Raw genomic sequence first — 60,948 nt, forward strand, 5'->3', positions numbered from 1 at the left:
ATGGGAGAATGGCAGTCGAACTGACATGATGTAACGTGATGGGAGGGGGACGGAGGGGTGGCGGAAGGGGGAGGGGGGATATTTGCATTGGCACCGGCCTATGTTGCGGTTGTTGGTTTTAAACTGTTTCATCACACGTTATCTGTTCGGAAGTCCATATTGCCCCTCTGAAAGACTTACGCACTGGATTAATGGGACCATGTTATCATGACACTGTAATCACTTTTACTCATGGACTGTGCTTAATACTGGATTTCCACACGTTCGGGTGCACTAGGTTTGAAATGCTTGAACCCATGCACCAGTAGTAAGTTTCCACCGTTGATATGTGACCTAATGCACTTACAGTCTTAAAGTGTATGTTGCCTTTCTGTACATGCAACCTAAAAGTCAATAAAAACAGATTTAAAAACAAAAAAAGGAGGTAAGTATATGTAGATTAAAGATATTGATAGAGGTATAGGATGAGAAATAGGGTAGTGCACTGAATATGCTTTTTAAGGAGAAAAGTAATAAATATATAGATACAAGTACATGGAAGGTATATAGATGCATAAAGGAATTAAGTAAAAGATGCATTAGATAAGCTTGGGTTTTCAAGTGTTGTACTTAAAAATGTACTTTATTTTTTTTAACAACATAATTATTCTAAATGTTTATACAAAGCAATACATAAAAGATAAGTGCATATCTATAGTACAAATAAATGCTTATATACAGAGGGATATGTTGTATATTTCGGTTTGCGTATGGTGCTTATGTGGGGAAGAGACAATTCTTAAGTAGTTTTCTGAAGATAAGGTGGTTGTCCATGGCTCTTATGTTGGGGGTAAAGAGTTCCATTGTTTGGCTGCTTGAACAGAGAAGGATGTGCCACCCATGTTTTTTTTCTTGTATCTTGGGATTTCGAGGCGAGGTGACACTCTAGAGCAGAGGTTCCTTTGTTGAATGTGTTTGGTGATTTTATTCTTGATTAAGAGCAGTCCCATTCCATGTATCGCCTTGTGGGTGATACAAAGTAGCTTGAACGTGGATCTTCGTGCAACCAGTAACCAATGCAAGGCTTTCAAGGCAGGTGAGATGTGGTCTCACGGTTTGATATGCAATAGTCTGGCAGCCGACTTCTCAATCTGTTGTAGTCTTTTCATGGTCATTAAAGGTGATCCATGGTAGAGGCTACTGGCGTAATCGAGTTTGGAAAGAACAAGGGAGATGGTCCACTGAAATGTGCAAGAGACTGTTCTACAACTTTAAATAACATTCACTCACAACACATTAAATTCTTTATCTCAAACATTCATGAATACAGGAAGAAAACGGGTTTGTGTTTTTTTTACTGCATCAGTTTTTTTTAAGAAGACCGATCGGCTTTGCCAATGCTTGCCTTTGTATAGCTTATGGTCAGCTGAATACTTCCCTCAATTTAGAGAACCCTGCAATGCCTTGAAAAAAGTTAGTGAAGAAGGGAGAACTCTTTGACTCATGCCCTAGTAAAGTTGTTGCTGGCCTGTAACCTCATGAATTCTTTTTTATTTTTTATTCTATTTATCGAAAACCAAAATACATAATAACATAGTGAAGTTGCAGCACTTGCACAGTATGCCTCAGTATCTTTCAAACAGTCCCTCTACAATGTCCAGACACACAGATTCAGTAATTTTACGGCCAATCAGATCAACGCATATACCACGCCCTTTCCCACTCTTCAGCCCAAAAACCTTCCCACAGACTCCTGTCAGCCCTGTCCGTAGAGATGTTTCTCTGACCTTGGGTGCCTGGTAAAGTAGTCTGAACCCCTGCCCTGAACTTGGGGCCAAAGCCGAGCCTCACCAGCACCGCAAACAAAGCTCCACTCCACTGAGTCGAACGCCATCTTTGCGTCCAAGGCTATCGCCACAGTTTGTGACTCCTGGCATGACTCAATCAGGTGAAGCACCCCATAGAGACGCCTCAGGTTAAGCTGAGTACTTCTACTGGGAATAAAGCCCGACTGGTCTGGGTAAACAATCGAGGGCAGGACCTAACCTCATGAATTCTAACAAGAAACTGCCAGTGGTAGAGGTATCACAATCCTTAGTGGGAACAGTGGTAGTTTGCCAGCTACCACGAAGCAACATTTTTTATTACATCACTTCCTTTTTTTAATGTATCAGGAACAGGTGGGGCTTTAGGGAGCAGGGTGCATCCAGAAGTCCTGAATGACTCATCTTTTTCTAATGCATCCATACACGGAAGTGATGAAAACTAAAACCTACCACATGGTGCTGCTTGAGGTTTATGGTCAGTGCTACCAATTGCAATAGTTTGAGTAACGACTGGGCATAAATCTAGCCCCATGTTTGATCAGCTCTGGCATACAACTTGTCTAACCACAACTCAGTTTCTTAACATTTTCATTCATACATTGACTTATTTACTGCACAGTAAATGTCAGTGTTGTGCACTCCCATGGAGTACAGAGGTGTTTAATGACCTATTCCTCTTTCTTCTGAAGTTCTGGTCATGCACTGCTACACAAGATGCACAGAGGGGGCAGCAAGGCGATCCACAGTATATGTGAGTAGGTTCATAATTGGACACAGAAAATAAAAAACCGAGTTCATGACCACACCATCTGCCTGGGATTCAGGTAAACTTGCTGAACTTGCTCAGCTGAGGTCTTTTGTGAAAGTATACCTGAAAAGCCTATTGATTTATAGACCTCTACATCCTTTTCACACTTATTCTGCTCACTTCTAAAATAATCTAAAACAGCAGCATTATTATGTACCTCCAGAGATAGTGGGAGACACCCACAACTCCCAGTGGATCTACAACATAAGCCCCAGCTTGTTATCAAGGACAGTCTCTCATTCTGCAATGCCAGACACTCTTCTTCCTTCTCTGATCAGGCATACAGGCTTCTCAAAGCTAGATAGACCAAGATCTTCTAGGCAAGTTGCAGACTTCAGTCTCCTGGAACAAAATAGGGTGTGGGGATCCCTCTTTTCTACTCATTTTCCGAACGGGGATGTGCATTCATTGCCTAGCATGCTGCAAGTGGTTTGCGTTACTTCCCTTTCAAATGTCATATTCCTGCCTGTTTCCCAGGCAGTCTTTTTACAAGGTGAAGGCTCTCACAGAAGATAGCGCAGATGTTAGGTGCATGCAGAAGTATCCAGACCACAGGTACAACGAAGCGTGAAGACTCTGCACCTTGCTGTCAGCAGCCTTCTTGAAGTAGATATAAGGGACAGACAAAATAGTAGGCCCTGCCTAGGAATCTCCCTCTTCTCCAGGCTATCTTAAAGGCACAAGCTGCAGAACAGTTTCAGTAAAAATCAGAATACACATTAACATGCAGTTGGATTGCTCAGGGTAGGGACAATCATCTACATTTGATGCAGGTGACGTTCTTGCTGCAACAATCTTCAATTTTATCACAAAGGGAAAGGACTTTGTAAAGTTTCATCCTGAGGGGTCTCATCTTCCCACACTATCCACTAGAAATTGTGTTTGTGAAACCTACGGAGTTTGCAAACAATGCGACCTACACTGCTAATTTACATTAAGCCAGCTTTCTGTTACAAACTCACCCAAACCAATGGTTTGCTCACATAATTGTCTTGTTCAATATTTTACAGACACCGAATATATTGCAAACATATAGACTTAGGTCACAGGTTGGACTGTTTCGTCACGATGAGACCTCAAGGTCACAGTAGGCATTACATTTAACAACTGTCAAGGAATAATACACTCAGCATTTGGTCTGATGTTAAATCTTATGTTTTCTCACTCACCCATTACTCACAGACCATCGCCTTAGGAATGGTTCTTGGCATTCTGCTTTAGAATGCTCCATTTAAAATACATGACCAGAGATCTAATGAGTGTGACTCAAGACAGACACCTAAAATACACTATGAATGCCTGTAACTTCATTAGACATTGGAAAATGCCTTCAACTTACTACTAGCCACTTTTGGTCACTTGCAGGGGTGTGGAGTTCCTATAGCCCTATGCCCAGGACATATTGTTTGAGCTCAAAGGCAAAAAGGTTTCATGTTTATTTTGTCCACTAGGCCTAACCCACTGCCGCACAAACGCTTTGGATACCACTTTCCAATACTACAGTATGGATCAGTGTGGCTCAATGATTAGAGCGGCAGACCCTGATGCAGAGGTCTAGCCCGGGACCAGGGTTCAATTCCCCGCCTCGGCGGGTCTTGGGCTCAAAATTCCACGGACCTGATAATTCTCGCCTCGGTGCCATTCCAATCATGGAGTCCCACTCTGCAACTCTGGGCAATAGCTTGCTTAATCTCCACAACGGCCCCCACAACGCTAAGGATGCCTGGCCTCCACCTTGGGGGTGCCCAGGAGTGGACGCCTCACAGGGAAAGCCAGGATGGGTTTCACAGCGGTATTCGTACAAGCGCCTTGAGACCCTTGCGGGTGAGTAGTGCGCTATACAAGTATCAATTTACAATTTATGGATCGGGGAAAGAAGATGGTCTGCCACTAGAGCAAGATGTGTATCCAAATGTATAAGGTGCTCAAACTTGTATATAATTCATATTACTATTAAGCGGAGAGGACTGCGTAAATGCACTGAGCTCAACTTGTATTATTTCCAGTGCTTCCAGTATAAAATGTTAGCAAAATATAACAATTTGAAGCTATGTACAATGCTCCCAGATTGGTCTCTGCTTATAGGCAAGTACATATAGAATTATGAAAACTAGACTGATGACTAAATAAAATATACAGAAAAAACCTGCAACTTGAAAAAAGTTTTTGCTTGACTACTTAGAAACTTTAAATACAATTTATCTGAGGTATAATTTGGTAAAGTGTTCAATAGATGTCAAATTAAAAAAGAAAAAAAGTCACCTAAATGCACCCGCATGTATAAGCCTTTGTATTCCTGCAAATGTACAATCTTCAGTAATTCACAAGTGTTTACAAAAGTAGACCTGCTAACCATACTTCTCAGCAAACATTTATGATTTCCATTTTCGAATGAACAAATACATATATGTGCTCAAAATATGCTGGGCAATTGAACCACGTTTTCCCCACCTCGAAAATGTTTTCCTCTGTCAGGAGTACATTTTCAACCTTTTCGTATGTGGATAGAGATTGGAGAGTAATTGGTGATCACCCATAAACATTTAACTTTGTCGGTGTACAGACTCAAAGGGCATTCCAATCCTGAAACTACCACGTGTTGCCCATGTATGGCCCTGAATACAAGTTGCATGGTACTGTGTTGTAACACGGTCCCGTGCAATTATGAGTTTATTTCCATGGAATGGGGAATAACTGTGCAGACCCGGTTTTACCAGGCTCAATTTCATCCACAATTCCCTCTTCTTGGGGGGAGGGGGGTCACAGGTGGTAAAAGTGAGTAGACTGCCGAGAGGCACAGAGGAGAATGTTGGGAAAGGCAGGTAAGACTAGTTTGGTAGGTGCGGTGTGCATTACATGCTACCCGAGTGCCGTGGCTGAGAACTGGGCAGGTGACTAGGAGCAAGAAAACCAGTCCAGGCTGCAATGCATACCTTTCTCAACGTGATTTTACTGGCTTTTTTACCAGCTTGTAAGATCGGGTCTGTTGTTCCAAACACCAGCGGGAACAACGGCCCAATCATGATTGAGCAGAGTGCAATTTCATACTGGAATTATGCTGCACTCTACACAAAATTGTGGCCCATGCAAATTTGCAGAAAGGTGGCAAAATCATCACCTCGTTGCAATGTAATTTTAAACCCTGATTAACAATAACCCTAGCATAGTCAGAAGCCATTATCAAGATTTTATAGAATGAGCATACTGCCACAATTTATCCACTCTCTGAATAGCACCAAAAGGGGATATTTTTTGTTCCAGGACATGTAAATATATTCTCAAATTCCACACTCCAGTCCTCACAGGGATACTCACCCATGCATCCTGTGTCCACAGAGTTAAATTGTCTCTCCCGCACGTTATACAAATATATCCAACAGCCGCACTGTGGTGCCCCCACTTTCCCCAACATTAACTGTATCTAGTATTGGGTTATGTTCACATACTTGAAGTCTATTATTAGTGTCCATACAGTGATGCCATCAATCCAGTCAGTTGAGATGTCATCATGAGTGATGTAAAGAGTGCTACTTGGCAGCAGTAGTGAAGGTGGGGGAGGGGTGAGAGTAGGAACAGTTGTGAATCACGTAACTCACTCCCATTAGCGTAAGTGAATTTCCAAGGTTTTTAGGTTTAACAATTGTATTGTGTTGCAACATTATTATAGCACTTACTGCCCCTATGTGGGCACTGTCGAGCTTTCCTACAGGGGGGTACGCTACAGTGTGTAGGATGTGTGGTTGAAAGTGTCACTTTGTTTTGAGGAAAGTGTTTCCATGTTGTGCGTGAGTACCACTAAGGTGTGGCTTCAGTGTTATGGGATTAAGAGTTTAGCAGTGTGACGGATGAAGAAGTGAGAGACAAGTGTGCAGTTTATAGTTTCAAGTAAGCTGGCAGCTTTGAGCAGCTCTCGGGCCCCTTTGTGGTATTTCTTATGTTCATAGTCCACTTAGCTGGTTACTGCATTAGGTTGTTCATTCTGAGATATTCTGTTGAAGTGTATGGTACTGAGGAAGCACAGGTTAAAGGGAGAAATCGTAGAGAGATCTCATGAGATGGACTTTGTTAATATCATTCCATGTCTGATTTTCATTGTGAGATGAATCAGTCGTAGTATGCAGCTAGTCGGTACCTGTAGTGGTGAACTAAATTAAAGTCCTCCATTGGCACGCGGCAGTTGGCTGATCTCTTCTGTTATTCCATTCCTAATCAGAAGGTAATAGGTGGGTTTTTGCTGTGGACTTGTACAGTACTGGACGCGACTCTCATCAGTTTTTGCTCATTCGAGTGTCAAGCAGTAAAAGGGGATTATTACACAACCTGTATGAAATACAATTGTCTAACTGCTGAGTGTTGTATTAGTTTTAGCGTGGGTTATATATTGTATTATATTGCGATTTCATAGCACTTACTACCTAGGAAGCATTGTGGAACTTTACACTGGGAAGCATGCTGTTCCGTGACCCAGGGCTAGGTTTTTTTTCTTGTTTTTGGAATTAGTCTTAGGCTCTAAAGTAAACCATCTCATGCATTCTCTCCAGTGTCTATGTGATGGATAATATTATTAAGAGATACGTGTGATCTTTAGTAAGAGGAGCGTATGTGAATTCATGCATTTGTTGGCAGTATTATTAGTTGTGCTAGAGGAGACTAGGCATTATTAGGTTGCATCATCAAAAACCAGGTGTGCAGTTCCTCGGGAAGAGAGGGGGGGGGGGAGAGCGATTAGTCTCTATAGAATGCCCTCACACACCTAGCAAGGTGTCATGCTTCATCAAAGGGCTGTGCTCCTCGTCGGGCCGGCGCTGTAATGCCCGACGGGCTCCCGCGAAGGGGCTCTTTTTCGGAGATCTTTTTAGAGACAGCCGTGTGGGGGTAGGTGCAACAAGTGTAGTGAGTAGTGGTGTGGTGGGTTAAAATAGGTATGGTATTGCCAATCAAGGAACAATTCTATTCTGGTGGTATACCAGCCTAATTAAAATAGGTGAACCCTAAAGGGATTATGATGCTCCCCAGGGAAATAGAAAGATCGACATGTTTCTTGCCCTGTGCCCAAGCGGGTCGGTGGCAATTCTTCAGGACCAGGTGAGAGAGTGCTCAAAATAATCTCTACTACATAGTGGGTGACAGTAAAATTAGTACATCACCAAAGAGAGTCCATAGGGTCCCAAAGGGGAGTGGACCCACTGTTGCGAGACCCCCTGGGATACAGATATTGCTGTACGGGTTCGCCAATAAAGCCGGAATTAGCTCGCCGAAGGTTGGGCGTGCGTGTAGCCGTGCTCCTACTGAGGCTCTGGCTTCTTTTTTTGTAGTATTATTAGGCTGCAGCAGTAGGATTTCAGAGAGATTCTGATCTTTGAAATGAGGTGTGGTTAATTTGCTGAGATACAATAATAGGGATTAAGGCAAACATCATGTGACTTAGATTAGTGCTCACAGAAAGGAGGCATGAAGAGGAAGGAAAGATACATTTGAAGGAAACGGCAATTGGCTGTCTCCAATCTGGAGCACCCACAACATGAGCACAATGAAGGATGAGATCTTTGACGCACAAAAGGAAAAGCTCGGCCTAGAAACTTCCTTACCTGAGCAATAGAAAGTGTAGTCACATCCTTAATACTGCCCATGTTCCAAACCTGGACTGCTCAGGAAGTAATCGGAGGCACCTTCCTAACAAGGCTCTCGCTGAATATCTAAAGAGAGCCCTGTTTCCACTGTTGCTCACTTCAGCGGCTTGTCCCTCTCTCAAGAATGCAGGCAGTACACTTCCACTGTCTGGGGGAAGAGGGGCATCTTCATCCCGTGCCACTAGGTCGTGTTTTAACACATGCCCAGGTGTAAGTACTACTGCATGTTTGGGTGGTCCGCAACAGACATCTTGGTTTAGAGCACTTTCTTATATCCCTAAAGTCCCTATCAAGTTAGTTGCATATCTAAGCAGAGCGGATTACAACAGATAAGTAGCAGAACACACAAGTATCAGCAGGCTTGCCGCACCTATTCCACACTCGTGGAATACAACTTCAACATCATCCCCAAGAATACTGGAATAAAGATGACAAAAGATTCTAGGTATGTCTTGCAAAGCAACAGAAGGGCAAACTAAAACAAAAATCCCTATTGCTATTGTGGTATTTTTACCAAAGAAGTCAAAGAAGCATGGTTAAAAAGAAAGCTCGCAAATTTACTCATTTGTATTGGTAAAATTACTGGCCTTAGAGGAATTGAATACATTTGGTGCAGCACCTGTATCGTCATTCAATCTGTGTAATTACACAACATCAATGAAATAACCAACCAAGATAATAGATCAAGATCACACAAACCTCAGCATGCGACAATGCAGCTTCCAAGCAAATACCTTCCATAAAGATACCCACAGAGGTAACATTCCCAGGCAAACACCTGCTCAATAAGTAAGCTCTACTGGTATGGAAATGCCATGTTCCGACCTTGGTGAGCATGCTGTTGCAGGTGGGGGCGGCAGATCTTGCAGGCTCGCTGCAGTGCTGCCTGCAACAGTGAGCCTCCTCACTCCGGCCTGAGGCTTGGGCCCCCGATGGGCTCAATACGTTAAGTCTTGTCCAAGAGGTTAATCACGAAGAGAGAGGGCGTGAACGCTCAAAAGAGCGCAACCATCAAATAGTTTTAACTGTAAAAGTGAACGTGTAGAGTTACTCGCTATCCTCCACTCTCCCATGAAAACAAAGTAATCTAGGTCCCACCTAAAGCCTCGAAAAAGAAAGAAGAAAACAACTGAGGGTGCATGTGAATGTAAATCCGTATTTGTGTAAAGCGCAAACTACTCACCCTTACGGGTCTCAAGGCGCTGGGGGCCGTCGTGGAAATTAAGTGAGCTATGGCCCAGAGTCACATGGTGCGGAGCTGAGCTGCTGCCGGGGATCAAACCGTTAACCCTGTGTTCCGAAGTCAGCTGCCCTGGAAAATTGTGCCCTCTCCACAGGAAAATTGTTTATCATTGGACTACCTTGATGAATCCGACATCGACGTAAAGTATGTATGTATTTTTTGAGTAGTTGATTTCACCATCTAATTGGGTAAGGAGGAAGCATCAAAAGTAGAGACACTCAAATTGTTAAGGCAACTTTCAACACCGGAATCTCAACACTGTAAAAGCAAAAGGTGGCCCGAGTCACAGAGACGGAGCCAATTCCCCGGAGCAATCCCCAAAAGTGACAAAAATGGAGAAACAAGCTGCTTCCCCTCTCCATCTGTCCTAAGTTCTGCCCTCATAAGCATGCAATCATTTAAAGCATTTTTATTTTCAATAAAAAGAGCATCTCAAAGAAAGAATTTCCCAGATATGCTAATTTCACAGGGCATTCCGATAATTATAGTCAGGGGAGGTTGAAAAGGTGATGCCAGAAAATACTCAGGAGAGAAAATGAATAATATTTATTGGCTTCGATATTTTTAATATGCCTCAGAGGCCTGTTTTCTGGACCTTCAATTGACACAACAGAAAAATTAACTTCTCTGAAACTGCTCAGCATTCTGGGACAGTAGAGTCCCTCCTAAAACTGCTCAGCATTCTGGGACAGTGGAGTCCCTCCTGAAACTGCTCAGCATTCTGGGACAGTGGAGTGCCTCCATGAGCCTTTCAACTAAGATAATCTCTCATATTCAGCAGCCAGCCATGGCCAATGTATGTAAAGGCAATAACTGGGTATGGTGCACTGACCAAACGCAAAGGGCACATGGGTGGTTTCCATGTTTCTTTCAAAAGTGGCACCTCCAAATTTGGTTTGCAGTTTCATTTCTAGGTAGGTCTGGTTCCTATATTTTTGCAGATTGCTTTGAAGCAGCCACTAACAATAGCAAGGAAATTTTCGCCATCAAAAGATTTCACTGCACCTCCTGCCATCTCCAGTAACATCACCCCCCCCCCTTATAAATCCGTTGCAATGCAGAATTCTCCCTACCAAAATCACCTCCATATATAGCAACTTTCACTCTCAACTGGACTTTGTCACTGTTGCAGCTCAATTTTTCATCAAAAACAAAGAACAAACCCTGACCTTGTGGCCAATCGCCACCACCATCAGAATTGCTGCATTCATGAAGGCCATCCATTCGGGAGCCTTAGCTGACCCTTGCCCCACCACACCTTCACAAAAGTTCTCCTACTGATTAGAGAAGCACTAACACCGATCTTCAATGTATCCATCGACCCCGCAACATTCCCACAACAGGAAACATACCACTGTCATACCCCTGATCTAGAAGCCATCAGCTGACCCAGTTATGCTTTACAACTACGGACCCATATCCCTCCTATCATACCCGGCAAAGGTCTTAGAGAAACTAATCAACAGAAGCCTCACTGACCACCTCAGCAACCACCAGCTCCTCGATACTACACAGCTGGAGTCAGGTCCAACCGCATGACAGGAACAGCACTCATTCCCGCCACAGACGACATCCGCATGAGCCTTGATATAGGATACGCGGCAGGAGACATTCTCCTGGACCTCTCTTCAGCATTTGACAAAATCAAATGATGCCCCATCATCATCAGAAGCCAGCATGAGATTGGCATCCAAGGACCTACTCTCTGTTGGATCTGCTATTTCATAACAGATGGAACACAAGCCATCAGCCGAGCATCTTACTTCTCGGAAGCCCGCAAACTCATCTGCAGGGTGCCTTAAGGGTCATCGCTCAGCCCCAGCCCCACCCCTCGTCAATGCATACATGATCCCTATGGTCATAGTCATCCATGCACACAACATGAACATCTCCTATGCCAACGACACACAACTCATACTCTCGCACAGGACCCCCAACACAAGAAACAAGTTCACCACCCGCATAATCCAAGTTGCTAGGCCTTGCACAATTAAGGATCAGCAACCACAGCCTGAGCTACCAGCAACCACAGCCTGAGCTACCAGCAACCCACCAGGCACCTGCGCTCCCGCCTCCCTTCACCTTGCTTACTGCCTTGCATACGAAGCAGCAGAGTAGGTTGTTCCATTTCCTATCTTATGGTCAGGTCCTGGCACAACCTCCCTCTTCAACTTCGGACCTCACTCTCTCTACTGGAAATCAGGAAAGGACTGGCTGGTCGACTAAGCCTCCGCAGCATAAAGCCCCAGGTCCTTGTTACCCTCATGGGTGATTAGCCATGCTTTACAAGTCCCTACTGATTGATTGACTAACACAAAAGTAGTGATCGTCAGCAAGAATAGATCACCAAATTTACACCAAATAGCTTTTCACGTGTTTGTGCATCTGCAAATTGTCAAAGAATAGAATATTGAACGAGACTGCAAATGATGTAGTGTGCCATGGAGAGAGGGAAAATCCAATGGATGTAGTGCGGAGCCGATTCTTTGTCATTAAGGGAAATTTTGTGCATACCATAATAGTCTTATGTTTTAGGCAACAAATATGGGGATCGTATAGTCAGTCTTTCCGTCCTAGAAGGACAGCTTGTACCTGAATGTTGACTCAATCCTGTTGTTATTTACACACAACATACAAGTCTTTTTCTAACTAAATTCTATCCCTACCACCGACGTAACCACGATAACAGGCGACCGCTAAAAACTGCAGTTCATTAGCACAAATTGAACACTTGTGCCAGCCCTTAAATACCCAGCAATACGAAGTCAAAGTTAAGATCCAGGGCGGGGAGGACGTTTCGGGTGCACACGCCAGACAGTCTCTTGTAATTGGGGAAAGGAAATAATTTTTCTTAAATATATTATGCTCCTCATAACATCAATTAACTCCAAAACCAATTTTCTGTTAACTGTAATTTCCACTCTGTGTACTATTACAGTAGGTTCTACTGAGACCGCCTGCCTCAACCCGTATCCTATTGGGGACCACTGAACCTGCTCTAAGGTATACAAAGGTATAATACATCTCTAAAAATGCTCTCTTCTCTATGCCATACATTGGTTAAAAGCAAAGGAAGATATATATACATATATTTTACAAAAATAAATAAAAATCGGTGCACATAATCCAATAACTCTTAAAGTAACCAGACACACATTGAGACATGCATAACAGAAAAGAAAACCTTTCCTTGGTACTAGCTTTACGAACACGTTTTCAACACAAATGTCAAGAAGCCATACCATTTATATATCAGACCAGTAGTAGGAAGGTCATATTACAAGAGCATCACGCCGTTAAGGTGAACCACTCTCAGTAACTATCCCTGAGTCATACTCCGATTGGCAAAGGAAGCCACCGTTCTGCATTACTTACGCAATACACATTATGTCCAGTTCGGCACTCTTGTCGCCACACCATGAGCGTGATAAAAACACACATTTAAAGATTACATTATCCTTACTCTTATCATACCACACTAGAATGAGACTCATCACTCAGTATCCCTAATGTCCCATGTCAATTCTAGGTTGTGCCCATTACACAAGCAGCAGTGATTCAAAGATGTACGCTGCAGATAATTTTTGACCAACAATAGGATCTCAACTAACAAGAAATTGAATTAATATACACGGATGGTAATCCAACCTAATATATATATCTCCTTTACCAAGTTTACCTTGCTTTGAAGACGCCACACACGTGGAAGTTAAATCCTTTTATTGTTGTAGGCAGAAGTGATACCTTGCTTGTTACAGCTGGAAAAGCGCCATACGCGTTTCGGGCGTGCTGCCCTTAATCATTGGCATGCAGGTGAAGTCCCGACTGTCTTTGCTGCATTTAAAACATTTCTCGGGCCCGCCCTGATGGACATGCGCCCCAATGCCTTGTGGGTATTGCAGTTCAATTCATTAACCACAGTGGGTGCAGACAGAACTTTCTTGCAAAATATTTCATATCCAAGTGGTTATTCCGCTGTGCAAACAGGTAGGTACAGTGTACTACAACAATAAAAGGATTTAACTTCCACGTGTGTGGCGTCTTCAAAGCAAGGTAAACTTGGTAAAGGAGATTAATTGCGGCGAAGCCTCGTCGTGAGGATGCCCCACCGCAAGTGCGGTCCTTGGCGCCTGTCATGCTGGGTGCCAGTGGGACGTGGAAGTCCGTGGTTGTGGGATTGACATTGGCAGTGTACCTACCTGTTTGCACAGCGGAATAACCACTTGGATATGAAATATTTTGCAAGAAAGTTCTGTCTGCACCCACTGTGGTTAATGAATTGGACTGCAATACCCACAAGGCATTGGGGCGCATGTCCATCAGGGCGGGCCCGAGAGATGTTTTAAATGCAGCAAAGACAGTCGGGACTTCACCTGCATGCCAATGATTAAGGGCAGCACGCCCGAAACGCGTATGGCGCTTTTCCAGCTGTAACAAGCAAGGTATCACTTCTGCCTACAACAATAAAAGGATTTAACTTCCACGTGTGTGGCGTCTTCAAAGCAAGGTAAACTTGGTAAAGGAGATTAATTGCGGCGAAGCCTCGTCGTGAGGATGCCCCACCGCAAGTGCGGTCCTTGGCGCCTGTCATGCTGGGTGCCAGTGGGACGTGGAAGTCCGTGGTTGTGGGATTGACATTGGCAGTGTACCTACCTGTTTGCACAGCGGAATAACCACTTGGATATGAAATATTTTGCAAGAAAGTTCTGTCTGCACCCACTGTGGTTAATGAATTGAACTGCAATACCCACAAGGCATTGGGGCGCATGTCCATCAGGGCGGGCCCGAGAGATGTTTTAAATGCAGCAAAGACAGTCGGGACTTCACCTGCATGCCAATGATTAAGGGCAGCACGCCCGAAACGCGTATGGCGCTTTTCCAGCTGTAACAAGCAAGGTATCACTTCTGCCTACAACAATAAAAGGATTTAACTTCCACGTGTGTGGCGTCTTCAAAGCAAGGTAAACTTGGTAAAGGATATATATATATATATATATATTCACTTAAAAAACCAAAGGTTTCAGGGGCGTTATAGTTCGGAATTGGCATTTAAAAAACCTTTGAAATTCACTGAAAAAACCATAGGTTTCAGGGGTGTTATAGTTAGCCAGACATTTCCCTCGTACAAAACCCTAGAAATTCCCCTGTGATAGTTAGTTCAGCTAACTATAACTCGCGCCCCCGCAATGCACTGCTGATGACGTCACATATTACATCACTCATGACATGGTCAGTGACAGCACTGATGACATCTCAAATGACATCACTGAATCAGTGAATATATATTTACTGAAAAAACCATAGGTTTCACACACGTTATAGTTACGAATTAGCATTTAAAAAACCTTGCAAATTCACTTAAAAAACCATAGGTTTCACACATGTTAAAGTTAGCTGGACATTTCACTCGCAAAAAACCAATGAAATTCCCCCGTTATAGTTAGTGCAGGCAACTATAACTCATGCGACCGCAATCCTCTGCTGATGACGTCAGATATTACATCACTGTATTTAGACACTTATTTACCCATGTCTTCTTCCATTAATCTTTAGCTTATACATATATTACAAATATTTATTTTTCATAAAGACACATGTCATCAGTGATGTAATATCTGATGTCATCAGCAGAGGATTGCGGTCGCGTGAGTTATAGTTGCCTGCACTAACTATAACGGGGGAATTTCATTGGTTGTTTACGAGTGAAATGTCCAGCTAACTATAACATGTGTGAAACCTATGGTTTTTTAAGTGAATTTGCAAGGTTTTTTAAATGCTAATTCGTAACTATAACGTGTGTGAAACCTATGGTTTTTTCAGTGAATTTGTACGGTTTTTTAAATGCGAAGTTATGTATTTGTTAATGATTTTTTTTTTCAGGTTTTTCACCGTGCGCACACCGTGCGCTTCGCGCACCGAGCACCCACAATCATAAACTCATCATGATTCAGCAGGGTTTGGTCATACCAATTCTTTAGCTCATCGTTGTTGAGCAACAACCAATTCAACGATGAGCTAAAGAATTGGCATGACCAAACCCTGCTGAATCATGATGAGTTTATGTTTCTGAAAATAGATCAACCTGTCACTCCGGTATTTGATCTAATCCCCAAAGTGCATAAAGATTTGAAAAACCCTCCTGGCCGCCCAATAATTTCAGCTATGGGCAGTGCATTAGAGAACACATCAAAGTTTGTAGATTCATTTCTGAATCCTCTAGTCAAAACACTCCCTTCATACATACAGGACACAGGAGATTTCCTGAGGAGGATCTATGATCTTCCTTGGGAAGATGATTACTTACTAGTAACTATCGATGTGTCAACACTTTACACCAGCATCAGGCACACAGATGGCATGAGAGCAGTGGGGCACTTTCTTGATACCAGATCAATTAAACTCTGGGCCCATACCCAGATGATAATTAGGATGGTTGAAAAATGTCTGAGCAGTAATTTATTTCTTTTTGAAGGTCAACTCTTCCACCAGACCTGTGGTACTGCGATGGGCACCTGCTTCGCCCCCAGCTATGCGAATTTGCATATGGGCTGGTGGGAGGAGCAGGTGACCAGAGTGCAGTACCACAGAGAATGGGATAACCATATAATGCATTGGAGTCAGTTCATTGACGACCTATTTCTGGTGTGGAAGGGTACTGAAGAAGAAGTCAAATTGTTCTTAGCCCAAATTCAAAGTAATGATTTGAATCTGAACTTTACAAGTGAAATCAGTAAAGTAAGTGTCAATTTCCTTGACTTAACAGTTTACATTGACAATGGGAAAGTTGAGACCAAACTGTTCAGAAAACCTACCTCCGGTAATACCCTGTTGCACGCCCATAGTTTCCATCCTGTAAATTTAAAAAGGAGCATTCCTTATGGAGAGAGCCTTAGAGTTAGGCGAAACTGTAGTGCACCAGCAGAATGCAGGAGGGAACTAGATATATTGACTAGAAGATTCAAAAGTAGAGGTTATCCAGATGCTTGGATAAATAATGGTGTGAACAAATCTTTGAAGAAGAAAAGAGAGGAAGTCTTGTTTGATACCAATAAGAAGACTAGTAAAAATAGTGATAATCAATGTAGGTTTATCACTACTTTTAGCAGGCAACATGATGAAGTGAGAAAAATAAGGAATAAACATTGGCACGTGATAAGAAATGATCCTCTGCTAGGTAAACAAGTTGCTAAGAGACCACAGATCACTTTCCGAAAGGCAAAATCCTTCAAACAGTCACTAGTAAGTAATACAATGAGAAAGCAGCCAGGTAAAACAAATTGGCTAAGCAACAAGCAAGGTTTCATCAAGTGCACCAAATGCAAGGCCTGTACTTATGGAATTAATGTGTCACAATACAAAGTAGGTCTTACTAATGTGATGAGGAAGATCAAAGGCAGATACACCTGCAAAACAGATCATGCCATCTACGTACTGCAGTGCCCTTGTGGCCTGCACTACGTGGGTAGCACGATTCTTGAAGTTCACAAGCGGGTTTTGCAGCATTTGAGGGCGATCAAGAATGGGGATAGGTCATACCCAGTAGCACGGCACTTTGAGAAAGTCCATAATCAAGACACCAAAGGGCTAACTTATTATGTGATTGACTCGGTAAAAGCAAATGTAAGAAGAGGCAATAGAGTCAAGAAATTGCAGAGACTCGAGTCTCGTTATATTATAGAGTTGAATTCTAAACAACCTGAAGGCCTGAATATTGAGGAAGATTTACACACTCATTTATAGTTAGCAATAGTCAAGCGTTGCCTTTGAAATGTATGTTTTAATTATAAAGAGAGAGAGAGAAATTTGACAGACTCAAAAGAACCACTAAATATGAAGAGTATATAATGGTTGCCTAAAGTTGATTGATTTAAGCCCACTTGGGCATGATTTCTTGGGCCAAAAAATGAATTATTTGTATTCAAGTTAATTTGTTGGGCAAAAGAATTAATTAGTCACACTCAAAAGTTAATGGGTTGAGCCGAGGTTTCAACTAGTTATTCAGTAAGCGTAAGCTCACTTGAGCGAAACAAGGATGCAATGCGCTGTGTTAATAAATCTCACTTGAGCTTTATTTATAACATAAGAACTAATGTACACAGGCCTTCGTTAATCTAAATGCCTGCGTTTGTCACCTTGCATGCGGTATTAATAAAGCTTACTGAAGCTTGAATTGGCAATATACACAGCAACGGCAGCACAGAGAATACAAGAATTGAATTGCCCTTGAGATACGAGCAATTTAAATTAACAAAATGCTCATTAGAATAATTGTACAACCAAAGCATTATGCTTTAGAATATAATATGATTTAGAATATATTTTGTGTAATTATGTTGTCACAAACTATGAGTCTGTTTTTTATGTTACTTAAAGTTGTAGTCACAATTTGCACGTGTTGCACTTTAAAAAATGGCTGCGTTTTACAATACTTGTACCAGTGAGCAAGACTGCTTGGCAGTCGAAACGCGTTTGGTGGCGGCAGAAGAATAAATGTTTGAACCCGCACATGGCGTCGTCATCATTTCTTGAAATATATATATATATATATATATATATATAGACTCCCAGTACCACACTTCCATACAGTGCTCACTGATAGACAAGTATTTCATAAATACCTATATACATCACAGTATTTGATGAATGCCAAATGGCGGTATAACTTGACATTATATTATGTATCCACCGAATACATCAGCTGGAAGTACAGAAATACCACACACCGAGTTCTTAACACGATCAGCAAAAACAACCACTGTTTTTTTTATCTTCTCTAAACATAGGATTGCTTGGAATGTAAAAAAAGCAGCAAAATAAGTCATAACCACTAACAGTGACTTCTTAATCGGATTCACTATATCATTTTCACTCAATGGTTCAGGGTGCACCCAGTGAATTACACTGGGATTTAAACTGAGTCAACTGCAGGTGGAATAATGCTTTGTTGAATGTTTTCATGCATTTATTTCCGTTTGTTTTTCCTAGGTTATAGACAGCAATTTGTTTGTAATGAAGACCCGTAAGTGAATGTACTTACCCAAATACCTATTTAGAATCAGTAAGGAATAGGGATCTGACCTACAAGGTCCTGAGGACCGCCAGCCGACCTAAGACGGCACCTATGGCTGAAACATGTAGACCATATCACTAGATGTTAAGGACTAGTAGTGTGCCCGACAAACATCTCTCAGTTTTTAACCATACCCCTGTACCAATTCACATTAAAGTAACTTACCCTGGTATAGGAGGAATGTGTATCCTTTTACACAGATCCCACCACTATCTTTAGCCAGACAATCACCCCCCAGAAGAGGTGTTACTTACCTGGCAAACACGAAACCCAGGGCAGGTGACCTGATGAGGCTGTCCACCATATCACTCCGGTTGCGATTATATACACTGCTGGTTGTAAAAAGTGGCAGAGGTTTTCAGAGACAATCCTTTGTGAGACTCTGGCAATAAGATTTGCGAGGTTCACTCTCTTTTTTGATTTGAGAGTTACCAACCTACTAAAAGGCAGAGGGCTATAGGCACATACATACGCCTGTTCAGTGCCAGGATACCCTTAAGCACATAACATTATTTCAAACTAGAAAGTAAAACAAAGATGAAAATAAAAGAAGCAATCAAAAGGATTCAGCAAAGTAATTCACTTCCACTGATGTAAATAACTATTTACCAACAATTTATATTTGCTCGAATGAAAAAAGAAATAACCTGTGTCAATAACAAATGTGTGTCTAAAAATTAATGTTTCATACCAGATTACTACTGTGAATTGACGTCACAAATAACCTATTTATTTTAGTCAAAACCGCCTACTAATCTCAACTACCTGTAGTTCATATTCTCTCAAACAATAAAATGTGAAGCTGTAAAAGAAAGGGGAGAAATCTCTTTAAAATGCAATACAAGGATGTGCCAAAAAGTACATCACAAGATATCCATGTTTTCAGTGTTCAATGGATACTGCCCAATTCCCTTTCACAAATTAGGAAGGACATTCTCGCTCTGTTTCAGGCACTTTCCAGATAATATTTTATTCACTGTGTGGTTAAAAAGCGTGTACAGGTTTTAAGGATCCTTTAAATTTTAAAACTAAAGTTATACACAATCTATCATATTTGTTTTCCTTAAATGAACCAAGAAAATGTTAACACCTGGATAACGGGACACAGCTAAAAAAGAAAAAGTGTCACTCTTAATTTCTTTTATGCTTTGTGAAAAAAAAGGCCATTTAGCAAGCAGCCTCAAGTTTAAAAAGTTAAAATTCAGTTACGAATATAATGATGAACAACTGTTTATGTAAAAAAAAAAGAAAATTAAAAGATTTGTTAAGACATCATAAGCATCCCCCGCTGCAGTAATTACCAATTGTCAACACTTTGTAATACCTGCTAAGATTGAAATTGGTCATCTTTCTTTTTAAAAAAATTACACCAAGGGCATTTAAAATGGCTAAAGTAATTCTGTGCAACTATGTTAATGTGCTCCCAGCCAATATTTGCATAAAGAAAAACATGGTTAGCAGTCTAAACGGTGGCAAGAAAAGCTACATATCATTACCATCACCTGAAATAATTGTTCCATAATCGCAAAAAAACATACATGAAAAACAGATCTCGACCAAGAAAGTGACTAGCCAGTAGTCCGTTGTTTACAATGAAGTCAAAAATATAAGCCATCAGCAAAAATGTTTTCTTCCCTTCAAGGAAGATTCAAATGTTCAAACGACATTAGAAATAGACTACTAATACTTATTTTTTTGCAGAATAACAATGTTTTTCTAAAGTGTGTGCATTGTTACAAATTACCAACATAAAGGCTCTCAATTGTATACACCCAAAATATTTTACATCCCAAAAAGAGGCATGGCTAGTTGCTATATACCTAGGGCAGGACTAGCTATTGCCATGATAACTAAGCAACTTTTCAATGCAAGTCAAAGACTGATTTTCCCAAACATTTGGTGATATATAGGATACTCAGTTACTGTTATAACGCTGTCTGAATAAACTCATTAAATTTCATTAAGATAAGCATTGAGGCAAATAAGTGACAATACTGTGGATTACACTAAATTATTTAGCTCTTTAACCATTTCATCTAATAATTTGTTGTTGTTTAGAAATTATGTATAAGAGTGGCTCAACTGCTTATGCTGAAAACGGTTTATAAACAACATCCCAGAATGGAGATGTAAAATGGGCACTGATCCTAGTGATACCCAATTCAATGTGCCATTTAATATAAAAGTGCTATATTACATTGGGTCACAATTAGATGAGCAATCTGGAAAATAAACAATTTATATGTAGCTGCTTTATTTTCATTGTTTGCCTACTACATAAGCACCATCATAATTTGAATTAATGGAGGACTCTGCAGCAATTAATAGAGTTCTGTATGGTGAAAAGGTTTCTCAATGCACAAAACAACCTGCCAGGGTAAGAAAATATATACACAGAAATATGCTACAGAACGTTCAGCAGACATTATATCCAGCTACACAAACTTTTTACCTACATTCATGCTATCATCAGTCATCGAAGGGTGTGATGGTTTTTTGTTATTTAGAATTTGGTGAATGGTGTTAAACAAGGAAATAACAAAAATGCATTCTTACTTTCGCCTTCAAAACAAAGGGCATCTTGTGTTATGAAAGGACCAAGTAAGTGATTGGTCACCTGTTGATGCATTTAATTCAGATAGTTGGGATGATTAGATGTTCTACTTTATGAAATCTTATCAACTTGTTTAGCAACATATACTACACACTTCTCAAGATGTCAACGTGGACTAGACAATTTAAACACAATTTTAGTTGGAACTCTTCAAAGATGCTTAGATTAATTACAACAGGTGATGTTAGGTCTCCGGTTTGCAGTATAAACTCTTTGAGAGGCTGGAATTATCCATCTGTGTCAAGCAGAGATTAGCTAGTTGTGTAAAAACATACACTTGTCAAAAACGCAAAAGCATTTCTGGAAACTGTGAAATACATACACTTGTAATTCTGCAAAGGAACTTACATTTGAAAAAAAGGTAATATAAAACAAATAAAACATGGATTGAATATATGGAAATGCACTGAACGTTACAGTCAAAGAAAAAGCTATAAGGAATGAATATTTATATTGCACACTTGCACCTCTATGTCTATGGCTTTAAGGCACAGGAACCAAAGCAGGTAAGAGTCCCACAAACTTAAATGATACTACAACAGGGTCACCATAAAATACAGAGGGAAATAGATGCAGCTTGAAAACGTTAACCAATATGGTACTGATATAAGGCAAAGAGGAAAACAATTAGAAGAAAATTTAAAACAATATGAAATTTGGTTAATTAAAAGGACAACAAATAAATGGAAACTGTGACAGCCATAAAGGTTCAATGAAAATTATGGCCAGACAAGTAGAATAAAGGAAAACTGGACAGACCAGCGTAACATAGGAAAATTGGTATGCTGCCACAGAGGACCCAACGTTATAGTAAATATATAAAAACAAAAAAAGATTCAAATGTTGGAAACTTAGGTCAGAATTTGCAGATACACTGCGTGCACCTCTCCAAGGATAGCTCGCAACTGAACAAAAAACACCAAATCATCACCGACAATTCTGATATATGGGAGCACTATTGTCCAATAGGATGTTTAAGATTTTCTGATGCACCTTATTAGTAACATGATCTTATCAAGTACATATAGAGATGTAAGCCGTAAGCCCAGTGAAGCCCATCAAAATGTTTTAGACAGCTGAGAGACATTACAGATTGCAGCACTAAGTAATGTAATCTTGATTTCCAATATTAACTGCAGAGTACAGAACAAACTACAGAGAGTCTGATTACAAGACAATTTAAAACAACTGAAAGGAAAACAAATATTTATAACTATAAAACAGATTAAGCCGTATTCACCAAAAGCTGAAAACAATCTAGCCAATGGAAAAGAAAGATTAAAAAATTTATGCTAAAAGGTTTAAGGTTCCTGTCTAAGCTCATCCAAGAAAATGAAATAGGAGTATTGCATTTTTGTATAGTATAAACTATGTACAAAATACACTGGAATGTTCCCCGAACGCTAGTCTTTTGAAATTAACAGGACCCTTCTACACAACTTTCCAAGCAAAATAATTCAAATTATATTTAAGTATACAATAATTTTACAGAAGCAACATTTTCTAAGGCATTTACATAAAAGAAGAGGCATATTGTAATGGTGAAAATATTATTAAAGTACACATGGGAATCAATGCTCTTGATATATTTGTACACCGGGCAGAAATTTGATAAACCATTTTGTGACTTTCTGAACTGTAGTGTAACGTGACCATTGTGCAAACGCATCTTGGATAATTCAAATAAGCATGCACAACTTACTGGGAGCACTTTTCAAAAACATACCAGTAAGCAAACAAACGCTTAGGTGCAAAAGCTCAGGTAGCACGAATTGAAGGAGAAAAGGAATGCCAATATGGCAGTAAAACATTTTTGCAACAGGGAAGTATTGTGTATCAGCAGAGTGCTGTTACACTGTCATGAACGAGCCCAATATCATCTTCTCTGCATGAATTCTTAGAGTCAGTTGAAAATATTAGAAAGCATAAATTGTCAAGAGAAGACAAACAACTTGTTTACATGAAAGAAAGGGGGTAGGTCTTCAGTTCAAGGGCCACTACTTTGTAAAGGCAGCAACGACAGCCCAGAGGACTTCATTTGTGTTAGCCTTCATACATTCAGCTTCGGGATCTAAATCAAGAAGCTGTCGCACTCTCTTCATGGCTAAATCATACTGGTCATCCAAAAGGGGAGCAAACGCATTCTCAAGGACATCAGAAGCATGGGCTAGGTAAATGAGAGCCAGTAAACGTTTGTCCATGCGGTGAGGATCTTTCACCCATTTATCCAGAACAGCTTCTTGCACTTTCTTGATTAAACGCTGCTTAATGTTGTTGTTGGTGAGAGGATGGGTAGTCATGTCAAAAAGAAGAAAGTTCTGTTTTTCAGTTGTCAATACACCCTTTTCCACTAGATTTTTTGCTAGTCGTTCACGTACATTTCTTAACTGATAGTGCAGCTTCAAAGGATTCCAGGTCTCACCTAAAATCAGAAGAAAAAAAAAAAAAAGGAAAACAGTACAAGCAGGATTTATGCTGATTCATACTAAAAATAATATTCTTATTCAAAGTATTAAACATTACTTACTACGGAGAGTAGCTCTTTCCACAACAATACAAGTAAACCAGACTAACAGTGTAATAAAAAATGCCAACTCGTGACTACGTATATGAACATCAGGCTCTATTTTGAGGAACAACAAGTACAATGCCAAAAAGCAAGGGAATGCGATCCATAAGACTACTATGAGAAAACACAATGTAGGTTTGGTGTTAAACTTAACATACCACATCCCACAATCAAAAATTGTCAGAAGTTCACTAAATTCTTACATTTTAATGCCTGCAAACTGCAACCACTTTACACATCTTACTCACAACTTCTTGTTTTTACCCCGCCAGTATGATTTATAAATAAAACACGAAATGAGTTAATACCCTCTCTTAAACAAGCTATCTCTCGCTTTCTCATTCTCCCTCACAAACTTTCTGCTGGGATGTGAATGCCTCTTGCATGATGTAGGCTTGAGAAATCTTATAGCCATTGGTCTAGTGAGACAGAATTTATCAGGACTACCTATCTTTAGGGTATGATTGAATAGTGACAAAACAATTGTACTTGTCCAGGTATCTCCTCTAGCTATCTTTAGGGCCTGCATGCTCGCTCTGGCAAGCTGACAAAGAACCGATATTTTCTGTTCACTACGAAAGTGAATCAGCAATAAAGATGGCTTTAAATCTTATTTTAGTCTTGTCACAGTTGAGTAGATTATTCAAGTCACTAGATCTAGAAATTCTTTTAATGACTTTTCAAGGCTTGGTGATCTTGCCATGCCCATAGTGCCCGACCGAGAGCATCTGGTATCCTAGGTTTTTATGTTGGCCCGAACCTCAAGCTAATGTAGTGTGTGCGAAGGCGTAGGCCAGTTCCTTGACAACTAGCTTTTGTATGAGCTCAAGTTAGTTGTGTATTTAAAAAACAAACTTCCATTCATTTGGAAACCGAATATCACATAATGTGAAAAAAACATTATTTACTTACCACTAAGCAATTCAATCCAGTTCTGAACAGTTTCTGGAGGCTGTGTCTCTTTCACATGCTTCAGTGCTTCATCAAGCATAACATCTCCAGTAGGTGCATCAGATTTGCATATTACCTACCAAAGTCATGAGTAGATAAAATTACATGTTAGATCAATGGGACTTGAAGCAGCATGCTAACAAACCGTTATACTCTCAGCCAATAAGACATTCAGGCATTATAAATTTGGAGCAGCAAAAAAATGATGTTACAAGAGGGATCATCGGTGAAAAACAAAGCAAATGATTCAATTTTTGGGGATGGACAAAATAAAAGGTAAAGGGCACTAGCCACAGTACTAAGTGACATCACCAAAGTTGCAACAACCAACGAATTAGTGTCGCAAATGCTGTTTTTTTTTTTATCAACTATGGGTGCTAAAACAACAGATATGGCTTGGTAGCCAGTGAGGGAACCAAGCCATATCCAGTGAGGGTCCTTTTCACTGATTACTGTAGTAATCAGCAGTTACAAGGCAGTATCCTAAGTGGGTACTGTCCAACTATGATGTCCTGAACCACAGTACTATACAGCTCCTATAGATAGTCAAGTTACTGACTTTTAATACTAGACTCACTCCGATTGAAGAGAACCAAAGTTCCAAGCAAGTGGAGAAGGTTAGAAACTCAAGGGACAATACCCATAAAATATACATAAATCTCAGTTTGCAGGCCTCGAATGGGGCAGATTTCCAGATTTATTGAATGATCAAAGTCTTCCAACAATATACCTGGAAATCTGCAACTGTCGCAGTTTCCAGGCATACTGCTAGCAAACTTGGCAATCTCAAACTACAACCACCAGCAGGCATTTCCACATGTGCAATAGTACATAGTGTGCAGAGTTTGCCTTACCATGTGTGATACTGCACTTTACTTTTTCCCCCCACAGGAAAAAATGGGGGGGAGGGAGGGGGCAGGGGAGGGGGGGGAGAAGATGGATGCAGCCCCATATTGACCCTGGAAAGGAAGTTACTAATTTGTGCCCTTGAATCACTATTACCAGGTTGAGATGTCAAAGTGCGAATAACTACGAGCTGTTAAATTTGGGAGCGTACCATTCCTGCACTGAACACTCATTAACGGCCCCTAAAATTAGATTTACTCGTGGCCAATGTGGAGTAATACTGCACAAGCGCAGATGGATGTATGAGCTCAAGTTAGTTGTTTATTTAAAAAACAATCTTCCATTCATTTGTAAATGAAGCCATTTGTGAGTGTAACATGAATAATATACATGTGCAAACGGCTTTGTGAAGAAGGCAGGGAAATTCAGAAACAGTCAAATATAATTCAATCTAATTGATCAGTCACTATTTTTCTGTAGAAAAAAGAAAATTGTTAACAAGAAAAAAAAAGACAGTTCCGTTAAAACTATGTACCCAAAAAAGTAAAAGGTTGTACACCTTGTTGGGCAGAGATACAACTGCAAACATTATTACAGATATTTATCACAAAGGTTCTGTTAACCCCTTCAGTGCCACGCCCTTTCCCCCTCCTGTGCCGGGCGTTGCATTAGTGGGTGGGGTTCATGACGAGATAGTCTCGTCATGGGCACAGCGCAACCGTGCTCCATGACGAGACTATCTCGTCATGGGCACTGAAGAGGTTAACATTAGCCAATGTTATGATGTGAGGTTTGGGTCGGGTCGATTCCAACATCTTCACAAGTATGGAGGTCTCCAATTAGCTAGAGTTAAACTTGCTAAAGATATGAAATGTGGACAAAGATACAGATGTGGGGACTTTAGATTAAACACTGATACTTGGCTGCTAATCTCATAGCAAACGGTGAAATTAAATGGATATTCACCACAAATGTAAAACCCAAAAAAACACTAGTCAAACATCTAGGATTCCACCCAGCAAGAACCTCTAGGACATCTGTCTGGAATGTCCTGTTTCCCCAGCATTTGGTCACTGGTGTCTGATTAGAAAAACCGTCCAAAAGTCTTAGGTCACTGGAACAACTGGTAGTCCTAGTTTTTGTTACGAGGAGATGAACTATAGAGGTAAACTAGGGGGTGTGGCCAAGCCGCGGGTTACCATGGCCGCGCGGCGTTGAAGCTCCGCCGTCGGCCCAGCACATATGCCGATGTCCCCAGCCTGTAGCCTCGATCGCTGTACGACGAAGACTGCTCTGGCTCCCCCTGACCCCCTGGATCACGACACGCTGATGACGGGGCCGCGGATGTCTTGATTACGGCCGGTGGACGGATCGGACCCAACGGCCTGAGGCTCCAAGATGGCGGCCTGGATCTCCGATCGGGAGTGGCGGTAGGAGCGGCGGCGGCCAGTGCGTCGGCAGATACCCTGGAGGGGGCAGCGGTGGGGTTTTGGGCTCCTGGGTGGGGTCGGGGGGGGAGGTCTGCTTTGCTCCCCGCGCTGCTGCTGGCTTGAGGCCGGCCGGGTGCCCGGCGCTAGGGGTTTCGGCCTCGCTCGTCTTCCTCCCCCGTGCCCCTTGCTACTTCGGGCTGGGGGTCTGGGGGGGGGAGGCGGGACAGTCTGTCGGCGGCGGTGGAGGGCGGGGGTCCTCCGGTCCGAGCCTAGCGCCCGGGTTGCTTCTGCCCCCGTCTTGCGGCCTACTCTAGGAGGGTCCTGTGTTCTGCGTGCCGGGCTTGCTGCCCTCCTCTGCCCTATTCCCCCATTGCCAGGCGGAGGCTGATACGCCGCTGCGGCTGGAGGCGGTGCCGTGGATTGCTCCTCTGCCCTGCTGGGGACCTGTGGCTCCATACAGCTGCTCCCGGATCCGGCTCTTGTGGGTGGCGCCACGCGGCTTGGCCTAGTCGCGGCTGCGGCTCTTGCCCGGAACACTGCGGAGTTGGGGCAGGCTTGACCCCCCTGAGGGGGCTGCACTATCCTTGGAGCTGGACGGGGCGGCTGTAGTTTGGACCGCCTGGCTTCACTGTCGCTGCACAGCTTTTGGGCCACCGTCAATCTGAGTGGAGCTGGCTTGCGTCCAGTCGGCCGGTTGGGGGCATGGGTCGCAAGGACCCGAAGCAGAAAACGCTGCCTTTTAAAAAGATTGCTGAGCAACCGGCGGAGAGGCGCCCCGACATGGCAACTCACGTAGAGGGTGCGTCCGGCGGGCCGGCGGCTCTTGCCCCTTCCCCAGACTGGTTGCAGGAAATGAGAGCGGGGTTCAGAGCCCTTGATGGTCGCTTCGACGCTCTAGATAAAACTCTGGAGACAATGGGGGCTAAAATTCAGGCCCATGACAAGCGATTGGTTGAAGCAGAAGCCAGGATTTCCGCCATAGAGGATGGAGCTGCGCAAGAAACCAAGCGTATAGATAGGATGGAACGCATCCTGAAAGAGGTGGCCATCAAGAACGAGGCCTTGGAATCGCGCAGCCGGCGCAATAACGTACGGATTACTGGGGTCCCGGAGTCCACAGCTACGGGCAGACTGGACGTATTCGTGGAACAGCTGCTGTCGGACATTTTTGGTAGAGCCTCCTTTACACCGGGCTTTGTTGTTGAGAGGGCACACCGCTCCCTGGGGCCGAGGCCTAATCCGGGGCTCCCGCCTCGCCCTCTGATAGCCCGCATCATGAACTTCCGGGACCGGGACACAGCCCTGCGTCTGGCTAGGGAGAAAGGAGATATAACCTGGCAGGGCTCTAGACTCTCGTTCTATCCGGATTTTACTGCAATGGTCCAAGAGGCCCGGCGGAAATATGTGGAGGCGAAGGCCGCACTCCGCAATCTCGGCTTAAAGTACGGCATGCTCTACCCTGCCCGGCTGAGGGTGGAGATCGGCGGCCGGGTTAGGCTTTTTGACAATCCAACTGAAGTGCAAGAATTCTGCCGAACGTACAAACCACAAAAAAGCCCTCCCAGGAGAGATGGTGGTGGGCAGTCTCCCCCACACAGTGGATCAGCGGCCAGCCAAGACCTGTTTGCGAACACTGGGGATGGGTGAGACAGCGCCTACGTCCAAGCTGCGTTTTCTCTAAACTCTTGTTACATGGGGACTTTTTGTACAAATTGTTCTACTGTGCTGGGTTGACGCCGGGTCGTTGTCACCCCCCTTGGTGGATACCGCTGGGACTACTTTTGATTACGATGCTCCACTTGTTACTGTTTGGTTGTTACACACGATGCTGTTTGGAGCTTTGCTTTTTGTTTGCAGGTCGGGGTTCGCCTCACGTTTTCGTGATCTGGCTGGGTGGGGGGAGGGGGGTAGGGGTTGGTTATTTTGATTTTCTTGACATTGCTTGGTGTGCGGTGAACTTGCTGATAGATGATGACACGACTAATTTCCGTTTCCGATTGTTTGCTCTGTGGTTTCGATGGCTCAAATAGGCTTGAATGTAAACCCCTCCACCCTATCGTTAATGTCCTGGAATGTCAGGGGCCTGAACAACCTGCGTAAATGTAAGCAGGTATTACATTATTTGAATCGGCACCGGGTGGACGTTGCCTTCATTCAGGAGACACACTTACAATCATCTACCAATGCCCGCTTCGCGGCGTCCTGGGGTCCACACAGGTACTTCTCCAATTTTAGTAACTATGCTAGAGGGGCTGCAGTGTTGATTCATAAGAGAGTCCCGTTTCATTGCCAACAGTTTCTGGGGGACAGGGAGGGGCGCTACTGCATAGTGAGGGGGGTGTTGATGGGCCACGGGGTCATTCTTGTGTGTGTGTATGCTCCTAACACGGATTCCCCGGACTTTTTCCACGCGCTTGCCGCCCAGCTCGCTTCCCTTGAACCGGCCAATCTCCTAATTGGTGGCGATTTCAATCTGTTGCTCGATGTGGGGTTGAACAGCACCTCTAATGCCACTGACTCTAAGCCCCGGGCACGGCGCGCTCTCTTAGACCTCTGCCACCAATTTTCCCTGACTGACATTTGGCGCAGGCGCAACCTGGGTACCACGGACTACACTCACTTCTCTGGGCAACACAACACTTGGACCAGGATTGACTACTGGCTCCTTTCCCCGGGCCTGTCGCCCTGGTTCCGTACACTGCAGACTTTCCCTAGAACATACTCGGATCATTCTCCGGTCCTACTGTGTTTGGACGTTCCCCGGCCCGAAGGTTTTGAGCGGCAGTGGCGATTCCCTGGAGAGCCCTGTTGGACGACCTCTTCGTCCACGAGGTTTCCGAGGCCATTGAGGATTACTTTACGATAAACACCGGCTCGGTAGAATCTTGGGCAATGCTCTGGGAGGGGTTCAAGGCATACATTAGGGGGGGGTTTGTATAGCTAAACATGCGGGGGTCCTGAAAGCGTTGTACACGACAATCGCTCAGTTGGAGGTCCAGCTAGCCTCGGTTGACGCTGAGACGAGGCGGGCTCCGTCGGAAGACGTGTTCACTAGGAGACTGCGCCTCCTGTCCGACTACCGGGAGGCCGCAGACAGAGAGATCCTCTATCTCGGAAAATACCATACCGCACGCAGATACGGTGAGGGGGACAGACCGGGGCGCACGTTGGCACAGGCTGAGACCGTAATAAAATAAGTCCTTTATAACGGAGGTTAGGGGCGAGGACGGTACACTCCGCACTACACCCACCGAGATTCGGGACGAATTCCTGGCCTACTTCTCGACTTATTACAAGACCAAGCAGAGCGAAACCCCGACTTCGCGTGAGTCCTACTTATCGGAGATCGCGCTGGTATTCCTTGACAAGGGAATGCAGGAGTTCATGGCGGAACCCATAACGGTGACTGAGGTTCGTGGGGCGATTAAGGTACTTCGAAGCTCCTCGGCCCCGGGCCTTGATGGTTTCTCCGGGGATTTTTACAAGGCCTTTTCCGACCTTCTGGCTCCCAAGCTAATTGAGGTATATGCGGAGGCCTTTCAACCGGAGATTCTCCCGCCCACCCTTAGTTAGGCAGTCATAGTTCTGCTCCTGAAGCCGGACAAGGACACGGTGCTATGTGGATCTTATAGGCCCCTCTCCCTATTAAACATCAATTATAAGATTCTTGCTAAAATAGTGGCCAATAGACTTTCCCAACTGATGGAATTCATTATAGCGCCCGCTCAATCAGGCTTCATACCCCATCGTTCAACGTCATTAAATTTGCGGATGCTATTTACAGTATTACATAGAATAAACCCTGACACGCCCGCGGCGGCGATTCTTCTCGACACTGAAAAAGCCTTCGACTCCTTAGAATGGCCTTTTTTTCTTTCCGTGATGCAGCGTATGGGCATGCCAGCTGGCTTCATTGCCACCACGCGGTTCCTCTATAGTTGTCCCACGGCACGCTTGCGGATTAACGGCACCCTGTCCCGCACATTCGCTCTCACCCGCGGCACTCACCAGGGCTGTCCGCTCTCGCCACTATTGTTCATACTCGCCATGGACCCTTTAATCAGGCATTTTCAGGAACGACATCTCCACAGGTGCCTACAGTTTCGGACGGGTCCCCTGTTGGTCTCCCTCTATGCGGACGATACTATATTATATGTCAGGGAGCCACAGGTTAACCTTGCCCCCCTGATACAGGAAATCCTTCGCTTCGGCCGCCATTCGGGGCTGGGCATCAACTGGCATAAGTCTATAATATTCCCACTGACCAGCGGCACCTCCCCTTGGCAGTGTGAGTTTCCGCTGGAATGGTGCTCCGACTCGGTACGATATCTGGGCATACATATACACCTGAGCGTGGACGAAATTATCCGCCGCAACTATGGTTGCGCGGTTGCGAAGCTTGAGGCACAGGTGGACGGGTGGCTGCGACTTCCGCTCTCCATGGCGGCCAGAATCGCCATTATCAAAATGATAGTGCTTCCTAAATTTTTGTATCTTTTTAATAACATCCCCATTCCCCTCACCCAATCCTTTTTCGCCACCCTACGGTCCCATTTGATTAGACTGGTCTGGGGCGGAAAACACCCCCGGATCCGTTGGAAGATTCTCACGCTCCCGCACGACAGGGGCGGCTTCGGAGTACCGGATTTGTATTTGTACTATCTGGTCGCTCAGTGTGCACACGCCTTTGCCTGGCACCACCCCGACGCTCGGATTCCATTTCTTCGTCCTGAGGTGGATTTTGTTCTCCCGGGTCGCTGGCAGTGTTGCCCAGGGGTATCCCCAGAGTCCAGTAGATATTCAAACGGTGTCCACCACCAGCTGGGCCTGGAATAGACTGTCTCGCTATTTGGACCAGCCCATTCTATATTCCTCATCTCTCCCGCTTCCCAATGCAGGTTGGTTGCCGAGCACTGGAGAGAAACTTGTGCAACGCACTTTAACGAAGTTTAACCTCACCAAGATTGGGGATCTATACATGGGGGGGCACATATTTTCAGTATCGGAAGAGGCACGATTCAGCGAAGCCACTTTCATGGACAAATTCATCCTGAACCGGCTTTACTTTACGGTCAGGTCAGAAATTAAGGGATTCCCCCTCGAGCCGGCTTCCTTTGAACCCCTCACCCTCCTCATTGATACGGATACAGGGGCACACATTATTTCTAAATTGTACAGGGCATGCGCCGCGCTGGTTCCTTGTGCGGATGACCAGTTGCAGGCGGCCTGGGAGGCGGACTTGGGTAGACCTATTACGGACGAACAATGGTCCGCTTGTTGCAAGGTCGTTAGCACGATATCGCTCAATAGTCGTCATAAACTTCTGCACTATAGGTTTTTTCGCCACAGCTATATGACCCCGGACAGGCTCCACTCCATTGTTCCCACGCGGCCTCACACCTGCTGGAAATGCGCTGCACCTCATGCTGATTTTGCACACATGACCTGGACATGTCCGCTATTACATTCATTCTGGACGCAAGTGCACAAACTCCTTGATGAGATGTTAGGGCTTACGTTGGTTCCCACTCCTGAGGTTGCATTGCTGGGCTACACTGCAAATTTCCCCAAGACAGTTCGGAGGCTTGCGTCTCTGGGCTTTCTACTAGCCAAGCGGGAAATTGCTCGACACTGGGGTGGTGGGGCAGCTCCCACGGCCACGGCGTGGCTTACGGCCATGGCTTTTTGCAGCACGAACAGCGAGATTTACGCTAGTCTCCTCCCCACCGTGGCCCGTCCCAAAGATATCTGGGGTCCGTATAAAACATACATCGTGAACCTACCAAGCGCCTCTCAATCACACGCCAGCTCGGGGATAGTACCCACAGGAATGGATAGGTTAGACACCAGCGGGGATGCATATTCAGATGGGCCATGAGATGGTTGCAGTGCTATGGGCCTCTCCGCTTCGGGCCCAGAGTCGTGGGCTGCGCAGGGCTTGACTTTTGCAAATAGGAAGATTGAAGTTCTGGGGGGCATTGCTGGGCGGATGGAGGGTCCATGTTCCGGGGTATTCCTGTCTGGGTTCGATGGGTGGAAATGCTAGGATGGTTGTTAGGATCTTGATGCCCGGGGCTTTGCTTATATGTTCTTTGTGGTCTATGGAACGGAATTGTCGTAATGTATCCATTACACTGAAGTCTATAATGCACACCGCTGAGATCTCTGTATTGTTTTCTATTTCAATCATAAACAATAAAAAAATTAATAATAATAAAAAAAAAAAAAAACTATAGAGGTAAACTACACTAAGTTGGTCCTAGGGTGTTGATTTCTTAAGGGATAAGGTATCTCAAAACTACTAGTCATGGTCAAATGTTTTCAGTAGTAGTGGCACGAAGACCAACTCCTGGTCCTGTTGGGGTCAAGAGGAGCGTAAAGAAACAGGACAACTTGTGGGCAGTGCACACTTATCCTTTGCTAAGTCGGAAGGCTAAAGAGTGACTTCTCAACCCTCTTGGTACATTGTGCTTCCTTCAGGGTAGTTGGACTTTGGCAATCTTGTGGCTCCTGAGCATACTCAGTCTGTCAAGTACTCCTTGTGCAAGTCTTACAGTCAGAAGATCAAGTCACACATTCCTGCAGATCAGGTCACTCTTTCTAGCATGCTAAGTACAGCTCCTCAGCAGGCTAGTACTTTTTCTCTACCAGATAACAGCAGTAATTAGACTATGCAGGCTTCTCAGACTTGGGTTCAGTCTGATCTTTTAGACCACATTATTAGGCTAAAATTCAGCACTCCATGGATTCTTATCCTATGCCATTTCCGACAAAAATTGGATCAGCAGTTGCAGAACTGTATCCTCAGTTTTCATTTGCCTTTTATCAGCGGGCATTGTTCCTGACCCAATTACATGAGAATTGGCCACACTCATTCAGAAGAAAGCTGATGCAAATCTATCAGAATTTCTGTCTTAGACGGCACTTCTTGGGGTAGTTATATTGCTAGCTACAAGCTGCAAAACTACTAAGTATACTTGAATACTCTAGTTTCCTGGATGCCGCCCAAGCAGGTTTTCACCAGGCTACAGAATCGAAGCTGATCTTTTAGCAGCTCTGCATGACCATAGGCTGAAAGGAGAGTTGTCAGCGATAGTATACTATCTTGCACTCAATCAATGCAAAGGTAATCACAAGGCTCTCAAGTTAGGTATTTCTATTTTCCCCGAATCAACAAAACACCAACACGAAGAAACTAAAATCATGTAAAACGCTATTTCTTGATTATATAATTCAAAAATAGCTCTAATGATCTACACAATTTGGCCAACTGCAAAATAAAAACATGTTTAAATGTTTTAAGTAGCATTCTAATGTCAGCAGTCATAAAAATTAGCTCCTGACCCTCTTTGTTAAAGCAATACCTTGCTGGGAGTTAGGTGTAAAGCATGCAGGTAATCACCCATTTCTGCTTCCCATGGTCAGAGCCCCAAACTGACATCTACCAGTGACATGAGAAGGCTCTTTCCCTACCAGAGTCAGGGGTAGCAAAGAACTGAGGTTTTCCACTTTATTTGGAACTTAGTCTGTCAACCCAAACTTCTGCTTCAGACAGTGCATGTACTTACTATCTTTAATGCTCAAAGAAAATCATGCCTTTTTAATAGATGTTGGTAAGCGACTTGCCACCTCCAAAATCAAACTCCTGCCTGGACTATGTAAATGTGCTATACATGGCCTCCACTATCAAACTGCGAGTGCACTATCTGGCTACCAATCACAGAAGCCTTGGATAGGACTTCTGAACCTATGGGTGAGGCAATTATACAGAGTAAGGAGGAGCGCTCTTACAGAATAGGCTGGCTTTCTATACTCCGGCAAGACAGCTGCGTTCGGCCTCCCAACTCTAGGCGCAGATTCCTCGATTTAAGCGCCAAAGGCTTGGCAGGAGCTCTTTTGTCCGGCTAGCGGCGCAGGCTTGGAATGCTCTGTCACTGGCTTTGAGGGATGTTAAAGACCCTCTGATATTTTTTTTTAAAAAAGCTGAAAACTCTTCTGCTCTAGTTCTCCTATTCGTTTCTGATTCGGACCCTTTCCAGGCTCGCGCCGGGACACTCCTTGGAGTATCTGCGTGCGATACAAGAGCATATAACATAACAAGGAGTGAACATTTAAAAGGGCTGAACTCTACAGCTACAACTTGCGGGTATTGCCTGAAGCCACTTCAACGCTTGGTATGAGGGGGAGGTGCAGTCACTCTTCCTGTAACTGGGAGTACTCATTACACCTCTGATCACCTTATGACAAGAAGTGGGAAATAAAGTACATCAGAATAACGAAGATTCGAGATGGCATAAAATGATATAGGTTGCCATACCCACGGAGATCTGTCAAGGGTATGCTGTCGACTGGTCAGGAAAGAGAAAAGTCAATGTTCACGATATTTCTGTAAGTGAGGCCAAAACCCCATTACAAAGGGAACAGAGAACGCATGATATTAACTACATGCACCACTAGAAGCAAAAACAGTCATGGATTGCTGTATAACTGATCTTTAACAGCAGATGTTATGCAGAAGAGCATATAAAGCAATTGCCTTCTGACTGAATTAATTTAGAAGATAATAGCAGATGTGGGTGAGAAGAGCGAAGCGCACATCGACTGATAATCGTATTAATTGGCGTTATGTTGCAGCGAGAACAAAATGCAACTTCTACATTAAATACTCCATTAATAAACATCAACTATTTAAATATCTTACCTTCCTTGTTAGTAGACTTTTACGCCTCATTCCACAAGCCTCCAACTGCAGACGACCTCTTAATGCCAGTTCGATCAGCATACAGCCTCGTAATCCAGATGATATACAGTCATTCCAAAAAGACGTGTAACCCTGAAGAAAATATACATTTTAAGTAAACCTTCCACTTCAATCCAAAACAAAAAGTACAAAAAGCGCTTTGAACATTTTCCAAAAACGCTACCATGAGGATACTAATATCAAGCTGAAAGTAGGAGACAATCTAATTTCAAATTAATTGCTTTGAGACAAAAATTGGGACAAAATCCACAAACATCTCTAAGGTGAAGGTGTGTGTGGACAGTAACACATACATAACTGCAGCTCAGCTGCAGAGCGCAAGTTTAATGAGCATTGGCAAAGTCAATAGGTATCACTTATGCGAGAGCTATTGGAAATGTGCTTTAGCCATGTTGTACAGCAGTGTGGCTGCTGTTCAGCATGGCTAAAAGTTAGTGGAGTGGGGTGTGGTGGGGTAGATTGGAGTGGGCCGAATTCTGTTAGAATGGAATGGGGTAGAGCGGGGTAGACTGGAGTGGAGTTGATTGGGGTAGACAGAAGAAGGGTAGATTGGGAATAGAGTGGATTGGGGTGGAGTGGAGAGGAGTAAACTGAAGTGGAGTCAGGTAGATTGAAGTGGAGTAGATTGGAACGTAGTGGGGTAGATCAGGGTAGTTTGCAATGGAGTAATATGGAATGGGGTAGAATGGAGTGAGCTAGATTGGGGAAGTGGGGTAGATTGGGATGGAGTGGGGTAGAGGGGAGTAGAATGGGGAAGAGTGGAGTGGAGTAGACTGAAGTGAATTAGATTGGAGTGGGGGAGACTGAATTGCAGTAGACTGGGGTGGGGTAAAGTGGAGTGGGTTAGACTGGAGTAGAGTGGGGTAGATTTTAGTGGGATATAGTGAGGTAGAGTGTAGTGGGGTAGATTGGGGAAGAGGAGTGCAGTGGATTGTGGTAGATTGGAGTGTAGTGGGGTAAATCTGAGTGAGTGGGATAGATTGGGGGATTATGGTCGGGTAAATTGAAGGGAAGTGGGGAGTGAGATGGGTAGGAGTGGGTTAGTTTGGGGTGGGGCGGCGCAGTCTGGACTGGAGTAGAGTAGGTTGGAGAGGAGTTGGATAGAATGGTGTGGGGTATACTGGGATGGAGTAGATTGGGGAGGGGTAGACTGGGTTAGGTTGTGGTAGATTGGAGTGAAGTAGACTGGTGTAGATTGGAGTTGGGCGAACTGGATGAGGTAGATTGGAGTAGGGTGGAGTGGGGTTGGGTAGATCGGAGTAGATTAGGGTGGAGTGAGGTAGACTGGACTGCAGTAGAAATGAGTGACATGTGGTAGTATGGAATGAAGTGGAGTGGGGTAGATTGAGTATAGTAGAATGGAGTGGGGTAGAGCGAAGTGGGCTGGAATGTAGTAAGTACAGTGGCCAGATGAGAGGGTGTCTGGGGTGTTGTTGCCGCCCCCCAACCCCCACCACCACCAACAAAATGCATTTTTGGCTTGGTAATTGAGTCTGGGGGACCAGGAGACTGGTCTGATATGCCTGTGTTGATTTTTGTGTCCTCATTTCACTAAGTAGTTTGAATGTGCTCATTTTTTGGATTTGGAGATTAAATATATCTAGTTAACGGTTTATCAAAAAAGTAGTAAATCTGCACTCATTGGAGTACCCCTTGAATGGATACAAATCTACTTTCTGGAAATTACAAACATCGGCAATAATAGGCTTGGAAAGACGCGCCAGTCTCAAGTTTCCAGACATACTACTGAAAAACGCCAAAAGGTGATGGGATGGACACTTGAAAATAGTCTAAAGAGTGGCAATAACTAGGGGGTAGAATTTCAGGTCATCATTTTAAGCCAAATGTTCCATTCTAGCCAGAAGACCATCTAATGCACTGACGCTATTCCTCATGGGAACAGTCCTTATTGAACATTGGTAGATGAGTCGGGTGGGGTAGATGAGAGTGGAGTTGGGTAGACTGGATGGACTAGGAGGAGGGTAGATTGGAATGGGAAGGGGTAGATTGAACAGGGATGATTGGTCTGGGGTAGACGAGTGGAGTAGACTGGAGTGAAGTAGGTAGGGATAGATTGCAGTGGAGTGGATTGAGGTGGGATAGATTGGGAAGAGATACATTTGAAGTAGGGAAAATTGAAGTGGATTAGGGTTGATCGGGGTGGGGTAGATTGTAGTGTGGCGGGGCGAGTTAGATTAGAATAAAGTGGGGCAGATTTGGGTAGAGTGCAATGTGGGAAAGTAGAGTAGATTGGGATGGGTGGGGTAGACTGGGGCACATTGGAGTGGGGCAATCTAGGGTGGAGTGGTGTAGATTGGGTGGATTATGGTAGGATGGAGTGGAGTGGGGTAAATTGGAGTGGGGGTGGGGTAGACTGGAGTGGGGGTGGGGTAGACTGGAGTGGATATGTTAGGGTAGATTGGAGTGAAGTAGAATGGCATGGAGCAGGGTGAAGGGGAGTTGGATAGATTGGAGTCGAGATTGGTGTGAAGTTGGGTAGATGAGGGTGAAGTGGGTGATTGAGTGGTGTAGTTTGGAGAGGGGTAGACTGGAGTGAGGTGGGGTAGATTTGAGTGGAATGAGGTAGATTGGAGTACAGTGGGATAGGTTGGAGTGGGGCAGATGGTGGTACATAGGAGTTGGGGTAGACTGGAGTATGGTGAATGGAGTGGGGTAGATTTGGGTGGAGAGGAGTTGGATAGACTGCAGTGGAGGGTGATGTGGAGTAGGGTATATTGGAATGGAGTGGGGTAAATTGGATTGGGATAGATTGAGTCAGGGGAATTGGAGTGGAGTGGGTTGGATTGGGATAGAGTAGAGTGAGGGGGATAGAAGCGGAGTGGGGTAATGTGGGGTGGTCTGCGGTAGAGTGGGGGTAGGGTTGACTGGTTTAGATTGAGTGAAGTGGGACAGATTGGGTGGAATGGGGTAAATTGGGTTAGAGTGGAGTGGGGTGGATTGGAGTTGGATAGAATGGAGTGAAGTTGAGATTGGAGTGGAATGAGATATATTGGAGAAGAGTGGAGTGGGTTAGGGTGCATTAGAGTAGGTAGATTGGAATGGAGTTAGTTGAAGTGGGTTAGACTGGGTTGGATTGGAGTAGAGCATTTATTTGAGGAGTTTTATATAGTGCGAACATGGCCCATAAGGGTATCAGAGCACTGAACATAAAGCAGAAAAGGCATACATAAAAGGGAAAATGTGCAAGCTGTACATAAAGTAGATAAGTCAACCATAAAAGGTAACCATGAGGCACTCCAAGCGAGACCAGAGTCACGTCAGAAAAGGTTTGATTGACTTTGATTCTTTGAGCTCTGTTTATAGGAATGAAGCAACCAAGTTTAGAACAGGACCAGATAGACCCATCCTATTCTCCTGAAGGGTTATCATGCGGTCATGTTTGACCGTATCAAACGCAGAGAAGAGATCCAGTAGACTAAGCAGGCAATGTTCATTCTGATCAAGCAATCTCAGGGCATCATTTGTTTTATCATGGGTTTTGTAAAACTTTGATGTTGGGGACCCTAGCACATATGAAAATAAAAAAAGAACAGTGGCTTAATAAAACAAAAAAACAAATGCCCCTGAAAGAGCAACCTATTTCAAGTAGTCCCCGATACTGAATGGGGCTGCTTTGTCTGCAGATGTGCTCCTTGAGAAACAGCAGAATGACGTCACTCACAGTGAAGTTAGCCAATGGTTCAGATGAGCTAACCACTGCTCCATGCTGTATGCTGTGGTGGGCAGAAGAAAAAAGTAATGACACAATAAGAGACCCCATGGATAAAGACAGCTGACTGAATGCCCCTCTAAGTAAGTATATTGTATATCATTTTAGTAAAATCAAAAGATCTGGTCTTGCGCCAGACCAAAAAATGACTTTTCACTCCTTGAGACAAGAAGTTGGTCTAAACCTTGAGAGAAACATCCCCACCTTGCCTAAAACACAAGCTCTAGTCGACCAGGTGGTAAAAGAGAGCTCTGTATAATCTTCATATATGCCTTCATTACATTGACTGTATAACCTATGAACTCAAACCAAAAAAGGGGTACTCTACCTGTCTAACTTGATTACGGAAGCACAGGAAAAAAATAAAAAGCGTTTTAACATGAAGTGCATGAAATGCTAATATTGGGAATAACTGATCGTCAAAAGGGACAGGTGCTCACCTAAAGCAACTGTCCCAAGGCCCCATGAATGGGCGCCAGAGAGCGCCTAACAAGATGGCAGCTGTTTGGCACTGCTCAGACAGCTAGAACCAATATCCGTAAATACAATCCTTCAAAGAAACTCATCACACTATGCTGACCAGATATCTTTTCACTTGTCTAGGCCCCGGGGAGGAGGTTCTCTGCCAAAATTGGCCAGGGGAGCGCCACATGTCCCCCTTACTTTTGATGGTCAGGCCCGGGGAAATGGGGTGCCAGAGGCTGAAATAGGCCCACGGAGGGGGGTGCGTGCCCACTCTCCATTTACTAAATGGATATGCCCCAGGGGATGGGATCCCTGGGGATGTAATCGGCCCAGGGATGGGGGCTGCATGTCTCCCTCCCAGGTTTCCTGCATGTGAGAGGTGGGCCACAGGACCTGGCCTGCGGCCAACGCCCCGCTGTAGAATTGGGTTAGCCGCAGGCCAGGTCCTGCGGCTGACCCCTCACCTTTGGACATGCCCTGTCGGGTGCCTGCAGGGGGTTGGATTAGCGCATGGTAATAAAATATCACTTAACATTGGAAAAAAAGCCTCAAAATTGTGAGAGAAAAGCAAAGGTTACAGGCACGTTCTAGTTAAGTTCAAATTTTACACACACAAAACCAGAGAAATTCAGCAGTTACAGATAGTGTTTGCCTCGTGTTTTTCTCATCTTTTTTTATTATTTTTTTGCACAAGATTTCTGACTTGGTACACAATCTTTAGGGAATCCTTGGGTATCATGTTCTGTTTTATTTTCTCATCACTCTTTCTGATTTTCCCTTCACATATTCGGTGTTGAGCACAAACAAAATTAATTATTTTCATATTGTCAACCCATGTATATATTTCATTTTTGTAGAAAAGAAAGTGGACGCTCCCATATTTGAAGTCCTTTTGTCCTGAAGATGACCCCTAAAATACTCGTGGGTCGAAACGCTGTCGACTCATAAAAACGTGGCCTAATTAAGCAAGGACACAATTGTTATTTGTGTATTTTCTGTTAATTGTTGTTTTATGTTGTTTCTCCACCACTGTTTGTTCAGTTTACACTTGTCAATGTTTCTGACTTTATCATTGTTTGTGTAACTGTCTGAGCGCCCTTATTTCATGTTGTATTGTACTGAATTTATATTAAGCACTTTTTGAGATTCCTTACGTACATGGTTATTGCGAAATTAAGACAGCATAGTCTTTTCCTTTCCTTTGCATAATTCTTTCTTTTTTACACTAGTTGTCTTATAGTCTGCTATTTTAGCTCATGAACCACTGTTTGGAACATAGTTGATACTGCCCCAGGTTCTTGTTCTAGGGTTGCCCTTGTTGTTTGTAAACCAAGTTTTTTATATTGACATATAAGGATCTGTCCTGAGGAAAAGACACTAGACCTGGTCTGTGTCCAGGTAGCTGAAACATGTAGAACACATGTTTACAGTAGATGTCATGGATCACAATGACCCCCAAGGTCAACTCTTTCTTTTTTAACCTTACCCCAATTCCAAATCACACAATAAAACTATAAAGTTAGGCTACAGACGTTGGAGGTATTTTTAACACATTTCACAGATCCCGCTAGTAATCTATTTTATAAGTGCTCTCACAGTGAGAAGATTGAGCCTACTCATCCACATAAAGTGGATGTGTGTCGACCCGATGATGAAGCAAGCAACTGAGGAACCACGGTGGGCGAGGGTCTCTTAAAAAACATTGAGGGATTTCTAGTTGGATTAGGTTGCTTTTAGGCAACCCACTCTCCTTGGATTCTTTAAATAATTTGCTCACGTTATATACTCACAAAAGTGAATGCAAGCCACACTTTTGTCCACAACAGCCAGCGGGGAATAAAATGTATCTTTTATGAGATTATGGTTTGGGGGAGAAAAAAAAAAAATCAAATGGCAAGGAAGAAATCAAAATATAGGAGGAGCAATAGGACAACGAAAGAGTGGCAAGCAATACGTGATCTTCAAGGAGGATAAATCGATTATCATAAAAGCATCTGATAATGGTTATGATACTGTGTATTTATTGAGAGCAGGTACGCCGGGCTTGTCTCTTGGTTAACTAGTGCATACACCACCCCAAGAAGTAGGAAAAGGTGTGGGGCAACTGGCACACTTTCCAAGGGTAGTGAGTAGGGGGGAGTGATGCTGGGGAGGGAAAAGGGGCACCTCATTTTTGATGCGTTATCTTCTGTGGACTGAAAATGTCAATGGCCATAAAGGCTGCATTCCAAATATGTAAACATGTCCGAATCTTGATAATATCTGCTCTGATCAAATATATACTAAAAGATTGCTGCAATTCAGTTACTGGATTCACTGTATACAGAATGATGTTTAATAAAATGTGCATATACCTCTTCACGTGGTTAGTCGTAAGCCTGTTTAAAAGCCATGTTTTTTGGAGTTGCCTGAATCTTGCATAGTTGGATGTGGATTGGAATCTAATTGATGATGAATTTAGACATTTGAAATCTGACCATCCAGTTACTCCTACCATTTATTTATTTCCAAAAGTCCATAAGAAAATCCCCCGGGATGTCCCATTGTTAGTTCAATAGGGTCTGTATTAGAAAATACCTCAAGATACATAGACAATTTTCTTTTCCTATTTATTACAGCGCTTTCCTCAAATTTAAGAGACTCAATTGACTTTCTGAATAAGAGCAATGATTTACCCTGGAAAGACAACTATTTACTATCTTACATACATCCATATATCATCATCAAGGAATGTATGCAGGTATTTTTTTAAGATCAAGATCAGTCAGTTGCATGGAACATTCAGACATGTTGATGGAAATGCTCGACTTCTGTTTCCCCCATACTATATTTATGTTTAATGGCAGATACGGTCTACAAAAGCAAGGAACAGCTATGGGAATTTCTTTTGCCCAAACATATGCAAATTCATTGCTGGGATGGTGGGAGTCCGTGGTTGTATGGACAGATAAAAATCTGAAAATGATGGAACATAAAAAGATGTGGACCCTTTTTATTGATTACTTTATTATTCAGGGGGGGGGTGTGATGGAGGAAATTTGCAATTATTAATCTACTCCCTGAATGGAAATGAGTGCAATCTGAAGTTGCTTTATTGCAGGAGATGCATCTAACTGGGGCAGGGCGCTACACGGGAGATGGGGAAGCCAGCTAGACTATGCAGTTTACTCTGCCTTTGCAAGGGGGGCCTTTTTTTGGATTAGGCTAGGGGTGACATTTCAAACACATAGGAAAGTTGTGGACCCTGAGGGTAGGTTGGTGCTAGTGCTGGGATGACTAGATTGGAAGGATGTGGCTCTTCTTAAAGTATATGCCCACCAACACCGCCCAGGACAGCCTTACAGCCCTTCTTCCCTCAATGCTTCCTTTTCCTCAAATAGTAGGTAGGGATTTTAACTGTGAGGCAGAAATTTGCATGGATAGGTTTGGCCCCCAGCTGCGCGTGCCTCTGCCTTCTGTAGCTGGGTGCAGCACTGGGGGCTAACTGACTGTTGGAGAATGAGGAGGGTCTGTTCCTTCCGTTCTACTGTGCACGACTTAGAGGTGAAACTGGACAAGGTGCTTGGCTGCCTTGAGGCATTCAAGAGGGTGCCGAATGCTCAATACCTGGCACAGATTTATTCTGATCACTATCCTCTACTGTGCACATTCCAGTGGTCTGCGAGTCAGATTTGCATCCCCTCTTGGAGGCTTGACCCATTGCTTATAGAGGTCTAAGGGGCATATCAACAAGGGATTTATCTCTGCTTTTTTGGCTTTAAAAGCCAAAAAAGGAAAGATAAAACTAGCGCCCTATCAACAACAGGGTGCTAGCATGCAAATTTGCTAACCCTGTTAGAGACAAAAAAAAGCAGCACTAACCGCGGTTAACGCTGCTTTTTTACATCTGGTATTTTTCTGACTTAGCCATGATATCCTATGGAAGGAGTATATCATGGCTAGGTTTGCCTGTCCCTATCAACAAGGTAACGTGAGATTATCGCTGGGTTTCCAGCGATAATCTCACGTTAGCCTGTTAGCGTGAGGATTTTTATCGCTATTGAGATAAGCGTTGCTAATAGCACGCTATCTCAGCGATAAAAATTCACGCTAGCCGGCGATAATTATCCTAGCGCTAAGTGCGCTTAGAGATAATTATCGCCGGTTGTTGTTGATATGCCCCCAAGTGTTTAGGGCTTCCCTGCTACAGAAAATCACTACACATTGGACTGATAACCAGGGATCTGCTACGTCAGTGGTGGATGAATGTGAGGCGTTCATGGTGGTCATGCATGGTTACTCTATAATAAATAGGGTGGTGTGGAGTGCTAAATTGCATTCTGATATACGACAACAGGAGGCAGTTTTGGAGGGGTTCCATGCAAGACTGGAAGACAAGAAGGGTGGCAGGGAGCGGCTGCTTGCCGTGCATGAAAAGCTGTCCGATTTGGTGTAACGCTTGTGCCAGGCATACAAGGTTGGCAGGGATGAAGCGGGGAGAATGTTGGCCTGGTTCCTCATAGAGGCGGCTGAGGGCCATACAATCACCCAGGTTCAGGAGCCCAGCTGCAGCTTGTGTTTGCGTGGGAGGATATTAACAGTTCCCTGCGTTTCTGCAGCGCTATATGCTGCGGGCATAGCGATCGATGACTCGGAAATGTTCGCTACATTGCGGATGCGTCCCCACCTATGGTCGACCCGGGGATGGGGGCTGAGATCATGGTGCTGGAGGTGCAGGGAGCAGTCAAGGAGATGGCAAGGGGCAAAGTTCCTGATACTGATGGCGTACCGTTAGAATTCTACTCTACCTACCTGACATCAGTTGCCCCGCAACTGGTGATGGTCTTTAACAAGACGGGGTGCTCTGGCGTGCTCCTGCCATCCCTGCCTGAAGCAGTAATAGTGTCGCTACAAAGAAAGGCAAAGACTCCTGGGAGGTAGACTCCTACCACCAAATATCCATGCCCAATGCAGATGATAAAATACTGGCCAATAGAATGCTTCCTCATATGGCCTGACGCAATATATGCGTGGTGCCCCTACTGACTAGGAGGGCGCTGCAGCGGCCCTGTGTGACTATGGGTGAAGGTCTGGACTAGAGGTGCACTGGCATAAGACATGTGCCTTTCCATTCCCACCTGACTTGGACGAGACCCAGTGCACCTCTGCAATCGCAGCATTGTGCTGGGAGGGTGCCTCTATTCTATATCCGGGGGTTGATTCTACAGATCTCGAGAGTCATTCCGCGAGGGCAAATTCACTGGGACATTATCGACTCAATATCCTTCTGGGGTACCCTACAGATCTCAGTCTACAGACGGATCGCCATATCTAAGATGGTCCTGCTGCCACACCTGTTATACCTCTTCGCTGCACTGCTGACTGAGCTTCCCAGGTCTTATATCTGTTAAACTGGATAGTCTTCTTACCTTGCTATACTGGGGAACCTTCAGATAGAGTGGCTCTCGGGTAGCTACGCTTACTGGTGGATGAGAGGAAATTGGCTGCACCAGACTTAGAGTTATACTATTTGGCAGCCCAACTGAGTTATACTATTTGGCAGCCCAACTGGTGGCAGATGGGTTCCACGGAACCTACTGAAAATGAATGCCTCCGTTGTCTTCCTATTTCCAGAATGACCAAGGCGATTACCCTACTGTACCGGGTTCTATTATGGGGAGCACAACCGGACCTCCTGCCACTACGATGCTGGTCGGAGGCAGACCTGGGATTGATGTTTTTGGACTCTCCTGGAAATCGATACTGATGTCTACCCCTAAGGTATCTCGGAATGCCAGGTTCAAACTTATCCAGTTCATCTTTCTGCTTGGCGTACCTCACACCCCGGAGACTGCCCACTATGTTCCCCGGACAGTCAGCAGACTGCCCTCGCAGTTGGAGGCGGGGTTCATCCAAAGGTTATGGTCCTGCCCAACCTCAGCTCTGTACCATGCTTAAGTCACACTGGTAATACAGTTGGCCACGAATAGGCAGTTTGAGTTTTGCCTACTGCACTTGCAAACGTGCAGCGCAACTCGAAAAGTGACGGACAGATTTACGGACTTGAAAGTAATACATGCCAGGAGACAGCGGACGATTAAATCTACCTCTGGCCTTGATCTGTGCAGCTGGAGCAGTGAGCTGACCAAGTAAGCGGAGTGCGAGAGAGAAGCACTGCGCAGGGAAGAAGCTCAGGGACTGTAGAGTCCCCTTGCTGCTCTCCTGAAACGTGATCCTGGCAGCCTTCCCACATCTAGATAGATCAGGGACACAAAGGTGTTATCCTCCCCAATGGTCCGCAGAGTTTGTCTGCTCGAATTCTGCTCCCGCTGTGACTAGCATCGCTGCTGCCCACACGGACCCGCCCCAGGTGTATCTAACCCGATTTACCACTGAATTCTGACTGGCGAAGCAGAATGACATACCTGCCTGGGATGACGGATAGATGTGATGGCGAAGATCGCACGTGCGTGCTTGGGATGGCACAAGGTGGCCCAGCTCCTGAATGTTGGGGCCATCTCTAGTTTCTCCTTAACCATATTATTGGCCCTTCCGCTCTCCCATACCCATCATGATGGGGTTATTACTCTGTTTGTTATTCCTCTGCTGCTCACCTATACAGTTTGTTGGGATGGTTTCAGTTTTCATGTTTAGAACAGCATCGCTGATGACATTATTAACAAAATGATAGATGTATTCAGTTGTTTTCTACAGTTTCGACATCATGGATTCATTATGCACTTTATGATGCTAGAAATATTTGGGTCCCAGCACTTCACTCCTGAAATTAGGAGAAGGTGATGACATATGTACTTCCAGTCATTTTGGGCGCATAGATCGTAGCTCAGATTGTTTATGAAATTACAATTTTATTTCGGGAGTTCTCTTACACTTACCTATTATTAATGCGTTGTGCACTTTATGATGGCAGAGGCCCTTGGACACTAGCACCTTACAATTTGGAGGATGAAATGATTGATCTTTTAGTTGTCTTTGTACTCTGTTATAATAGGAGGCACCTTGCACTTTATAATGGTAGAAACAATTGGGTGCCAAGCAGACCCCCTCCCCTACTGAAAAGAAAATAAATATATATATATTTTTTTTTAAAGGCCGGCCCGTAGGAGGCCTTGCACCCTTTCTCAGCCACTTTTCAAAGGGGCCTCCTGGGGCACTGCTGGTTGGGGGATGAAGTCCCCTTGGATGCTGAGGGTCCTTGGGCGCAAACAACCCCGCCTGTTACCACAAGTAAATCCCACACAGCGGGATTGCTGAGAGCTTGTGGGAGGCCACTCACCCTTTCTCCACTACTTAGGAAATAGAATTTTAAAAACCTTAGAAATTCATTGAAAAAAACAAAGGTTACAGGAGCGTTAGTCAGGTTCACATTTCACTTGAAAAAAAACAGAGAAATGCAGCAGTTCTAGTTAGCTGAGCTAATAATAACTTACGCCCCTGCAATGCACGGCTTATGACCTCACATATTACATCACTCATGACACAGTCAGTGACATCACGCATGACATTTTAAATACCCATGGGGAGGCCAGAGGGAGCCCCCCAGTACAAAAAAAAGAACAACAGCAAAAAATGCTGCAAACCTGCAACACTTCCAAAGGAAAGGGAAAATAAATTGCAGCCAGGCCCATCTAATTACATTATGCCCCGATGAACCTATACCCGGGGCCAATATTATTATTTATAAAATGGAGCGGAGCGGCCCCCACTTCCGTGCCTCTAGAGGCCCCGGAGAGCCCACTCCTTGGGCCGACATTCATTTGTATGGGATGAGGGGCAGCCCGGCCTTCATCCCGGAGCCGAAAATGCACAAACTGATAGCAGCAAAAATAAATAAATAAATAAATCAGCTGCCATTTTATTTTTAAATATATGGGAAAAGGGGCATGATTAGAGACCATTTTCTGCCCTGGCGACCCCAAGGCCAAGTATATTCATTTAGGGAAGGGGGTCACACAGCCCCCCTACCGAAGCCTAGCAAGGCCCTGGAGACCCCATCCCCAGGACTGATTCCTTAATAAAACTAACGTGGCGCTCGCTGGCCCCCTCCCGAGCAATTGAATACCACAGGGACCTCACCCACTGGGACAGGTTAGTAAATAAAAAAAGCGGAGGGGTGCCCTGTGGTCCCTTCGAGCCTCTCAAGGCCCCAAGGACCCCGCAGGGGCAGGGAAACGTGTTTTCCCACGTCTAGCGGGAGCATTTTCATATCTCCCGCAAAACAGGGGCAAACACTGAGTCGGCTTCATGCCAATGGGAGATTTCAAAATGCTCCCACCACCAGTTCTGATTGCCTTCTTGGCCTGATGCAGTTATGGAAATAGAACCCATAAAGCTTCCGCCCAGAGGGAGCAGCATAAATAGCTGCTTCCTCTGGGCTGTTCACGGCCAAAGACAGTGCGCAGCATGTTGATGGCTGCCTAGGCGGGGGGGAAGATAGTGGGAGTCAGCCAACCTTGCAGCGTGGGGTTGGCTAACGACAGAGGTTTGGAAGCAGGGCCTGACCATAGACTGTTCCAAGTAGATACTTTAATACTCTGTGGTGTACGTCTCATAAGAATTTCACTGTCTGCAAACAGTGTGGTAAACACGGTTTACAGTACCCACTTTTCTACTCGGAACTTAATTTCTGGTAAAATGCTGTCCGTAGTAGGGCATTAATTTTGGAACAGACGTTGAGTATCTTCAGAAACTTGGCTTTCTTTGAACAGTTGTATACACTTTGAACACTGTGTGCAATGAGGGTTTCCCAATATCTGTGGTCGATTTTTCATGTGCTACCTGTGAAGTGTATGGTACAGAATCAATGTTGCACATTACAAATGCTTGCTACACCTAAGGGAGTCATAAAAGGTGATGGCATTACTGATGCTTTATATTATTCTAAGCTATTTTATACTTACTTTCAGGCCTTTAATGCCATACTAGTTTATAGAGTAACGTGTACAAAAGAAGATTGCATGATGTCATCGATCAGGTCATGAGTGTTGTAATATGCGAGGTCATAAGCAAGGCATGGCAGGGAACAAGGTATAGTTAACTTTCCTAAATATACTGCTGAATTTCCTTCGTTTTTTTTAGTTCAAAACGTTAATGTCACTGACGTATTCACCCAACCAGAACGTTACTTTAACCTTTGTTTTTTCAGTGCACACACACACACACACACACACACCCCGCCCCCTTGTACTTTCAGTCATCGCAGAGGAGCTTATTTTTGGTTTCAACATATGCACCAGTCCAGGGGACATTCGGGATGATGAGCAGGAACCTAAACCTTGCTTTTATTTTAGAGGTGCAGACATAGGGTTAATCAGCCAACTAAGACCACTAAAGTACACCACATGGAACTGTTCTGCAGACTACATCCTCATGGCACAGGACTACCGGTGTTGATGGCAGTGGAGCCTCAGCTCATTTAACCCTTAACAAGGCCACACCATCGACTAACAGTAGTGCAACTGTTACTATTACCCAAAAGTAAGCTCACAGAAAATAAAACAAGCATTTGCAATGCACTAGGTCTCGCATTTTCGCGACTTTGAGCTATTAACACTGCAAATAACCTTTTTAAAACATAAATAAAAGGCATTGTCATTTACAACGCCCATAGCTTAAACTCGCGTAAATGCTAAACCTATTGCATTGCAAATGCTTGTTCTTTTTAGTTTAGGGTATAAAATTCTTCTAGAAAGATCCCACCCCCTTAACCCCAGATAAACACTAGGGTCTGACCTTTTCCTTTCAATTATCAACCACAAATGGGTACTTAGGCCAATATGAGTGTATTTACTTTTACTCCAACGCATTACATTTTTGACCCTCAGGGCTATTTGGCATGGCTTCCACGATTTCCTGCAAGAGAGCTGTTGCTCCTGGAGTACTGAGGTCGACATGTTACCGGGTTGCATTAAACACTGACCTGGGGAGTGGTTTGGCTATGGCTGTGAGTCCAATTTAATTTCTAGCCACTTCTGTGAGATCAACATCCACTGGGTCTCTACGACCCCCTCTACAAAAGGGGTTGTCATATTTAAATGTACCAAGTGGCTGTCATATTTAAATGTACCAAGTGGCAAGTGTTCAACTGCAATGCTGTATCTTCTGCTACATTCCTGGATCAAAACAAAAAAAAAAATGTATGTTTAGTTGCTTGCTTAGGTTCCATAGAACTACTATACTCCGTTAGTGGGATCGCCAACCATCTATGCTGACAAGTTATCTTGTGACAGTGGCAAAGCACAAGTAGACACAGTTATTTTAGAGATTAGGTGAAGAAAGGTTATCAGAAATGAGTCACTGAATCTTCAAACCTTCAGTTGAAGCTGAAACTGCTCTCGGCCTATGTAAATCCCTTGAGGCTGTTACTGCCCCTCCCTGCACCCACACCCAGAATGTGCCTGAATGTGCACATGCCAAGACACTGCAAAGCTGCGGGATAAAGGGCAAGGGCTTGGGTTGATTCTCTCAATTTTTTGGAAAAACAGTTTAAGTTTATGATCATTGCTTTTTCTGAGTCATTATCAATCGACTGTGGGGTTCCGCTGGGCTCTTCCTGGAGTCCGACCCTTTTTAATATCTATTTGAGCTCTTTTGGATTTAGTCTGCTTCTGTATTCTGAGAACACCTAGTTGTTGTTTTCAGATTCCCCTGATCATAGAGGAGCCCCAGACCATCGTAGGAACTGCCTCTACGCTATATCCAACTGGATGGGACAAAATGGGCTGCAGCTTAATGGGGGAGTGGGAGAACGGAAGTCCTAGTGGTGGGAAATCAGGCTCATCTTTGGTCCATTGACTGGTGAATGGACGATCTTGGCCCTTTCCCTCCTGCTAAACCCTTCTGTTAAGAATCTTGGGGTCTGGATGGATGCTGATCTCACCATGGATCTCTAGAAAAAAAGTTGTCCGCCTGTTGTATGGGCGTCTGAGAAGTATCAAAACGTTTCTCTCGACCGTACCTGATTCCAACCAAAATGTCCTATGGGAATGTTCTTACTTGTGGCCATCGCACTCTTCCATTAAGTGTTTACAGACTGTCCAAAATGCTTCAGCCTGGTTACTCTTACACATTCCTAAGCACCAATCCATCTCCTCCCAGCCCTTGACCGGTCATCAGTGGAAAAAACTATTTATTTTAAGACTTTGTTTTGCCTTCTTGCACTTCTCAGGATCTGGCCAGTGGTATCGCAGACATTTTTTCCAGCCGTACCTTCCTACCAGAGTACCAAGATCGCCAGTTCCAATATGGGTTTCTGCCTAGGTTAAGCACAGCCACAAATGGGCAGCCAATACTTTAAATATCTGGCGGCCACACTTCGAAATGCCCTGCCTTCTCAGCTCTGCCATTGTCACAGTGAGACTATTTCCAGAAAACAGTTGGTTTTGTTTAAGTTGTGTGGGGGTTCTGTCATGGCTTTCTCGGTCATTCACGCTGAGAAGCCCTGTTAGGGCAACCATGCACTTTACAAATCCTTAGATCACAACACCTTCCAGGACACGTTCCTACATCCACTCCCGAAATGATATGTTGCTCTTCCAATCCTGACAGATTGTTGACAGACCCCCCCCCTTTAAGATTATCTACTCCTTTCCATCTCTCTGAGTTTTCCTCCTCTTGCAACCACTTATCAGAGGTAGTAGAAGACCTAGTGGAACCAGGCCATGAGTTGGAAAAACGTTACTGTGTTGCCGGGTCTTTGTATGTAGGAGGTTTGGTTAAAATGGCAGGAATATTCGCCTGGAGCTTTTCCACTCTAATGAAATGTATCCGTTGATTATTCCTCTGCAGTATGCTCCCCGGCAAATGCACAGAGTTTATAACCACCAAAGGCATAGCCTTTGCTACCTACCACGTTCTTCCCAAGTACAGAGTAAGCAGTGTCGGTGCAACTCTGGCCACCTCTTCGTCGTCCACAACATATTTCCAAAGACGCCTTTCCCTTTCCCCTCCCCTATCATTTATTGGCACTCCTTGTCTAAGAAGGCTGAAATCCTGATCAAGCTCCCGAGGGAATCAAACCAAAGCCTTCCTGCGTGCTTGCTCTGATTTGCAGCACTTCCATTCCCAAAATGAATAATCGTGCAGCCATTTTAGGATCTTGCCCAAAGACTACTATAGCTTTTTCTCCTGACACGTGTAATAAAAAAATCCCAAATAAACAATTCAGATGTATATACACGCATGCATGCATACATATGTAGACAGGCTGTTCGTCAGCTCCCTTCTTCCATTGATCAGTTCAGCTGTAATTTACATTTTGCTCTATCCCACCCCGGTATACAGCAAAGGGTCAGCCCACTATAGCCATTGGCTCTCTTCTACTGAGTGATGACATTTTTTACAGATCACATGTGCATATCTGGCTAAAAAGAAGAGTACTTAAGTGGCAGTGCTAGTAGGCCAATACTTTAATTTGCCAATACTTTTCTCCTATTCTTTATCCTCTCACTTTTTGGAGTCATCCTTGTGTTTTAGACTATGTCTGCAGAATACAGTAATTCCAAGCCAAGAGTACCTTTTGGGGCTGATAAGATGAATATTTTCATAAAATGTGCATTAGAACTTAAAATAGTTTCCTTACCTGTTGTAAGTGCACTTCTGTGCTAAAAGTTGTCCATTCTGTTCTATTAAAGTCATATGCAACGGATATTTTTTTCCCCAAACATTTATATTGCTACCAAATGCCTCCGGGTTTAGATAGTGACATGTTTTCTTTTTTCTTTTACTCTTTGTTGCATTTGCTTGTAATAACCCTATTTTTTGCTTTTCTTGGGAATTCTGTTGTCTTCTCGCATAAGTTAATAAGTCATGCTTCTGTTTCTTAAAAATGTTGTTGTTCCAGTTCATGTGTGTCTTTTAGTAATGGAGGCTCCAAGGAGTCATGCAGAGCAGGTTTCACAAGTGCATTAGTGAACCCAGTGTATGATTTCTTTGACAGTAGATTCAGTGTTAAAAATGTATTTGTTATACTTCCAGTCAATAATAAATAGAGCATTGCTGTGCGTCTGTGTCTTCAGTATCCACACTTCACCATGAACTTTGGACTTTAATGACCCATATCTTCCAAAACGGAGGCTTCTATGCTATTATCTGAATGCCTCCAAGGAATGCATCTACAAACGAACAATCTTTCGTGTTTTTCATTTTTTTATTTTTAGCTTGCAAGACTCCGTGTCATTTTTAAAGATCTTTATTTTCGAAGAGTTGTTTGAGGGCTTGGTGGCTCGCCAGCATTGATTTGCTGTTCTTCATCCCCGTCTGTGGCGGAACTGACGAAGCTCCATGTAGGTTTCCATTCGCACCGGTCCCGAGTTTTCTGGTTACAGGGCCTCCTGCAACGTTTTCATTATTTCAAGAGAAAGTAATGGAGTGAGGGAGGGCTCCTCTCTAACAAGCACGGAATCGAAACCAGTGGTGTGCGCGCACCACAGAGGAGCCGGGGAGGGAATCGAAACCAGTGGTGCGCGCGCACCACAGAGGAGCAGGGGTGAGGGTGCGAGGCAGCGAGTCGAACGCGCACTGCTACGTGTAACAGACACCAGTGGGAAGTGGGCGGAGCAAAGGTGGGACATGCACCCGCCTTTGCCCAATTACGTGCTGTTTTTTTTTTTTTAAAACGCATGCTAAAGCCAATTGCAGCCGGCGAAAGCAAAAGCACACGCACAAGAGTGTGGTCAGCTTTCAGAACCCCCTACATGAGGTCTCTCGCTGCGCGAGCAATGCTGCGCACTGCAACGCTAGGCGCGAGACATAAACATCGTACAGGATTGGAAGGGTAGGATTCACCAAGAGTCTTGGAAAAGAATGACAATGACCCGCTCATTAAGGTTTTCTCTTGAGGACTAAAATATATTTTTATAGGTTTCCCACCCTGTCCAGAACAGAGTAATGAGAAGATATTAAAAGATGGACTGGCCTTCCTCCATGATTAACCCAGTCAGTTCAGGTTAGTCAAGGAAAAGGCAGTTGTAGCCAGAAAACTTTCTTTCTACAGAGTTGTGCCTGTAGATTAACCCTGAACTGTAAAGGAATATTGTACATGTGGTGATTGGCTGGAGTTTTCAGTTCTGCTAACTTCATATTTTAATAAAATAATGTACTGAATCTAAACTTTCTTACGTACAAAACAGCGACTCTATGTTGTAATAGACCTGCTATAATACCACAGGGATTTCTAAGGAGTAACTGTCATTCCTGGAAAAAACCGAACACGTTAATTAAGATTGTGAAAAGGTATAATTTTACTTATGCATGCCTCGCCGATTTGACATTCTACATATAAATCGATAGGGAAAAGGAACACAAGAGCAACAGAAAAAGATCTGCAGTCTACATCTGAGGGGAGTAGGTAAAGTGCCCAGTTTTAAAAAGTATAGCAGAGGAGTATGAAGACAAACATCAAATACCCAAATAGTTGGGTCATCAACTATCTCTAAAGAGAAACGAATGTTATTTGGTTTAACCCTTAAAATGCAAGCGAATATTTGTATTTTTAAGAGTGTACTTAGGGTGTGCACATAAACCAAGCTACAGACAGGTACGCTCTCGGAGCTCTATAGACGTCTTGGTACTAGTACACACAAAGTCAGGAAAGGGGTGCCTCATTGTCAATGTGTCTGTGCTAGGACAATAGCTGTGCATGTTGAGGTAGACCTGCAATGAAAGAGCTCTTTTGATATGCCGTTACTGGGCAATATTACATGGTTTAGATCTAAATAGTAGCATTGTAAGGGCACTGCTTAAATCAAAGTGGTGGTACACTTTACAAACTACAAATCTCCATTTCATGATACGAATCATTTAAGAGAACTCTACTTATTTTATGTACCGAGATAGTGGTGAATTACGCTGGTCAGGATAAAAATTAACTAAGATACAAACGAGAGTGCATCAGTCTCAGCACCGGGACACATACAAGTCGGATTAAACACACTGAGTGCTTATGGAAGTCTATATAGCAAGATACAAGCGCATTCTGCATTTGTATGCTTGATGAATATTTCAGTACTTAGGCAGTCCAATGCATGGTCGGTGTCCTGTAGAAGTCTTAGTTACTAGTATGGCGGTGCATGAAAGGTCAAGATAGACATGCGCTGCGAAGTCTGTTTGCTGCCTAGATAAGGGGATGCTGGTTCAAGCCATGTAGATACAAGATAAGCTTCATACTCGCCAAATTTTCTCCATATACATTAATCAAGTACTCAACAGAAAAAAACAGCGTAAAAATGTGTTTTTTTCAAATCTACCTGTTTAAAAATACCCCAGAAGAGAGTGAAATAATTCCACTTCAAAACTTTATTTGGGGCCAGGCTAAGGAAGTGCACTGCTTGACCTCCGTTTCTTTATCTATAGTTTTTTATTAATTTTTCAAATGAACATTATATAACTGTGAAGCGGAGCCGTTGTTGGTCCATTACATTTCTGTGATAAACATTTACATTGTATACCTGGTCTGCGTGCATGTCTCATTTCTCACCTACTTATGCACTATGTCCCACGAGCTAGGGTTGTGGTGTGAGGGGGGGTCTGGGCGGGAGCATGGCTCATCAGTAGAGGGGCACTCATGATGCAGTCCTGTGGTGGTGATCGTGTGTGATATTGTCTCAGGTAATGGGGGGCTCCGTGTGTCTGTAATTTGGCCCACCCTTTGGTCCTACTTCCCTCGAACCATGAAATCTATGTATTCTTGAACAGCTGTAGGTCCATTTTAGCCCACCCGCTCACGGTGGTCTATTGTTGTTTTTCACTTCCAATCATCCCATATTGTACCATCTTGTCCCCGTCCTCCCTTATAACCGTTTAATGTCAAGGCGTCTGCTCTAGCCCATTTATGAATGTCACGTAAGCAGTTATACACCATGGGGGGTTGACTGGCTTTCCAGGTCATCTCTATCAGTCTTTAAGATAACAGGAATGCCAAGTCAATGAATCTGAGGGCCTATAGGTCCGGTTTGGTATCAGCCATGGTAGACAACTCTGCACTGATTGGCCAGCCAGGTTTGACAGTTTCTGCCATCCTCTCCCATTATGGGCCTATCATTGGACATGACCATACCACCTGATAAAATCCCATCTATGTCTATTGGCATCTTGGATAGTTCAAGCATGCCGCCTCGCACATGCGTTCCATACGTTTCAGAGTGAGATGTTTAGTGAAGGTAATTAAATTGTGTGTATTGAAATCTCTGGTTCACCAATACCCGTTTAACTAGCTCCTTAATATTTTGCCATTGGTCATCAGTGATATTTTCTTCCTATGAGTTCTTGGGTATTGGACGGGCTGTGGAGGCTTGTGTATTGAATAGATTATACAAGCTGTGACATCCCTTTGGGCCATCCTGTATTGTATGTCAGGTTCCCCTGCAATGGTACCGCCAACTGCAGCTCATGTCTCCAAGCCCACCGGGACCCAACCATGTGTATTACTACACTGCAAGTAAGGAAGTGTTCTGCCATCAAGCCATGTGTGTGCTGTACAGCTTGGAACGTTTATAATCTCCCTTCACTATACAGATCTCCAGCCTGGGTCACTTTGGCCTCCTTCCATGGCCTCACCTCATGTATCAACCAGGCGTTGCGCAACACAGGGAATGCCCACAACTTAAGCACTGGTGCGTATAGGGGTGAGATATATACGTGTAGGTATTTAGTCCAGCATTTCTCTGCTGTGCTCATGAGGACAGTTTCTGTCCCCATCGTTTTAGTTGGGTGCAGTATCCACAGTAATATTGGGGTGCCACAGAGGGTTGCTTGCACTTCCTCTATTTCTGCAAAGGCCCCTCCCCCCAAGCTACCGCATTACCACTGTAATTGTGGTACAGCATAGTAAAGCTCAGTCGGGGGCGCCCATGCCCCCCTCCCTCAGTATGTGCTGTATTTTATACAGGGGTGCTCGGCGCCTCTGCTGTTTCCCCATATTAGACACGATATTGCGCGAATAAGGGCCTTAAGGAAGGAGCGCCAGCATCACAGCAAACAAATACAATAGCCTGGGGAGTATCAGCATCTTGTCCATCACCACCCAGCCCATCGGGGAGGCCTTCCAAAGCCCACTGACTGACTGTCTAGCCAATCTCCAGGGGCTCCTTGCATATAGATACTGAGATACAAGTAGATATTGTAGCTCAAGACAGTGGTGCATTGTGATAACTTTAGAGGACCCATTTCCGAAAGAGAAGACGATAGATTGTCAGAGTAGAGTTGAAAGCAAGAGTAATGTGAAGTTCTCGCTGTGGAATATTGGTGCACCACTGGTCAAGCTAACAGGTTCATTTAGTGGGTTCTATAGATGTGTTGGGTCAGAGAGATCTTGTAAAGGTGCAGTACGGGATAGAGGAGAATTGTGACAAATCTAACAGTATTAAGACTAATAAAATACAAATGCTTTATAAAGACATTGAGTACATTGAAAATATGTCCCTATGGCCTACATTCACAAAGTAGTTAACACTTGTCACCTATAAGCAGAACCAGGTCATTTGAAAAGCAAAACTGCTTTGCTATGTGAATCGTCGTTAATGTCCCCCGTCAACCAATGTAGACCTCCCTATTCCGTGCTGAGGGGCACTGAAAAGCAACATCCTACTGGGGCAGTTGACTGTCGAGTTCAAAGATGAGGCGTTAAGTGAAGTGAGAACAGAGAGCTGTATTCATATGCTCATTACACGTGGAGATGGGCGTCACAAAAGCCCATTGGAACCGTCATATCAGACCTCCACGATTATCAACATTATCAATCTTTGGGCATAACACAGCGGGGTGAAGGAACCATGGTAGAACAAACCAAAATATAAACAGTAAAATACGACACTGGCCTGTCAAAAAGTGCACAGATACGTCACAAATGATATTCCCATTGTAGAAAAGCAGTAAATTTGTACAGCCCTATCGTTGTCTTGCAGCAAACTTGACTTACATCTAGATCTACGTCTAGCCACTACACAATTTCAACTGTTGTTACTCCACTGGTATACGTCACTGTAAATAATTTTACTGGTTCTGACACACACCTTGATTAAAGATGCTGGTTTTGTGAGATCCTGCAAGTGATGCCTCTAATTTTATTAGAAAATGGTGATATTTTTGGTGTGTCTCGCTAGAATGGATGTTGGGTTTCGTACACATAAATACGAATTCAGTTACAATTAACAGTGACGTGTTATGGCCTGAGTGTTGCATGTGCGTGCATTCAACCGTAAACAGTGCCAAAAGTGGCACTGGTCACAGTACAGAGTACGCAGGTTGTACCTGCTATTCTGTGCAAACAGAAGGGATACATGCCCTCCTTGTATAAGCCACTGCTTACTAATATTCCAGATCTGTGCAGTATAACGCGAATCTCCACTGCACGTAACATTCCATACAATAGTGCCCTTCTTTAAACAATGCTGTAGGCGCCAATGGGGATATACAAAAGGTATGCTGCCGCAGGCTACACATAGTGTTACAGATGTTCCCGGTCTGCCTACAGGTTCACGGAAGGCCACCAGCCCTCACCCAAGGCCCCCTCGCACCTCTCTGTCCTTGAGCCCGAGGAGCAGCACCTCCTCCATCAGCGTGAGCCGGGTCTCCTTGTTGTCCCCCTTATCCTCGTCCTCGGTATCTTCGCGGTGACGGCCTTCCTCCTCGTCGGCTTCGGCCGTCTTGTCCTGGGCACTACGTGAGGCCTCGGTGCGGCGCTGCACCAAGCCCGAGCTCCGCTGACTGAGGGCCGCCATGGCTCCCCCTTGCCCAGAGAGCGGCGGCACTGCCCGGGCTCCTCACAATGCCGCAAGGGCCCCGCTGCTCCTCGTGCCAGAGGCCACCTATCCAGCGGCCAGTACCACCGGGTCGGTGGGGTTCATGCGGCTGGGGTGCCGGAGACAGCAGGTAATCCCTGCTCTCCTATCGGCAAACAGCTCCAGCTGCTGCTTCTCCAATATGGCGTCGCTCGCAGACGTCACAAGAGGATGTGGCACTGGAGGCGGGGCAGAGCATTCTCCGGAAACGCCAGGCGAGCTGAGAAGCATTAGAGACTCAAGAAGACTGGCTAGACGATGAGTTTGGATGTGCAATTCAAAACAGGGCAACTGACCAGACATTCGTTGGAAAAACGTTTTGAAACATACCCACAGGCCTGCCAAGGTTTCAGTTTGCTAAGCGTGACAACTCTATGTTCTCTATGCCATGTGTGTTATTTCATTGCCTTATGTGTTTATACTGTGAGCGAACATATTTACAAATAGAACAAAGCCTATAGGTCGATGTATGTGGGAGTTGTTTTCCTTTCTTCATATTAAACGCAACATGAACTGGGTTTATGCTAACCTGGATTGTGTTTACACTGTCCTCTTGTCACAATATATCATGTGATGACTATTGCTGTTCTCTTTGTTCTAAATAAAGCATTACTAGAGCACACTCTAATAAACAGAGTGTTCCCAGAGACTTTCTGTAGTGAAAACTAATACGTAATGAATTGATAAATTTCAAATTTATTCAAAGAGAAATCCAGACGAAGACGAGGCAGCAGCTTCCATGTTCAGATCCAACATATACTGACCGGTAAGTCTGCTAACCGTCTCCATGCAACCGTAACATTCTTGAAACATAACAATCTCACACGCTACTCGCCTACCTCAGCGCATGCTGGACTAATTCAATAAACAACATTGCAACATTCTTCCCATTCCTCGTGAAGGCCAGGAGAGCTTCACGAGGAACGTATAACACTACACTTTCTCTCACTGTACCTAACCAAGGACATTTCAGTTATTCCAGGCTATTGTTATATAGCCGTGGTACTCATAGTATGGCCTGCGGGCCGCAAGTGGCCTGGTAGACCTTCGAAGGTGGCCCGCGGACCTTTGTCTGAATGCAGAGTGCATTTCCAGACACTTGAAGTTACTCAGCATGTGATTGACGGCGGTGTAGGGTTCAAGATATATTAAACTATTGCTATTATGGCATTAATCAGGGATCGAGGGTGGAGGAAATAAATAAAATGTGCTGATCTTGCAACAAACTTCCATTCTTATGATTAGGATTGCCAGCTCATTATTTTGATGTCCCAGACATACAAAAATAAGCAGTCACCTAAAGATGTATTTTCAGCGCTTATCTTATCGAACAGAAAATATAAATAGAAAGCACTTTTAATGGTGTTCTAGGACTGTCTGAATGATCCATGACTGATAATTAAAGGGAATAAAGACATAAAAGTCGCATTGCAAATGAATACATACTTTTTTATTTATAACCCTATTTAGTGTCAAGACCAGGTCTTTCCAGACTCTTTGAACACATGGCTGGCTTTTTTCTTTTGGCAACCCTACTTTATATTCCTTTTCATGAAATGCATTCACACACTACAGCAGTAAATGTAAAATACAAATGTACGGCAGAGTGCGGGGCCCAGGGGGTGCTGGAACCAGAAAAAAAACACTAAGTGTCAGTAACCAGTTTACAAAGGTATGTAAATATGCAAATGGTCTTTAAAGACCTATGAACAACTCGGGCGTGCCGAGATAAGATTGCAGGCACTGCCCAGCGGAGCCCACAGCAGCTCGAGCTGCACCAGCCTGCGTTGAGACACACGACGAAGGGAGGGGAGGGGCGGTTGGAGAGGGCTGAAGCCCTTTTCGCGTTGCGTGCCTGCTACCCACACTATTATAAAATGTATGGATCTTAAAATGCACAGGAGGGGAGTTGCAGCCTCTGGCAGTGGGAATTAAGTGTAAAAAAAACCTGAACTGCCTCAAATACTGTGTTTGTAAGTGAGTGTGTGCTTATACACAATTGCATGTCTATGAAAGTGTGTGTGTGTGCATGTACTCCAGTGGAAAAGGGCAAATTTACATATCCTCCCTGCGTCACAGACCCGTCATCATCCTTACTCATTCATACACGCATTCATTTGTGGGGCCCATAACACCAACACTCATGCAACTTCACTTTGAATCTGCACACAGGAGGAATGAAGCGCTGGACATGTGGGGTTACCTTATTACATATAGGAAGAAATTCTTTACATTATATATACAATACTT

The 60,948-nt window shown here is 44.1% G+C and overlaps 1 protein-coding gene across 1 annotated transcript; it reads right to left on the bottom strand.

Annotated features, from left to right (window-relative positions):
• Window positions 1-19,500: 19,500 nt before the first annotated feature.
• GOLPH3 (golgi phosphoprotein 3) lies at window positions 19,501-58,876 on the bottom strand. Its single transcript, XM_085630600.1, has 4 exons — window positions 58,435-58,876; window positions 35,668-35,799; window positions 24,652-24,766; window positions 19,501-23,592 (listed from the first exon to the last, which is right to left on the bottom strand). Exons 1-4 carry the CDS (start codon window positions 58,636-58,638, stop codon window positions 23,168-23,170), a joined length of 876 nt encoding a protein of 291 aa, XP_085486726.1. The 5' UTR covers window positions 58,639-58,876; the 3' UTR covers window positions 19,501-23,167.
• Window positions 58,877-60,948: the final 2,072 nt, after the last annotated feature.

The sequence above is a fragment of the Triturus cristatus genome, chromosome 2_1 (assembly GCF_964204655.1).
Source record: "Triturus cristatus chromosome 2_1, aTriCri1.1, whole genome shotgun sequence".
NCBI lineage: Eukaryota > Metazoa > Chordata > Amphibia > Caudata > Salamandridae > Triturus > Triturus cristatus.

What these genes read in the sequence shown, in the direction of transcription:
- GOLPH3 (XM_085630600.1), bottom strand. Translation starts at nt 58,638, where the DNA reads ATGGCGGCCCTCAGTCAGCGGAGCTCGGGCTTGGTGCAGCGCCGCACC. An exon ending in TCGGGCTCAAGGACAGAGAG is followed by an intron (nt 35,800 to 58,434) that starts GTGCGAGGGGGC and finishes TATTTTCTTCAG; the next exon opens with GGTTACACGTCTTTTTGGAA. An exon ending in AAAGTCTACTAACAAGGAAG is followed by an intron (nt 24,767 to 35,667) that starts GTAAGATATTTA and finishes TGACTTTGGTAG; the next exon opens with GTAATATGCAAATCTGATGC.